Source organism: Colossoma macropomum, unplaced genomic scaffold, assembly GCF_904425465.1.
Source record: "Colossoma macropomum unplaced genomic scaffold, Colossoma_macropomum, whole genome shotgun sequence".
NCBI lineage: Eukaryota > Metazoa > Chordata > Actinopteri > Characiformes > Serrasalmidae > Colossoma > Colossoma macropomum.
Genome location: NW_023494792.1, coordinates 5604246 through 5662647, shown reverse-complemented (window position 1 = coordinate 5662647; position 58402 = coordinate 5604246). Strand labels below are relative to the sequence as shown.

At 41.2% G+C, this 58402-nt stretch overlaps 8 protein-coding genes across 11 annotated transcripts; all 8 read right to left on the bottom strand.

Moving 5' to 3' along the window:
• Positions 1 to 3702: 3702 nt before the first annotated feature.
• On the bottom strand, positions 3703 to 16428 carry LOC118811455 (protocadherin alpha-C2-like). 3 transcript variants are annotated; one of them, XM_036575672.1, is made up of 3 exons: positions 11066 to 13567; positions 6980 to 7015; positions 5623 to 5729 (listed from the first exon to the last, which is right to left on the bottom strand). In XM_036575672.1, exons 1-2 carry the CDS (start codon positions 13496 to 13498, stop codon positions 7004 to 7006), a joined length of 2445 nt encoding a protein of 814 aa, XP_036431565.1. In that variant the 5' UTR covers positions 13499 to 13567; the 3' UTR covers positions 5623 to 5729; positions 6980 to 7003. The 3 variants fall into 3 exon arrangements, with proteins under 3 accessions (XP_036431564.1, XP_036431565.1, XP_036431566.1); XM_036575673.1 differs by lacking the exon at positions 11066 to 13567 and adding an exon at positions 13945 to 16428 and having other exon boundaries at positions 5625 to 5729; XM_036575671.1 differs by lacking the exon at positions 6980 to 7015 and having other exon boundaries at positions 3703 to 5729.
• A 523-nt stretch (positions 16429 to 16951) lies between these two features.
• On the bottom strand, positions 16952 to 19354 carry LOC118811454 (protocadherin alpha-C2-like). The gene has a single exon (XM_036575670.1). The coding sequence runs from the start codon at positions 19352 to 19354 to the stop codon at positions 16952 to 16954; it is 2403 nt and encodes an 800-aa protein (XP_036431563.1).
• A 319-nt stretch (positions 19355 to 19673) lies between these two features.
• LOC118811452 (protocadherin beta-16-like) lies at positions 19674 to 22288 on the bottom strand. The gene has a single exon (XM_036575668.1). The coding sequence runs from the start codon at positions 22161 to 22163 to the stop codon at positions 19674 to 19676; it is 2490 nt and encodes an 829-aa protein (XP_036431561.1). The 5' UTR covers positions 22164 to 22288.
• Positions 22289 to 24148: 1860 nt separating this feature from the next.
• Positions 24149 to 26698, bottom strand: LOC118811453 (protocadherin alpha-C2-like). The gene has a single exon (XM_036575669.1). The coding sequence runs from the start codon at positions 26606 to 26608 to the stop codon at positions 24149 to 24151; it is 2460 nt and encodes an 819-aa protein (XP_036431562.1). The 5' UTR covers positions 26609 to 26698.
• Positions 26699 to 27005: 307 nt separating this feature from the next.
• On the bottom strand, positions 27006 to 29805 carry LOC118812706 (protocadherin alpha-C2-like). The gene has a single exon (XM_036577819.1). It carries the CDS (start codon positions 29466 to 29468, stop codon positions 27006 to 27008), a length of 2463 nt encoding a protein of 820 aa, XP_036433712.1. The 5' UTR covers positions 29469 to 29805.
• A 238-nt stretch (positions 29806 to 30043) lies between these two features.
• LOC118812705 (protocadherin alpha-C2-like) lies at positions 30044 to 32748 on the bottom strand. The gene is made up of 2 exons (XM_036577818.1): positions 32732 to 32748; positions 30044 to 32459 (listed from the first exon to the last, which is right to left on the bottom strand). Exons 1-2 carry the CDS (start codon positions 32746 to 32748, stop codon positions 30044 to 30046), a joined length of 2433 nt encoding a protein of 810 aa, XP_036433711.1.
• A 278-nt stretch (positions 32749 to 33026) lies between these two features.
• On the bottom strand, positions 33027 to 35579 carry pcdhb (protocadherin b). The gene has a single exon (XM_036577817.1). The coding sequence runs from the start codon at positions 35457 to 35459 to the stop codon at positions 33027 to 33029; it is 2433 nt and encodes an 810-aa protein (XP_036433710.1). The 5' UTR covers positions 35460 to 35579.
• Positions 35580 to 43308: 7729 nt separating this feature from the next.
• On the bottom strand, positions 43309 to 52697 carry si:ch73-233f7.1 (uncharacterized protein LOC100537710 homolog). 2 transcript variants are annotated; one of them, XM_036575667.1, is made up of 5 exons: positions 50391 to 52697; positions 50199 to 50282; positions 46773 to 46831; positions 45904 to 46022; positions 43309 to 44705 (listed from the first exon to the last, which is right to left on the bottom strand). In XM_036575667.1, the coding sequence occupies exons 1-5, from the start codon at positions 52695 to 52697 to the stop codon at positions 44386 to 44388; spliced, it is 2889 nt and encodes a 962-aa protein (XP_036431560.1). In that variant the 3' UTR covers positions 43309 to 44385. The 2 variants fall into 2 exon arrangements, with proteins under 2 accessions (XP_036431560.1, XP_036431558.1); XM_036575665.1 differs by having other exon boundaries at positions 50199 to 52697.
• Positions 52698 to 58402: the final 5705 nt, after the last annotated feature.

Sequence of the window (58402 nt, the reverse complement as noted above, 5' to 3'; positions counted from 1 at the left end):
ATAAACTGTGAATTGATATGATGTCATAAAATGTCAAACTGTTATTTACTGTATCATTTCTTCCATACATTTTGGTACCACACGGGTACTAAAACATATATTGAGCAGAATGGATTCAAAAGTCTGGGGACAGTTGCTGAATACAATTTATATCTTGTGTATTTATTACTTTCTATGGTAAGTTCATCACTTATTCATTCGTATCCATCAGAAAAGTTATAACAACCAGCAATAACAACTACGTTTACTAACTGAAACTCAAAAGGATCTCATTAAGTAAAGTACTGAAACATTAGTGGGACAACCATTAATGTCTCTTCTTTATGTAGGTCAGTATTTAGTATATATATATAATATATATAATATATATATATATATATATATATATATATATATAAAGCTTCACCTAACCATATATATACATGGGTGGTTAGGTGAAGCTTTTTCTAGCTTGCTATTGCTCTATTGGTCTCAAAGTATTGATTGTTAAGTCATAATAGAGCTGAAATTGTGTACTTTTGAATATGGTAAAATACAATTTCCATATTCTATTCCATGTATGCCTCTCATCAGCCAAATTCAGTGCTGCGTCTATTACTGTGGTGAACAGTGGCACCGTGTGGTTGAGTTACTCAAACCACGTGACAACATCTGCCCCACCCGTACTGCAAGGGTTTGTTCTCACGCATTACGTCATTTTCTTTCTACCACGTTGCAGCTGTGGGTTACAAGGCAACAACAGTGGCTCTGTTAAGACCACAATCAGATTCACAGTAATAACTGTAACAGAATACTTATTTCACAGTAAATAAAGAGTCGGACAGGAGTATTTCTCACCTAGACACTGCTGCAGCTTTGAGATAAAGTGAAATTATGAAGGAGCACAATAATTATCTATTTTGAAAGGATTAGTTAAAATAGTGCATAATCGGGTCTCACATGTGATCTGGTACAATAGTGCTGTTATTATTATGATTTTGGTCAGTGCTTTATAAAAGTAATAACAGTAAACATGTTTAAACATTATTATTATTATTATTATTATTATTATTGTTATGGGCTTGCAATTAAAATAAAAAGCACCAGTTTATATAATCACTTGTAAAATATGTTGGTTAATTATGTGATTGCAGTATGTTTTAAAGCTAAATTTGAGTATGATCTGTAAGGTTTTTGCCACAGGGAGGCGCATGTCAGAGTATCAAATTACACACCCCTCTCCCAGCCAGCAGCGCGTTTCCATAGCAACGGCCCTTCCGCAGGGCAGGTCGCTGTCTGTGGTGCTGAACACTGGTGCTTGAGAAACGAGAGAGTGGGGTGCGGGGAGGGGGGCGTTGGGTGATACAAAAGATGCTGAAATCGAGAAGCTGTAAAACAACAGACCACAGAATATATGTCATGTTTATGCATTTAGCTTATAGTATTATTTTCGTTTCTTTATTCTACCCCATCCCCTCATTTGGTCACTAAGAGAGGAGCTGCTGTCGCCTAGAAACAAGCAGTCAGCATAGCAAGCTGATGGAGGCTTTGTCATTGCAGTATGAGGGGGAAAAGCAGAAAAGCGGGGGGTGGGGGCTCCGAATGTAAGACAAGCAGGACATATGAGGGGCTGTATTGACTGAATGCAGAGGGAAGGGTGTTGGCCATCTTTTAAAGAGGGAAAAGGGAGACTCCCCTGTGTGTGTGTGTGTGTGTGTGTGTGTGTGTGTGTGTGTGTGTGTGTGTGTGTGTGTGCGTGTGCATGCGCATGTACTCTGCAGTAGCCCACAGCAGTACTGCAGTCTCTCTCTGCTCTGTAAGCTGGGTGGAAGGAATTAGGTCAGCATAAGGGAAGGAGAGGAATGCTGCCTGCTCTCTTCCTGATTTCTCCTTTCCAATTTAAAAGCATTGTAATACTGACAAGGCAGATACAAATGACATCCTTTCAATGATTTTATTCACACTTCTATATTTACAGCAAAAAGAGTGCTAATCTTTGCAGTTAGTAGATACAGCACAGCTCACAATGATCATAGAAATCAAGCATAATAGTTAAAACTAGCGAGCATTATATATATGTAAAAAAAAAGCAAAAAATAGAAACAGAGTGAGGTGTCTAAGCCACTTTCTTGTAATCCACCATCTTTAGAGATGACTTAATTTTGATCTTCAACACCCACCCAACACACACAAAAAAAACACTGTACCATGCAAACAGAAGATGCAGCAGGTATACAAAAAAGTCACTTCTGATTCTCTTAAAACCATAAGATATACTAACATAGCAATATCATAGTCTTTCTCTCCCTCACTTCATTCGGCACCACAGACATTCAGGCAGTCCTCATGATCATAGAAGTGGTTTGACCAATGTGTGTCTTATAAATAGAATATTCAGCATTTCTGCGCTTCAGTACAATAACCTGTAAACCACTATTATCAAAAGCATGAAATTCATCACGAACACATTGTCATATTACCATGAGGATATGTTGTATTTCCAGTTGTTCATAGAGATTGACAGATGACAGGCATTTTCTGTTTCTTAGGATATACACTCTTACAAGACAGGAGACAAGTGCTAGAATGTAAACTAGAGAGGCAGAGAATGTGATGAATTTCTTCCCAGGCAGAACAGATTCTGAGGCTGAGCTAAAGCCATGTATATGACTGGGAGTTCATGGCCAGTGCATGCACAATACTGCAATGGCAGATACAGTGACAGGATGAGAGGCATTAGGAACAATACATAGCCTTAACCTCCCACACTGTTTGGGTTATAAACACTTTTCTGTAACACTGTAAACATCACAGTGTTTAGTAAAGCTATTACCCTTTTCGAGAACAGATTGGGGAAAGATTGACAGTGACATCAAATAAACAGTCAAGCTTTCCCTCTTTCCCTCATTTGTTGAAGTTGAGTTTTGCCCAATTTTGTTCTCAAAAAGGATAAGAGCTCAACTAGACATGGTTACAGTATTGAGGTACATTGTCACTGTCCACAGAAACCTCCAAAACAGTATCTCTAAAGAACAAAGCAAAAACTTTAATAACTTCTAATGTATAAGTTAACATAAAGACATTTTATTCAAAGTAATATTTGACTATTTCTCTCTTGGTTCATGATTCATGTAATATTCACACAATTTGAAAAAAAATGAGACACTTTTTGGAGGAGGGGGCTGGGGGGTGATATGTAACATATCAACCTAGGGAGGCTTCAGTATTCACTATGTGTGTATACGATCAGGAAAGATGCAAGTGAGCAAAAGGGTATCTGTGCCTAAAATGTAGATGTAGATGTGCTTGTTCTCTGCCCCAGGATTCTGGTGATTATAAATAGTTGGGCCATTTTTAATACCACAAAAGGAGGATTCTGGGTAAATTAATAATACCTCTTTTCATAAGCTTAGAGAAGAGAATGACCTAGATGCAGTTGTCATCTCTACAGCTCTGTTCTTTCTTTCGCAGAACTATCAGTTCTTCCATTCTCTCTCTCTCTCTCTCTCTCTCTCTCTCTCTCTCACACACACACACACACACACACACACACACACACACACACACGCGTAAAATAATCTTTTTTCATTCTCCTTCAGCAAGCAGGTCTATTTCCGATTCTCTAGCAATCAGCATACAGAATCATCTATTAAACCACACTAAGGCCTCCCTCAAGCCTTTGACTGCACGGTTAAAAAAGTCCAATACGAACATATCCATAGCCAAACGCTCTGTCTGAAGCTAAAACCTCTCTAAAAATTTCCCTCTGTAATATTGTGCCTCCAAACACACTGACCTCTTGACCCCATGATTTGCCCTGCCTGAGGAAGTCATCAGAACCCTGTGCACATTTTACCAAGAAAGCTCTGATTACTGTTCACAAATAATATGACACTTTTGAATATGTAAAACAGCTGCAGAATGATAAGCTGCATAATAAATGTACTGCATAATAAGGGTTAACAGAAACATAACAATCCACATATTGCACTGCTAGTGTAACTGTACTATACAAAGAAAAGCACTTTAACAGCCTGCACAAACCAGTAACTGGATAAATCACTAAATAAAGCTGCAAAAGCTTTAAACAGCCTGAGCAGTCATAAACATTTCAATATCTTGAAAAAAAATGAACATTTCCAGGGATATAGCAAAAACATTTTGTATAAAGAAAACAATTATTTAACATCACAAAGTCAACACTTGGCTGTTACTTTCATTGTTTTCATTTTGCTTTTGCTTAGTACAGGAATAATGCAGTACAAGCCTAGGAACAATTTAAGTAACACAATCCACAAGATGAGGTGAATATGTTTAAAATAGTCATTTGAAAACATGATTAAAATTACCAATATCAAAACACTTGCATCAGTCCCCACATAACTCTCTGTTAAATGTCAACACAGTATGTGCTTATTTGCAGGGTAGTTGGTGGTCCTCATTTGTAGGGCCATAAATTTTGACTTTGAATAGGAGAAGTGATATGACTCCATGTGCGTACTTCATTACCACCAGAATTGTAAAATTTTACCCTGGTCTTGAAGTTGAAGCTGCAAAACACAGCCTCATTATGTATAGATTGTAATGCATAGGCCAACACATTTGCACTGAGAACCTTTATAAGTACAGAGAAAGGAGCTACTCAGTATTAATTCAACTGAAAAGACAATTAGCTGGCAGAATGTTTCTCCTGAATAATTAAAGATAAGGCTCTCTAAGCAGAGCACTTCAGGGGAGTGATTGTTGGGTGACATTTATGCAACTTTACAGTTGTCTTTTAAAGATGTACAAAGGTCAATATGACATAATTTCTATGATGTGATACAAATTATGTAAAAAGTACACTTACGTGATGGTTTGAGTAGGCCGAATAAAAACACTTCTATAACAAATATTTGTTGAATGTTTCTAAGGGCACTCCATGTCTTGTCAGCTTCTTTACCATTTACACAACAAACTACTGGTATAAACAGCAACACAGATGTGGTACAATACACACAAGTAGAGACTTAGTATCACCAAACAACAAGTTCCCTTTATCCAATAATGGTTTTAGTTGATGCTTTTTCCCTTGCTACTATTGTTTTCATGAATACAGTCCACTGAACACAAAGAAGTAAAGATTTAACATCCATTAGAGAAAAGTTGCAGAAACACAGTTCAGGTTCATCATCTAAAGTACAACACCAGAGTCTCTGCATACCAACCTCTTCTTTGTCCTTCCTTAATTTTGTTCTTTATTTTCTGTGTCTTAGGCATCCACCCATGTCCATTTTAAGGTTTTGTTGTCCCCTGTTCCTTATTGATCATTGAGAAGCAGAATAAAAGTCCATAGTAAAGCCTTAGCCATGCAGATCCATGCATGTTGAATTAATATGGATGTTAATGAAATAAACACGTTGGCCGTTCTGAGGGAACATGAGCTTGTGCACTGGGGGTGGGAGTAGCATTGCTGATCTCCATGTAAGCTCATCTATCAGTCACAACCATAAGCAAAGTCTTTCTCCATCCAGTCTGTGAGATTCTCAGCATTAATGCAGGAGAAAAGCCAATGGGAAGTAACTGCTGTGTACATCAAATAGAAGCCTTGTAAGATGTTCAGAAAGTAGGTGCAGACAGGTAGCCAGGTAGAAGGGCAGGTGTTGGGTGGGCATGGTCCACTGTTCTAGCCAGGTTCTTCTCAACATCACTCCAGCAACAAGGGGTGGGAGGGGGCCTCATGAGGAACTGCTGCTGGTGGTAGTGGATGCCTGCCAACGAGAAAAGAGTTAGGCAATCAAGGGACAAATCTGAACCAACCACATCCCTGTGGTAGTCTAGATTCTGAACACGTCTCATGCAGCCGAGGCCTGTCACTCAAACAAGGGGCTTCAGGCAAAACACCAAAACAATGTGACCTCGGTTTTGACTGACAGGTGACGGGGGAGCTATCCATGAATACCATGCTCAGAGATTAGGTGTGGTTGGGAGGGATGTAAGGGTGATGGGCACGAGGCTGAAAACTGGGTGATTGCTTTAGTTAATTTCCCATCCCTCGGAAATCACATTACATTATCTGTGAACAGGAATTCACCAGAAGCCGTATGTGAATCAATCTATTCGCCCAACCAGTCAAACACAGTCTAACATACATCTCATCTGTTTCTGTAATGGTGTTTAGGATATTATGAACATCATTATAAATAAATAGATAGATAAATAAATAAATAAATAAATAAATACATGCATGAGACCATGTGGAGGGTGTGTGTAGAAAGATCTCTCTTCTCTTTCAGTGATTTTGTCATAAAAATTGCAAAGTGAGGGTCTGTATGTGTAAAGGCAGCAGTTTCATGCCTGGGAAGGCAAAGGTGGGTGAATGCCCTGTGCAAGGAACACTTATACTTTGTTTTGTTTTTTTTTCTTTTTTATGCAGTTATGCTATTGTTCAAGCATGTGATGCAGATCTGCATAGGAACAGGCTATAGCTTCTGTGACAGGTGTGTGTATGTAAGTGTCCCAACAGAGGTGGAGAGAAAGGCATACCTTAATCCCTCACTTTAATCAGGACTACCATTTGAGCCTGAGTCGCTGCCAAACAGACCACAGATTCAACAGTCATTGTAAATACCATTACTAACATGTCTGCTGGCCAGGACTGCTAATCAAAATGGTTTCAAGTAAAGCCACCCACCAAGCTGTTCACTATGACAACACACATTTTGTTCTCAACCTTGCAACCCTTCAGATGTCTTTAAGCGCTTCCAATGATTGAGAGAGGTCAAAAGGTTTATTGCTTTGTGATGATGTGTGTTGTAATGAAAAGTACTGGATCAAAACTGAATTGAGTTGAATAAATCAGTTCCACAGCTCCTCCTACAACAAGACAATTCAAACTCCACATACAAATAAACAACCACCAAAACAAAGAAACAAACAAGAGCACTCATTTCTGAAAAAGTCAAAGGTCAAAGGGCGCTTGGCTGAGGCGCTCCAGAGAGATGATGACAGGGCTGCATACCTCCAGCACAGGAAGGGACCTCGCTCATTTTGAGTACTTCAGAACAGAAACAAAAACAAGAAACATGAATTTCAATCATTGTGTTACGGTGTGACAAAAAACATGCTAAATTCTCTTACAAATCACACAGGAAGGCCTTGACAAAGTAAAAACAGATGAAACATCAATTCCCATCATTTAATGAAATTAATGGTGTTAATTGATATTTTATCATTTTTTTTCTTTGCTGAGAACCTAAAACATTGGTTGCAGAAGTAGAATAGAATAGATGCAATTGTGGTATTTTTTATAAAGTATAGTATCTATTAGTGTAAATATTAAAGTTCAGAATATGGATAACAAACACTCAAAGACAGTATTGCCCAGCAGGAATATTCCTGACCTCTCCTCCTATTGGACAGACTTGTATGGGCCCCTTTCACATTGCCACTTTCTTTGGTTACTCAAAGGAGGTAACTGTGTTTCTAGTTTAACCAAAACAATTGGCACAGTCAATATTTAATGCATTCTGTTGTAACTCCAAACAAACACCACATTACATATTGCAATTCTTGAATGACTACATGCAATACGGTCAATGTAAACTGTCAAATGTAAAATGTAAAACTGAGGCAATTTGGAAAGTGGGTAGTTGTTCAAAGAAAACTGTGATGCATCTGTGTAGCACAAAAAGTATTATATGTAATGGAATATTACACGAATATAAAGTTCTACATTTTAACCCCTTAACAATCCAAGCTTATTACATACAAAGGCTTATTATTAAGTAGCTACAGGGACTTCAGTGCAAACTAATGAAGCTATTTTTAGGTTATAGAGGTGTGTAATGATACTTTGGCTTGTTAAGGGATTAAAAATGGCAAAACAGAATGAACACATTTAACCTATCAGGACAAGAACGAGTCACATAGTCATGGTAACAGTTGCAGCTATGAACACTGTGATTTCCTCCCTGGACTGATTTTGAACGTGTTGTGTGCTTGGTTGGGAATGAATCATTCAGAAGGTGTGGTTAACTTTGTGTGACATTGTGGCACTGAGGACAGTAGTAAGAGAGACTTAACGCTGCATCACAGAGGAGAACATTTAAAAATAAGACTTATTATTCAAATATATTCAGTCTGGATTATAAAAAAGTCAAGATACTGCAGGGTAAACTTGTAGGTTTTTGAGTCGGCTGAGGAGGAGTCATGAGTGAAGAAGGAAGGATGGTTTTTCAGATTAGCTAAAGCTAGAGCTAACAATTTGAAATTACATGGTTTATCTTTGCAATATGTTTTTTAAACCAAACGCCAAAGCAAGCACACTTTACAGCTCCACTGATTGGGGTATTTGTTATACTTAAACCCTAAATGCAATAACCTCCTTAAGAAACTGATGGAAGTGGCAAGCTAGAAACAAACCTCTGAAGTTGTGTTGGCATTCTGTAGCCAGCGCCATGCCAATATTAGGAACTCCAGGTCTAGGCAGCTTTTCTCCACAGAAAAAGTTGCAATTTTTGAAAAGCTTTTTTTCCCTATGGAGTAAAACAGCTTAGACCTGGAGTTCCTAATATTGGCATGATGACAGGACAACTTCTGAGGTCTGTGTGAAAAGGGCTGATATATCTAACAAAATGATAAAGATTATAAATAGCACAAATTATATTTCATGATTTAAAAAAAATCAATATGTAAAATATGAATTATTCAGAAGAGGTTGTTCATGAAGCAGGTGGTTAGTCAAGAGAAAACAATCAAAAGGGGGACAAGTAAAAACAAAGGGGGACAAGTGAAGTGGTACTTTCCACCTCTTTCTCTCTCTCTCTCTCTCTCTCTCTCTCTCTCTCGTACACACACACACACACACACACACACACACATAAACTCCCTTAAACATCCATAGTGTATTTTCTCCCATGTAATGCACTTGCCTTTCAGTCTGTTAGGAAACATCAGCATTCAACATTATGTTAGTTAAATCATTCTATGGACATTAATGACCTATTTAGCATAACCTCTAAATGCTACTTAAAACAAACAAACAGCAAAAAAAGAAGAAGAAAGAAATAAAAGAATAAGTTTTACACTGAATTTACTTTACTTGATTTAAATGTACACATCATTTCCACATGAATTAAATTAAACCGACACAATTTGTTCTTTCAAGTTTCTTACACTGTTAATAACTGTAGATGCAATGTATTTTATTTCTGTGGAATGGAGTGCACATTACTGTCAAGTAAAATCAGTGCATCACTTCTGTTCAGTTTAGAGGGCTTGACATTTGACCACAAGAAAGGTGCAAATAAAAGATTGGCTGAAGTTTAAATGAACAATAAACAATGGTTAAACTGATGATGTGCTGTGAACTACTGCTATTACTCCAACAACATCTATAGAGCACTGCTGCAGATGTTTAATCTGCACTCTGCTGATGATTCTCATTTTAGCTTGTACTCGACAATGTTGCAGTGAATATTTCCATAACAGGAAGGTTGAATTTGAAGTGTTAATGTGTGTGAAGACGCAGTGAAGAGGCAGCAGCAGTAACAGCGCTGAAAGTAGGTCACACAGCAGAGAGAGAAAAACAACATGTCAGTCAACCTGCTAGCACACATTCACCATGGCTCTCCACCAGCAGCATGTAGTAGCTGACCCAGCAGCCAGAGGGGCTGAGAATGAAAGGAAAACATGTGAGAAATGGACAGAATAAGATTTCAGAACATCTCTAAAACAGTGATTCTCAACCCCAGTCATTGGGAGTCACTACAATGTATATTTTGCCAGTTCTCCCAGAGCTGGGTGGTTCAGGTCCTGGTTTCTGTAGTTAATTCAAACCAGCAGCAAAGACGTTAAGGCAGTTGGAACAAAATTCTGCAAAGCATTTTTTACTATCTAACAGTGGGTCTGATATTTTCCTAATGAGGTTTAATGGGTGTTATAAGAAAGATGAAATCACTAAAGGGTGCAGGGCCTGGAGGCTTGAGCATAAGACTTAGAATGACTACACTATGTAATAAAATAAGAAAAACAATAATAAAGAAGGAGCTAATCTAGATGTCATTTCCCCTAAAGGGGAAATGACATCTAGAGTAGCACAGTTATTATAAAAGTCACTGGTCAAGTGAACAATTAAACTACTCTACCATAAAATATTGATAATTATTCTGCAGGGTGTTAAGAACAATAGTATAACTCATTTAGCTGATCTGTAATAATATATATATAGATATATATATATATATATATATATATATATATATGTATATATATATATATATATACACAGGAAGTGTCTATTCATTAAACTAAAACAAATAAGTTTAACAAGAACAAATACACAAATAAACAATTTGCTGTCAGTGTGTTAGCTTAACCAATTCCAAACCACTCCTCAAGGAAGGCCAGTATTTACACAATTATCCATCCAGTACATAATTCTGTAAATAGATCCATCACTAAATTAAATCAGGCATGCTGGTGAAAGAATTCATGAACCAAAGTGGCATTCATCTGTATTCAAAATATCTATAACATTGTCCTGTTAAGTATTGCTGTATTTATGTTTGTTTGTATACATTGTAATGTTTTATGGTATTACAACTGATAATAAGGCAAAAACAGCCTTATTATCAATTGCATGTTTGCACAATACTGTATGTACGGAATATATTACACACACACAAACATACAGTGTAGTAACAAAACAGGGAGAGTATTAGAAAGTACAAAGCAAAATGGAGAGAATGTTCAATAATTTAAAGCAAGACATTGCACTCTATAACAAAGTGCAAGAGGAGACAAAGCTTGATCTGTGACGGATGCTCTCAAAGAGGGGGAAGTAAAGCTGAAAAGCTCAGAGCAAAAGAGAATATTCCACGAGCCAAAAGTGAGCCTTAAGGCAAGTGAAAAAACTAAAAGTTACCAAGGTAAAAAGCAAGACAATAGCTCATAGCTTTTAGATCTACTGTTCAAAGACAAGGACAATGAGAATCTTGCACTGTCATGGCCGATTAGGATGGTGCTGCCACAGAAAAGCTGAGCATCTTCAACAACAAAAGCTTAAGGTCAGTAGGGTTCATGAATCATGGATTTTTATTCCTACCTGTAGAGTGGACGCAGCTGAGTCACTAGTCTCGGTCACGCCTGTACTCCTGGGTATACTGGACACGATGTATCTCGCCCCCTTTGGCACAGGCTGCCTAACTACCAGCTTCCCTTTCCTCGTCTCCGCTAGAAACAAACTGTACCAGTAGGCATCGTTGGACACCAGCGTGGAATCGGCGATGGTGGAGTTCCTCTCACTGATCACACTGTTCCTGCAGGGAGGAGCTGCTTTGCTGGGCTTCGGTTTCTGACACTTCAGCACGATGGTCACCAATATGGTGATCAGTAAGAGAAATGACACCGAGCCCAGTCCGATCACCAGATAAAGGTTCAAGTCTGAAAAGATGTCATACTCTAAAGGCACTTCAGTCAGGTCAGCATAGGTTTTCAGCGCGGCCTCCACCGTGGACAGTTTGATGGTGACTGTAGCGGAGAGCGAGGGCTCTCCGTTGTCCTTGGCGATCACCACCAGCCGCTGGTGGCGCGAGTCTCTGTAGCTGAACATCCTCATGGTCCGGATCTCTCCGTTGTACTGGTCCAAGCTGAACAATGTAGCATCGGTGTTCTGGAGAAACTGGTAGGTGATGCGAGAGTTGTGCACCGAGTCGGTGTCAATAGCGATCACTTTGGCTATCAGAGTTCCTTTATCCGTGGATCTCTGGATTTTTTCCTCCACCACTGAGCCGTGCGCGCGCCATGGAGACACTATAAGCGGTGGGTTGTCGTTCTGGTCCATTATAATGATGTGAACGGTCATGTTGCTGCTGAGCGGAGGAACGCCAGAGTCTCTGGCCTCGATGTGGAAAAGGAACTCCTTCTCTATCTCATAATCAAACGTCTTCAGTGCGTAAAGGTTCCCGTTCTCTGGATTGATGGAGAACAGCATGGACATGGAGGTGTTCGCTATTTCCTTCTCTATTATGAAATATACTAGATACTGATTTTCATGGAGGTCTGGGTCGTGTGCGGTGAGGGAGCTCAATAAAGCTCCTGGGGCGTTATTTTCCACAACCTGTATGGTGTAGAATGACTGTGGAAACTGAGGAACGTTGTCGTTAACGTCCAGCAGCTCTAAAGTCATAGTTTCATTATCAGATAACGGAGGGTTTCCTCTGTCTGTGACGGTGAATGTGATGTCATACTCTGGAACCTTTTCACGGTCTAATGGTTCTGATACCGCGAGCTCATAATAATTATCAGATGATTCTTTAAGCGTAAAAGGCAATTCATCAGAAATATGAATATCTATTTGACCGTTTTCTCCTGAGTCTTTATCACTCACACTAACTACTGCTATCACTGTTCCTACAGCTATGTCTTCTTTAACTGGACTAGTAAACGACTTTATGGAAATTTCCGGATGATTGTCGTTCATATCTGTGATTAAAATCGTTATTTTGCACTGACCCGAAAGACTATTCGCTCCTTTATCTGTTGCTATTATTTCCATGTTATAGATTTTGAAATCTTCATAGTTTACCATTTCTTTAACTCTGATCTCACCATTTTCTGAATTCAAACTGAAAGTACTTTGTGTTTTCTCCGACGTATAAAGACTGAAAGAGTACTCAATCTCCGAATTTGATCCCTCGTCTCTATCTGTTGCGTTTAGTTTGACTACAAGGTATCCAATTGGTGAGTTTTCTGTTAGATTTATGGTATAGCTGTCTTTGTCAAACTGAGGGGCGTTGTCATTGGTATCCAGCACGCGCACAATAATGCTGGCTGTACCAGAACGAGTAGGTACTCCACCATCTACAGCAGTGAGTATCAAGTGGTGGACTGCCTGTTCTTCACGGTCTAGAGCTTTTTTAAGTATCAGATCTGTAAATTTTGACCCATCTCTTCCTGTCTGAATTTCAATAGCAAAGTGCTCACTTTCACTTAAGTAGTATGTCTTTATAGAATTCGAGCCAAAATCAGGATCCACTGCATTATTCAATGAAAATCTTTCACCAACAGGGGTGGACTCAGATATATCTAGGTGTATAGTGTCTCGCCTGAAGTGAGGGGCATTATCATTGATGTCTACAATTTCAAGTTCTATGTTAAATATACGTTTCGGGTTTTCAATGGTCACATCCATTTTAAGAAAGCACGAAGAGGTTTTTATATTACATAGTAGCTCCCTATCTATCTTTTCTGCTATGAATAGTTCCCCAGTATCTTTATTTACGTCGAGATACTTCCTGTTTGCGATGACATCTAATCTCATACTCCTTTTATTCAAGCTCCTCACATCTAAACCCAAATCTGTGGCCAGGTTAGCAACAACCGAACCTTCTTCCATTTCTTCAGGAATGGAATAGTGCGTAACGGCAGACGCTGTGTTAATCAACGCAGTCAGAAGAAAGATGGAAACGTACCTTCTCTGAAATTGTGTCGCTAAATACCTCTCCATAGTCCTTGCGTGTAAATAGACGAATGTCATATGAAAAAAATCTCGAACGACTATTGTACCTTTTCCGTCAGTTCAGATTTATTCCCAAGAGGAAAGCAAATGAAGTCTCAATACAGGATGCAGCAAACAAACAGAACACACTGAGCAGCTGGGGCACAGCGCATGAGTGAAAAACGCGATGCTCTCCTTGGAATGACGGGGTGTCATGGAGGCTTCGTTGCAAAAGTATTCGTTGGTGAACAGCGACGCATTGCGCACAAAGCTGGATTCGTTTATTACACTTCTTGTGTTTCATTTTAAAAAAGAGGTGCTCTATTGCTTTTCACAAAATTAGTAACAACCAAAATAAAATAAATATAGTCATGACAAGCAGGCTTACAAACAAAATTAACAAGTCAGCCAACTCTGTACGAAATGACCAGACCTAACAGTAATATCACTAAAAGCATAGAATAGCCACACGAAAAATGATTTACCTGTAAAGTGGACGCAGCTGAGTCACTTGTCTCGGTCATTCCTGTGCTCCTGGGTATACTGGACACGATGTATCGCGCCCCCTTTGGCACAGGCTGCCTAACTACCAGCTTCCCTTTCCTCGTCTCCGCTAGAAACAAACTGTACCAGTAGGCATCGTTGGACACCAGCGTGGAATCGGCGATGGTGGAGTTCCTCTCACTGATCACACTGTTCCTGCAGGGAGGAGCTGCTTTGCTGGGCTTCGGTTTCTGACACTTCAGTACGATGGTCACCAATATGGTGATCAGTAAGAGAAATGACACCGAGCCCAGTCCGATCACCAGATACAGGTTCAGATCTGAAAAGATGTCATACTCTAAAGGCACTTCAGTCAAGTCAGCATAGGTTTTCAGCGCGGTCTCCACCGTGGACAGTTTGATGGTGACTGTAGCAGAGAGCGAGGGCTCTCCGTTGTCCTTGGCGATCACCACCAGCCGCTGGTGGCGCGAGTCTCTGTAGCTGAACATCCTCATTGTCCGGATCTCTCCGTTGTACTGGTCCAAGCTGAACAATGTAGCATCAGTGTTCTGGAGAAACTGGTAGGTGATGCGAGAGTTGTGCACCGAGTCGGTGTCAATAGCGATCACTTTGGCTATCAGAGTTCCTTTATCGGTGGATCTCTGGATTTTTTCCTCCACCACTGAGCCGTGCGCGCGCCATGGAGACACTATAAGCGGTGTGTTGTCGTTCTGGTCCATTATAATGATGTGAACGGTCACGTTGCTGCTGAGTGGAGGAACGCCAGAGTCTCTGGCCTCGATGTGGAAAAGGAACTCCTTCTCTATCTCATAATCAAACGTCTTCAGTGCGTAAAGGTTCCCGTTCTCTGGATTGATGGAGAACAGCATGGACATGGAGGTGTTCGCTATTTCCTTCTCTATTATGAAATATACTAGATACTGATTTTCATGGAGGTCTGGGTCGTGTGCGGTGAGGGAGCTCAATAAAGCTCCTGGGGCGTTATTTTCCACAACCTGTATGGTGTAGAATGACTGTGGAAACTGAGGAACGTTGTCGTTAACGTCCAGCAGCTCTAAAGTCATAGTTTCATTATCAGATAACGGAGGGTTTCCTCTGTCTGTCACGGTGAATGTGATGTCATACTCTGGAACCTTTTCACGGTCTAACGGTTCTGACACCACGAGCTCATAATAATTATCAGATGATTCTTTAAGCGTAAAAGGCAATTCATCAGAAATATGAATATCTATTTGACCGTTTTCTGCTGAATCTTTATCACTCACACTAACTACTGCTATCACTGTACCTACAGCTATATCTTCTTTAACTGGACTAGTAAACGACTTTATGGAAATTTGTGGATGATTGTCATTCATATCTGTTATTAAAATCGTTAATTTACATTTTCCTGATAATGAATTTGCTCCTTTGTCAGTTGCTATAATTTCCATAGTATATATTTTGAAATCCTCAAAATTGATCATTTCTTTCACTCTAATTTCTCCATTTTCTGGATTCAAACTGAAAGTCTCCTGTGTTTTTTCCGAAGTATAAAGACTGAAAGCATACACAATCTCTGAATTTGATCCATCGTCTTTATCACCGGCATTTAATTTGACTACAAGGCTTCCAATCGGTGAGTTTTCTGTTAAGTTAATGGTGTAACTTTCTTTTTCAAACTGAGGTGCGTTGTCGTTGGTATCCAGCACGCGCACAATGATGCTGGCTGTACCAGAGCGCGCGGGGACTCCGCCATCTACGGCAGTGAGTATTAAATTATGAACAGCCTGTTCTTCTCTGTCTAAAGCCTTTTTCAGAATCAAATCGGCAAACTTGGATCCATCTCGTCCGGTCTGAATCTCAATGCTGAAATGGTCACTTTCACTCAGATAATACGTTTTAACGGAATTTGAGCCAGTGTCCGGATCCACAGCATTAGTCAGCGAAAATCTCTCCCCCACGGTGGTTGCCTCTGATATGTCTAAGTGCATTGTGTCCCTTCGAAAATGAGGAGCATTGTCATTAATGTCCATTATCTCAAGTTCAATGTTGAAAAGTCGAACTGGGTTTTCTATTGTGGCATCCAGCTTGAGAACACACGTTGTGACAGACTTTGAAGTACAAAAATACTCCCTGTCGATTCTCTCTACAATGTACATCTCCCCTGTGTCTTTGTTAACGTCTAAGTATTTCCTGTTTGAAGCGACATCCAAGCGCATTTTTCGTTCACTGAGAGTTTTTAAATCCAGGCCCAAATCAGCTGCCAAATTCGCAACTACGGATCCTTCTTCCATTTCTTCTGGGATGGAGTAATGAGTAACAGAAAGAGTTGGTTCAAAGACAATGGACAGCAAGCAGAAAAACGAGACATACCTTAAACCTGGCTGGACATTCATATTCGCTTCCTTTGTGAGCTTCAGGCGCAATACAATCAGTGGAATCACAAATAAGTCCAAAAAGCAAAGACGTAAGAAGAAAGAAGCTCGGCCAGAAGCAGTGAAAGTATAAAAACGCAACGATGAAGGCTGTCAGACTAAAGAGAATAAAGAAGGGTAGTCCTGCAAGCGAAGACTGCGACCGAGGCTTCACAAAGAGGAACTGTCATGACGTCTACTCGCTCATGGTGAAGTTGGTTTTCATGGTGAACAGCGACTCTTTGCGCACAAGATTAGGTCTGCGTGTCTGTGCATAAAGCACTAGAACACATATATTGTGAAACATTCCATTTGGAGAATGGAACAAAATACTTAAAATGTGGAAAATTGCAGTTTTAATTACATCAATGCATTAAAGTTAAATATATTAGAACATACTGGCTGCTGTTTTGGAAGAGACTAATGAAGTCACAGACAAGATGAACCATTATATTGCAATCAAGCTCAAAATACAGTGACTAATGAAATAAAAGAAAAATAGTAATTTTAATTCAAAGAAGTGCTATTAGCCATCATATTTTAATAATCATAAATACTGACCTGAAAATAGATAAAGTAATGTGTCACTATTTTATCTTCCTACCTGCAGAGTGGACGCAGCTGAGTCACTAGTCTCGGTCACGCCAGTACTCCTGGGTATACTGGACACGATGTACCGCGCCCCCTTTGGCACAGGCTGCCTAACTACCAGCTTCCCTTTCCTCGTCTCTGCTAGAAACAAACTGTACCAGTAGGCATCGTTGGACACCAGCGTGGAATCGGCGATGGTGGAGTTCCTCTCACTGATCACACTGTTCCTGCAGGGAGGAGCTGCTTTGCTGGGCTTCGGTTTCTGACACTTCAGCACGATGGTCACCAATATGGTGATCAGTAAGAGAAATGACACCGAGCCCAGTCCGATCACCAGATACAGGTTCAGGTCTGAAAAGATGTCATACTCTAAAGGCACTTCAGTCAAGTCAGCATAGGTTTTCAGCGCGGTCTCCACCGTGGACAGTTTGATGGTGACTGTAGCAGAGAGCGAGGGCTCTCCGTTGTCCTTGGCGATCACCACCAGCCGTTGGTGGCGCGAGTCTCTGTAGCTGAACATCCTCATGGTCCGGATCTCTCCGTTGTACTGGTCCAAGCTGAACAATGTAGCATCGGTGTTCTGGAGAAACTGGTAGGTGATGCGAGAGTTGTGCACCGAGTCGGTGTCAATAGCGATCACTTTGGCTATCAGAGTTCCTTTATCGGTGGATCTCGGGATTTTTTCCTCCACCACTGAGCCGTGCGCGCGCCATGGAGACACTATAAGCGGTGTGTTGTCGTTCTGGTCCATTATAATGATATGAACGGTCACGTTGCTGCTAAGTGGAGGAATGCCAGAGTCTCTGGCCTCGATGTGGAAAAGGAACTCCTTCTCTATCTCATAATCAAACGTCTTCAGTGCGTAAAGGTTCCCGTTCTCTGGATTGATGGAGAACAGCATGGACATGGAGGTGTTCGCTATTTCCTTCTCTACTATGAAATACACTAGATACTGATTTTCATGGAGGTCTGGGTCGTGTGCGGTGAGGGAGCTCAATAAAGCTCCTGGGGCGTTATTTTCCACAACCTGTATGGTGTAGAATGACTGTGGAAACTGAGGAACGTTGTCGTTAACGTCCAGCAGCTCTAAAGTCATAGTTTCATTATCAGATAACGGAGGGTTTCCTCTGTCTGTGACGGTGAATGTGATGTCATACTCTGGAACCTTTTCACGGTCTAACGGTTCTGACACCACGAGCTCAAAATAATTATCAGATGATTCTTTAAGCGTAAAAGGCAATTCATCAGAAATATGAATATCGATTTGACCGTTTTCTCCTGAGTCTTTATCACTCACACTAACTACTGCTATCACTGTACCTACAGCCATGTCTTCTTTAACTGGACTAGTAAACGACTTTATGGAAATTTCCGGGTGATTGTCGTTCATATCTGTAATTATAATTCTTACTTTGCACTTTCCTGACAAGGCATTTGTACCTTTATCTGTAGCTAATATCTCCATGTCATATATCTTAAAATCCTCATAGTTAATCATTTCTTTCACTCTGATCTCCCCATTATTAGGATTTAATGTAAAGGTCTCTTGGGTTTTCTCTGAAGTATATAAACTAAATGAATAATTTATGTCCGAATTTGTTCCTTCGTCTAAATCAGTTGCATTTAATTTGACAACCAGACTCCCAATTGGCGAATTTTCGCTTAAATTAATAGTATAACTTTCCTTGTCGAATTTAGGGGCGTTATCATTCGTGTCTAGTACACGGACAATAATGCTTGCGGTCCCAGAGCGAGAAGGCTTTCCGCCATCTACAGCAGTTAGCATTAGATTATGCACAGCTTGCTCCTCGCGGTCTAAAGGCTTTTTCAGAATTAAATCAGCAAATTTTGACCCATCTCTGCCTGTCTGTACTTCAATTTCAAAATGATCACTTTCACTCAAATAATACGTCCTTATTGAATTTGACCCAATGTCCGGGTCTACTGCATTGCTCAATGAAAATCTTTCACCTGCAGGGGTAGACTCTGACACGTCCAAATTAATCGTATCTCTGCGGAAATATGGAACGTTGTCGTTAATATCCTGTATTTCTATTTCAATGTTGAATATGCGTACAGGATTATCCAAAATCACCTCCATTTTAAGATAGCAAGTAGATTTTGATATGCAAAGATATTCACGGTCAATCCTCTCCAAAATAAACAACTCTCCTGTGTCTTTGTTCACCTCCAAATATTTCTTATTGGCAATTATATCTAATCGCACCTTTCGCCTTGCCAATGTTGTCACGTCGAGTCCTAAATCAGAAGCCAAATTAGCAACGACAGATCCAACTTCCAGCTCCTCTGGAATCGAATAATGATTCACCGAAGTGGTTGAGGGAACCACGGCCGAAAAAAGAAGCAACGCTATGACATACCTTCTCCAGGGCTGTGCCTCCATTGTTAGTATCACAGAACACTATGCAAACTGATAAAGCCAGTAAAAATTCCACACAAGGACAGATGAAACGGAACACGCGATTAATCAAAACTGTTTCTAATTTAAAGATATAAACTGGAATAATCCGTTCTCCATCCAGAGGCAAAGTACATACACAGGTTTGCATCCGTGCGCCCGCACCAACAGACACACACTACAGACTGTCATGGCGACAACAAAAGAAAAGAAAACAGTGTTTAACTGGCGAACAGCGACACTTTGTGCATGTTTCGAAGAATTACCAGTCAAGCAAACATTCGTGTGTTAGGCAAAATAACTTTTAAAACATATACAAAGCGCATATATTCCACAGCTTTGCCAGAAAGAAGAGGCAATACAAGGAAAAAAGGGACAAACGGAAAGAGAGTTGTGTTTTTACCTGTAGAGTGGACGCAGCTGAGTCACTAGTCTCGGTCATGCCTGTACTCCTGGGTATACTGGACACAATGTATCGCGCCCCCTTTGGCACAGGCTGCCTAACTACCAGCTTCCCTTTCCTCGTCTCCGCTAGAAACAAACTGTACCAGTAGGCATCGTTGGACACCAGCGTGGAATCGGCGATGGTGGAGTTCCTCTCACTGATCACACTGTTCCTGCAGGGAGGAGCTGCTTTGCTGGGCTTCGGTTTCTGACACTTCAGTACGATGGTCACCAATATGGTGATCAGTAAGAGAAATGACACCGAGCCCAGTCCGATCACCAGATACAGGTTCAAGTCTGAAAAGATGTCATACTCTAAAGGCACTTCAGTCAAGTCAGCATAGGTTTTTAGCGCGGTCTCCACCGTGGACAGTTTGATGGTGACTGTAGCAGAGAGCGAGGGCTCTCCGTTGTCCTTGGCGATCACCACCAGCCGCTGGTGGCGCGAGTCTCTGTAGCTGAACATCCTCATGGTCCGGATCTCTCCGTTGTACTGGTCCAAGCTGAACAATGTAGCATCAGTGTTCTGGAGAAACTGGTAGGTGATGCGAGAGTTGTGCACCGAGTCGGTGTCAATAGCGATCACTTTGGCTATCAGAGTTCCTTTATCGGTGGATCTCTGGATTTTTTCCTCCACCACTGAGCCGTGCGCGCGCCATGGAGACACTATAAGCGGTGTGTTGTCGTTCTGGTCCATTATAATGATGTGAACGGTCACGTTGCTGCTGAGCGGAGGAACGCCAGAGTCTCTGGCCTCGATGTGGAAAAGGAACTCCTTCTCTATCTCATAATCAAACGTCTTCAGTGCGTAAAGGTTCCCGTTCTCTGGGTTGATGGAGAACAGCATGGACATGGAGGTGTTCGCTATTTCCTTCTCTATTATGAAATACACTAGATACTGATTTTCATGGAGGTCTGGGTCGTGTGCGGTGAGGGAGCTCAATAAAGCTCCTGGGGCGTTATTTTCCACAACCTGTATGGTGTAGAATGACTGTGGAAACTGAGGAACGTTGTCGTTAACGTCCAGCAGCTCTAAAGTCATAGTTTCATTATCAGATAACGGAGGGTTTCCTCTGTCTGTCACGGTGAATGTGATGTCATACTCTGGAACCTTTTCACGGTCTAACGGTTCTGACACCACGAGCTCATAATAATTATCAGATGATTCTTTAAGCGTAAAAGGCAATTCATCAGAAATATGAATATCTATTTGACCGTTTTCTCCTGAGTCTTTATCACTCACACTAACTACTGCTATCACTGTACCTACAGCTATATCTTCTTTAACTGGACTAGTAAACGACTTTATGGAAATTTCCGGATGATTGTCGTTCATATCTGTTATGATAATTGTTAGTTTACACTGCCCAGATAAGGAATTAGTTCCTTTGTCTGTTGCTATTATTTCCATGTTATAGATCTTAAAATCTTCATAGTTAATCATCTCTTTAACCCTAATCTCCCCATTGCTTGGATTTAAACTGAATGTCTCTTGAGTTTTTTCCGAAGTATAAAGACTAAAAGAGTACATTATTTCAGAATTAGTTCCCTCATCTCTGTCTGTTGCGTTCAGTTTGACTACAAGGCTTCCAATCGGTGAGTTTTCTGTTAAGTTTATGGTATAACTGTCTTTTTCAAACTGAGGTGCGTTGTCGTTGGTATCCAGCACGCGCACAATGATGCTGGCTGTACCAGAGCGCGCGGGGACTCCGCCATCTACGGCAGTGAGTATTAAATTATGAACAGCCTGTTCTTCTCTGTCTAAAGCCTTTTTCAGAATCAAATCAGCAAACTTAGAGCCGTCTCTGCCGGTCTGTATTTCAACTGCAAAATGAGCACTTTCGCTTAAGTAATATGTATTTATGGAATTACTTCCTATATCTGGGTCCAGGGCATTGTTCAGGGACAGTCTTTCACCAGCAGGCGTTGATTCGGATATATCTAAATGCATTGTGTCTCTCCTAAAATATGGAGCGTTATCGTTGATATCTATTATTTCTATCTCAATGTTGAAAATTCTAACTGGATTTTCAATCGTTGCATCTAGTTTTAGAAAACACGTCATTTTAGAATTACAAAGATATTCTCTGTCTATTTTTTGTAAAATATACAGCTCACCGGTTTCTTTGTTAATATCCAAGTATTTCTTCGTAGCAATCGTATCCAAACGCATTTTCCGCTTACTCAGCGTTTTCACATCCAGCCCTAAATCAGCGGCTAAATTGGCGACCACAGATCCTTCTTCCATTTCCTCCGGGATTGAGTAATGAGTCACGGCAGGCGCAGTTTTAAAGACAGCAGACAGCATGAAGAAAACCGTGACGTACCTTAACAGAGCCTGGCTTCTCATTTTCGCTTCCGTTCTTTGTCAGCACTCAGCACCATATGATCACATGCACATTAGGCCACAGAATATCACGAGAAAATCCCACAAAAAAAGAAAAAAAAATATCACTGAAGGTCGCGGTTGAAGGAGTGAATCGTTCTGCAGACAAAGACTGTGATGTCTTCTTCATGTGATACTGTTATGGCGACAAGCGGATCTGATTTTTCCCAGTACATTTTCCTGAAGAACAGCGACTCTTTGCGCATAAGGGAAGCAGGTACACTTTAGCAGCAATAATTACAAGCCAAAGCTACCTTGAAGAATAATCCGTTTTGAAGGAAAGAAAAAGGAGAATATCAAATGGAGAAGTGTGTGAGGAAATGCGAGCATAACTGACAAGAAAGTTAGAGTACAGCAGAGTAATGGAGGTGATGTACTGACCGTGATCTGCTAACAACATAAGCACCATGCGTTCAGTAAGGAGTTCAGATCTTGGGATCAGAGCATTAAATAAAGTTCAGGAAGTAAATCCAAGACATCTGTTACATGACAGCAGGCAATGCAATATTTTGCCCATTAAACATCTATGAATGTCAGTCATATTCTATACCCTCCAGAATCGCAGACACTCTCAGTAAATATGAGTAAAAAGACTTTAAAATAATGTCAGTTTTATTGTTCATCTTCATCTAACGCTAAAAATGAGCGAATTTTTTAGTGAAATTTAAAAAAAATCGCATGTCAGTAACTGATACTCCTTCAAATATTACCTTATGCATCATTCCTTTGCTAAAATATCAGCACTGGGTCTTCTCTTTTGATTCTATCAAATTTTAATATTCAATATCTAAAACATTTTTTGTGTTTATTTTATACAACCCGTTATGTCAGGTATTCTAAGAAGATTTGTAAGCTTTTTATAAAAAACAAACATCCCCAACATCAAAGTTCCACCGCTGTATTTCACAGTGGGCATTACAGGCCCCTTGCTATATAACCACGACTCCTTTAAAGCCGAACAGATCTCTGAAGCTTGTTGCCAAATAACTTTATTTTAGTCAGTAGTTTTGACATATGTTTTGGAGATTTTGTTTAAATCTTACCTCAGTGAAAAATCTCTCATATTTTCAGTTCAACGACAACGTAATGGAACATAAACATTTCTGCATAGAGTTTATACTTTAATAAACGATGCAAACAATTCTGGAGCGGAGAGTTTAGCACTATGAATATATAAAAATGCATAAATATAGCAAATCCTGCTACTGTCTTTGGACCACATCGCCTCACTTCTGTTGGCAACCAAAATGAGGGTTTTTATGTATCTAAGTGGTAACACATATGGATGTAAAAAAGAGCAGGAATATGTTACAGTGCTGAAGGACAGATAGGACAGATATTATAATAAAGAGCAAGCTGGTGTTTGTAAAGAGAGAAGAGAGTGTCCATTATTCAAAAACTAAAGAGTTGACGTGACAAATAGTTTTGGAACTCCACTTATACCAGATAGAATTTTACATAACTACATTTGAAAGATGTGGAACGTAGAATTATGTAAACCATCATAAGAAAGCAATTCGTGTAGATCAATTTAGATATTAAAAGCATAACCCAGCATATATATTCAGTATATTCGCAGTCTGCATGATTTCTATATATTCGTGTCGAGTGTATACTGAACTGATACTGAGAAGAAAAAGCACTTCACATTTCTTAAAAACGTGATTTGGATACAGTGACTATAAGTGACTCAAAGAGGAGGGATCTCATAAAACTGTAAGGCGCAAATTAGTTGCTATTATTATTATTATTATTATTATTATCATTACTGAATCCATAGACAGGTAGTAAGATAGCTAAAATGAATACTGTTGCATAGCATACTGTTGTAAGATTCACACGAAATGTTTTGTGATAAACAAGCATGTAAATGATGCTCTTTCTGAGCAAAATGACAAGAAAAAATGTAGATTTTAGATCATTCTTGAGTCACTAGGCAGTAATCCCATTTAGGAAGATATTGAAATTCTTCTTCGTCCTACCTGTAGAGTGGACGCAGCTGAGTCACTAGTCTCGGTCACGCCTGTACTCCTGGGTATACTGGACACGATGTATCGCGCCCCCTTTGGCACAGGCTGCCTCACTACCAGCTTCCCTTTCCTCGTCTCCGCTAGAAACAAACTGTACCAGTAGGCATCGTTGGACACCAGCGTGGAATCGGCGATGGTGGAGTTCCTCTCACTGATCACACTGTTCCTGCAGGGAGGAGCTGCTTTGCTGGGCTTCGGTTTCTGACACTTCAGCACGATGGTCACCAATATGGTGATCAGTAAGAGAAATGACACCGAGCCCAGTCCGATCACCAGATACAGGTTCAAGTCTGAAAAGATGTCATACTCTAAAGGCACTTCAGCCAAGTCAGCATAGGTTTTCAGCGCGGTCTCCACCGTGGACAGTTTGATGGTGACTGTAGCAGAGAGCGAGGGCTCTCCGTTGTCCTTGGCGATCACCACCAGCCGCTGGTGGCGCGAGTCTCTGTAGCTGAACATCCTCATGGTCCGGATCTCTCCGTTGTACTGGTCCAAGCTGAACAATGTAGCATCGGTGTTCTGGAGAAACTGGTAGGTGATGCGAGAGTTGTGCACCGAGTCCGTGTCAATAGCGATCACTTTGGCTATCAGAGTTCCTTTATCGGTGGATCTCTGGATTTTTTCCTCCACCACTGAGCCGTGCGCGCGCCATGGAGACACTATAAGCGGTGTGTTGTCGTTCTGGTCCATTATAATGATGTGAACGGTCACGTTGCTGCTGAGCGGAGGAACGCCAGAGTCTCTGGCCTCGATGTGGAAAAGGAACTCCTTCTCTATCTCATAATCAAACGTCTTCAGTGCGTAAAGGTTCCCGTTCTCTGGATTGATGGAGAACAGCATGGACATGGAGGTGTTCGCTATTTCCTTCTCTATTATGAAATACACTAGATACTGATTTTCATGGAGGTCTGGGTCGTGTGCGGTGAGGGAGCTCAATAAAGCTCCTGGGGCGTTATTTTCCACAACCTGTATGGTGTAGAATGACTGTGGAAACTGAGGAACGTTGTCGTTAACGTCCAGCAGCTCTAAAGTCATAGTTTCATTATCAGATAACGGAGGGTTTCCTCTGTCTGTGACGGTGAATGTGATGTCATACTCTGGAACCTTTTCACGGTCTAACGGTTCTGACACCACGAGCTCATAATAATTATCAGATGATTCTTTAAGCGTAAAAGGCAATTCATCAGAAATATGAATATCTATTTGACCGTTTTCTCCTGAGTCTTTATCACTCACACTAACTACTGCTATCACTGTACCTACCGCTATATCTTCTTTAACTGGACTAGTAAACGACTTTATGGAAATTTCTGGGTGATTGTCATTCATATCTGTAATTAAAATTGTTACTTTGCATTGTCCAGAGAGACTATTAACCCCCTTATCCGTTGCTATTATCTCCATGTCATAAATCCTGAAATCCTCATAATTGATCATTTCTTTAACTCTGATCTCACCATTATCAGGGTTTAGACTGAAAGTTTCCTGAGTCTTCTCAGATGTGTAAAGACTAAACGAATAAACTATATCTGAATTTGATCCTTCGTCCAGATCTGTTGCGTTTAACTTTACAACGAGGCTTCCAATTGGTGAGTTTTCCATTAAATGTATTTTATAGCTGTCTTTATCAAATTTCGGGGCGTTGTCATTTGTATCCAGTACGCGCACTATAATGCTTGCTGTGCCGGAGCGCGCAGGGACTCCGCCATCCACTGCTGTGAGTATTAGATTGTGAATGGCCTGCGTCTCTCGGTCCAAAACCCGTCTTAGAATTAAATCAGCAAATTTGGAACCGTCTCTACCGGTTTGTATTTCAATGTCAAAATGCTCGCTCTCGCTCAGATAATAGGTTTTAATGGAGTTCGATCCTATGTCAGGGTCAACAGCATTACTGAGAGAGAAACGCTCACCCGCAGGGGTGGACTCTGATATATCCAGGTGTATGGTGTCTCTCCGAAACTGAGGTGCATTATCGTTTATATCCACTATTTCAATTTCAATGTTGAATATTCGTACTGGATCATCAAGAATAACTTCCGTTTTAACTAAGCATGTTGTTGCTGTTTTGCTACAGAGATACTCTCTATCCATCTTTTCCAAAATGTAAAGCTCTCCGGTTTCTTTGTTTATTTCAAGGTACTTCTTATTCGAAATTATGTCCAGCCTCATTTTTCGTCTACTCAGTGTTTTCACGTCCAGTCCCAAATCTGTAGCTAAATTCGCCACAACAGATCCTTCTTCCATTTCTTCTGGGATAGAATAATGAGTAACAGCAGTCGCTCCGCATAAGAAAGCAGCGAAAAGAAGAAAGACTGACACGTACCTCCGTAGCTGTGCCTTCATAAAGTCTTCCATTGCTTCACATCGATACGTTCCCATTACTCGTAAGTTTGTACAATCTACTATGTTCCTGGCGACAAAAACACGTCGAAATATTTATTCCCTCTGTGAAATTCTATAAGATCCACATGGACAGGCGGAAGGGCTTTGTGTGCGTGTCCTCACAGTGAAACACTGAAATGGCGACTAAACATTAAAGCTTTTTTTTAAGAGAACAGCGACGCTCTGCGTTTAAGTTCATGGAATACACCAATTTGGTCCAGATATCAGTGCTTTCAGTTGTACCAGTTTTGAAAGATAAACATTTTAAAATTTAAATACATTGTGAAGAAATAAATAAGTGAAAATTTATGTTTCCACTGCGTATTTACATATTACACTGAGTCCTCAAACCAAAAACGATAAGTGTGTGTGTGTGTGTGTGTAAAGGTAAAGTTCAATTGTGAGTCGTATGAGAAAACAATTTTCCCAGTGACAGCTGCGTTTTTCTTACCTGTAGAGTGGACGCAGCTGAGTCACTTGTCTCGGTCACGCCTGTACTCCTGGGTATACTGGACACGATGTATCGCGCCCCCTTTGGCACAGGCTGCCTAACTACCAGCTTCCCTTTCCTCGTCTCTGCTAGAAACAAACTGTACCAGTAGGCATCGTTGGACACCAGCGTGGAATCGGCGATGGTGGAGTTCCTCTCACTGATCACACTGTTCCTGCAGGGAGGAGCTGCTTTGCTGGGCTTCGGTTTCTGACACTTCAGCACGATGGTCACCAATATGGTGATCAGTAAGAGAAATGACACCGAGCCCAGTCCGATCACCAGATACAGGTTCAAGTCTGAAAAGATGTCATACTCTAAAGGCACTTCAGTCAAGTCAGCATAGGTTTTCAGCGCGGTCTCCACCGTGGACAGTTTGATGGTGACTGTAGCAGAGAGCGAGGGCTCTCCGTTGTCCTTGGCGATCACCACCAGCCGCTGGTGGCGCGAGTCTCTGTAGCTGAACATCCTCATGGTCCGGATCTCTCCGTTGTACTGGTCCAAGCTGAACAATGTAGCATCGGTGTTCTGGAGAAACTGGTAGGTGATGCGAGAGTTGTGCACCGAGTCGGTGTCAATAGCGATCACTTTGGCTATCAGAGTTCCTTTATCGGTGGATCTCTGGATTTTTTCCTCCACCACTAAGCCGTGCGCGCGCCATGGAGACACTATAAGCGGTGTGTTGTCGTTCTGGTCCATTATAATGATGTGAACGGTCACGTTGCTGCTGAGCGGAGGAACGCCAGAGTCTCTGGCCTCGATGTGGAAAAGGAACTCCTTCTCTATCTCATAATCAAACGTCTTCAGTGCGTAAAGGTTCCCGTTCTCTGGATTGATGGAGAACAGCATGGACATGGAGGTGTTCGCTATTTCCTTCTCTATTATGAAATACACTAGATACTGATTTTCATGGAGGTCTGGGTCGTGTGCGGTGAGGGAGCTCAATAAAGCTCCTGGGGCGTTATTTTCCACAACCTGTATGGTGTAGAATGACTGTGGAAACTGAGGAACGTTGTCGTTAACGTCCAGCAGCTCTAAAGTCATAGTTTCATTATCAGATAACGGAGGGTTTCCTCTGTCTGTGACGGTGAATGTGATGTCATACTCTGGAACCTTTTCACGGTCTAACGGTTCTGACACCACGAGCTCATAATAATTATCAGATGATTCTTTAAGCGTAAAAGGCAATTCATCAGAAATATGAATATCTATTTGACCGTTTTCTCCTGAGTCTTTATCACTCACACTAACTACTGCTATCACTGTACCTACAGCTATATCTTCTTTAACTGGGCTCGAGAATGATTTAATAGATATTTCTGGATGGTTATCATTCATATCTGTGATTAAAATTCTTACTTTGCATTTTCCTGATAAGGAGTTTACTCCTTTGTCTGTTGCCACTACTTCCATATCATAAATTCTGAAATCTTCGTAATTAATCATTTCTCTAACTCTGATTTCACCATTTTCTGGATTTAAGCTGAACGTGTCCTGTGTTTTCTCTGACGTATATAAACTATATGCATATACGATGTCAGAATTTGATCCCTCATCTGCGTCTTTTGCGTTTAATTTGACTACAAGGCTTCCTATCGGTGAGTTTTCTGTTAAGTTAATGGTGTAACTTTCTTTTTCAAACTGAGGTGCGTTGTCGTTGGTATCCAAAACGCGCACAATGATGCTGGCTGTGCCAGAGCGCGCGGGGACTCCGCCATCTACAGCAGTGAGTATTAAATTATGAACAGCCTGTTCTTCTCGGTCTAAAGCCTTTTTCAGAATCAAATCTGTGAACTTTGATCCATCACGACCCGTCTGGATCTCAATGGAAAAGTGATCACTGTCACTAAGATAGTAGGTTTTAATCGAATTTACACCAATATCCGGATCAATCGCATTATTTAAAGAGAATCGCTCTCCAACAGGGGTCGATTCAGAAATATCTAAATGCATTGTGTCTCTTCTAAAATGGGGCGCATTGTCGTTAATATCTACAATTTCCAGTTCAATGTTAAACATGCGCACTGGGTTTTCTATTGTTGCATCTAGTTTCAAAATACATGTAGCTGCTGATTTTGTGGTGCAAATATGTTCTCGATCAATCCTTTCCGAGATGAACAGCTCGCCTGTGTCTTTGTTAATATCCAGATATTTTTTATTAGACAATGTATCCAGTCGTATCTTCCGTTTATTCAGTGTCCTCACATCCAGTCCAAGATCCGTTGCTAAATTTGCTACCACAGAGCCTTCCTCCATTTCTTCAGGTATAGAATAATGAGTAACAGCCGACGCTGTGCTTAAGAAAGAAGAGAAAATTATGGCTAAAACGTACCTTTTCAAGGGCGAGTGTTTTCTTCGAGTATCCATTGTTCGAAGCACAGTCCTACACACTATGAACCGAGTAAACGGAAGTACAGCTCGAAAAAAAGTGACCAATTAGAAATCCCGACCCTTACAAAGTAAGAGATTTTAAAATTGAAAGCTTTAAGCAATTAAATCATTTACACTGGTGAAGAGAGAGATTCTCAGACTGTCGCCAACAAAGGCAGTCGTGCCATCTCTCAGTGAGTGTGATGACGACAAGTAAAATGGCATGAGGTGTGTTTGTTGGAGAACAGCGACGCTGTGCGCTTTACTGTGCGTAATGCTTCAATGTGTGTTGAAATTTCTTACATAGCTGTTGCAATTATTGAAGAAGACAGAGAAGTGATTAAGACCAGAGGATGCATTTGAGAAAAAACTCCGTCAGGAAGAAAGGATGGGTTAATTAAATAGATTTAATTAAATAGATTATCAAGAAGGAAAAAATAAGCCATTTAAAATAATATCAGGAATACAATGAAAAACAACAAACTCCTGCAAGGAGATGTCCATGTGTGTAAGACAACGGTTTGGCTGAAATATCATCACATGTCTGACATCATTTTTTAGAATTACTTATATCAAAAATGAATAAATAAAACACCCACTACCTGTAGAGTGGACGCAGCTGAGTCACTAGTCTCGGTCACGCCTGTACTCCTGGGTATACTGGACACGATGTATCGCGCCCCCTTTGGCACAGGCTGCCTCACTACCAGCTTCCCTTTCCTCGTCTCCGCTAGAAACAAACTGTACCAGTAGGCATCGTTGGACACCAGCGTGGAATCGGCGATGGTGGAGTTCCTCTCACTGATCACACTGTTCCTGCAGGGAGGAGCTGCTTTGCTGGGCTTCGGTTTCTGACACTTCAGCACGATGGTCACCAATATGGTGATCAGTAAGAGAAATGACACCGAGCCCAGTCCGATCACCAGATACAGGTTCAGATCTGAAAAGATGTCATACTCTAAAGGCACTTCAGTCAAGTCAGCATAGGTTTTCAGCGCGGTCTCCACCGTGGACAGTTTGATAGTGACTGTAGCAGAGAGCGAGGGCTCTCCGTTGTCCTTGGCGATCACCACCAGCCGCTGGTGGCGCGAGTCTCTGTAGCTGAACATCCTCATGGTCCGGATCTCTCCGTTGTACTGGTCCAAGCTGAACAATGTAGCATCAGTGTTCTGGAGAAACTGGTAGGTGATGCGAGAGTTGTGCACCGAGTCGGTGTCAATAGCGATCACTTTTGCTATCAGAGTTCCTTTATCGGTGGATCTCGGGATTTTGTCCTCCACCACTGAGCCGTGCGCGCGCCATGGAGACACTATAAGCGGTGTGTTGTCGTTCTGGTCCATTATAATGATGTGAACGGTCACGTTGCTGCTGAGCGGAGGAACGCCAGAGTCTCTGGCCTCGATGTGGAAAAGGAACTCCTTCTCTATCTCATAATCAAACGTCTTCAGTGCGTAAAGGTTCCCGTTCTCTGGGTTGATGGAGAACAGCATGGACATGGAGGTGTTCGCTATTTCCTTCTCTATTATGAAATACACTAGATACTGATTTTCATGGAGGTCTGGGTCGTGTGCGGTGAGGGAGCTCAATAAAGCTCCTGGGGCGTTATTTTCCACAACCTGTATGGTGTAGAATGACTGTGGAAACTGAGGAACGTTGTCGTTAACGTCCAGCAGCTCTAAAGTCATAGTTTCATTATCAGATAACGGAGGGTTTCCTCTGTCTGTGACGGTAAATGTGATGTCATACTCTGGAACCTTTTCACGGTCTAACGGTTCTGACACCGCGAGCTCATAATAATTATCAGATGATTCTTTAAGCGTAAAAGGCAATTCATCAGAAATATGAATATCGATTTGACCGTTTTCTCCTGAGTCTTTATCACTCACACTAACTACTGCTATCACTGTACCTACAGCTATATCTTCTTTAACTGGGCTCGAGAATGATTTAATAGATATTTCTGGATGGTTATCATTCATATCTGTGATTAAAATTGTTACTTTACATGTTCCTGATAAGGAGTTTGCTCCTTTGTCTGTTGCCACAATTTCCATATCATAAATTCTGAAATCTTCGTAATTAATCATTTCTTTAACTCTGATTTCACCATTTTCTGAATTTAAGCTAAAGGTGTCCTGCGTTTTCTCTGACGTATATAAACTATATGAATATATTATGTCAGAATTTGATCCCTCATCTGCGTCTGTTGCGTTTAATTTGACTACAAGGTTTCCTATCGGTGAATTTTCTGTTAAGTTAATAGTGTAACTTTCTTTTTCAAACTGAGGTGCGTTGTCGTTGGTATCCAGCACGCGCACAATGATGCTGGCTGTGCCAGAGCGCGCGGGGACTCCGCCATCTACAGCAGTGAGTATTAAATTATGAACAGCCTGTTCTTCTCTGTCTAAAGCCTTTTTCAGAATCAAATCTGTGAACTTTGATCCATCACGACCCGTCTGGATCTCAATGGAAAAGTGATCACTGTCACTAAGATAGTAGGTTTTTATCGAATTTACACCAATATCGGGATCGATCGCATTATTCAGTGAGAATCGCTCGCCTGTGGCAGTTGATTCAGAAATATCTAAATGCATCGTGTCTCTTCTAAAATGGGGCGCATTGTCGTTAATATCAAGGATTTCCAACTCAATATTAAACATTCTCACTGGGTTATCTATGGTTGCATCCAGTTTTAAAATGCAAGTTGTTGCTGATTTAGAAATGCAAATATGTTCTCGATCAATTCTTTGTAAGATAAACAGCTCGCCGGTCTCCTTGTTAATGTCCAGATATTTTTTATTAGACAATGTATCCAGTCGTATCTTCCTTTTATTCAGTGTCCTAACATCCAGTCCAAGATCCGTTGCTAAATTTGCTACCACAGAGCCTTCCTCCATTTCTTCAGGAATTGAATAATGAGTAACAGCCGATGCTGTGTTTAAGAACGAGAAGAGAACAATGGTGATAACGTACCTTGTCACCAGCTGACTTCGTCTGCGAGCATCCATTGTTCGATATAGCGTTCAATGAACACTATAAGTCAAGGAAACTGAAGAAGAAAACTGGAGAGACAAACTCCATGCGACAATTTAAACGGTTGCAGAGGAACAGCTTTACACAGTGATAGTGTTAAGCCATAGAATCATTAAGACTGATGAAAGGAATAATTCGTAGACTGTCAGCAACAAAGCAGATACGTCAGCTCCCAGTGGGTGTGATGACGGCCAGTGAAATGGTGAAAGAAGCGTTTGTTGGAAAACAGCGACACTGTGCGCATGGGTTTGCGCAATGCACGAAAATACGCACTGAAAACTGCAGTGTGTGATCATGGGGAGAACAAAGCAAGTGTAAATGAGATATTTAAGAGCAATAAAATTCCAGTGGCGTCACGTATGTCAGTGTATGTGAATCAGGAAAACTTAATTAAAAAGATAGAGATGGTAACTCAAGAAAAAAATAATTTTACTCAGTCATGACTACAAAAGTAAACACCGCTTTTGTCAGCAGATGCCCATCAGTATAAGGCAACGTTAAAGCTCAATTGTTATTCCTTTTTTAAAAAAAATCAAACATGAAAGTGACCATAGTATTAGAAAATTTGATGCCTACCTGTAGAGTGGACGCAGCTGAATCACTAGTCTCGGTCACGCCTGTACTCCTGGGTATACTGGACACGATGTATCTCGCCCCCTTTGGCACAGGCTGCCTAACTACCAGCTTCCCTTTCCTCGTCTCTGCTAGAAACAAACTGTACCAGTAGGCATCGTTGGACACCAGCGTGGAATCGGCGATGGTGGAGTTCCTCTCACTGATCACACTGTTCCTGCAGGGAGGAGCTGCTTTGCTGGGCTTCGGTTTCTGACACTTCAGCACGATGGTCACCAATATGGTGATCAGTAAGAGAAATGACACCGAGCCCAGTCCGATCACCAGATACAGGTTCAAGTCTGAAAAGATGTCATACTCTAAAGGCACTTCAGTCAAATCAGCATAGGTTTTCAGCGCGGTCTCCACCGTGGACAGTTTGATAGTGACTGTAGCAGAGAGCGAGGGCTCTCCGTTGTCCTTGGCAATCACCACCAGCCGCTGGTGACGCGAGTCTCTGTAGCTGAACATCCTCATTGTCCGGATCTCTCCGTTGTACTGGTCCAAGCTGAACAATGTAGCATCAGTGTTCTGGAGAAACTGGTAGGTGATGCGAGAGTTGTGCACCGAGTCGGTGTCAATAGCGATCACTTTGGCTATCAGAGTTCCTTTATCGGTGGATCTCGGGATTTTGTCCTCCACCACTGAGCCGTGCGCGCGCCATGGAGACACTATAAGCGGTGTGTTGTCGTTCTGGTCCATTATAATGATGTGAACGGTCACGTTGCTGCTGAGCGGAGGAACGCCAGAGTCTCTGGCCTCGATGTGGAAAAGGAACTCCTTCTCTATCTCATAATCAAACGTCTTCAGTGCGTAAAGGTTCCCGTTCTCTGGATTGATGGAGAACAGCATGGACATGGAGGTGTTCGCTATTTCCTTCTCTATTATGAAATACACTAGATACTGATTTTCATGGAGGTCTGGGTCTAGAGCAGTTATAGAACTCAACAACGCCCCTGGTGAGTTATTCTCCATAACAGATATAGTATAGAAAGTCTGTGGAAACTGGGGTGCATTATCATTAACATCCAGCAAGTGCACGATTATTGTTTCATTATCAGATAGTGGAGGAGTTCCTCCATCTGTCACTACTAGAGTGATCTCATATTCAGAAATCATCTCACGATCTAAAGGTTCTGAGACTAACAGTTCATAGTGATAATCTGAGGATTTATTCAATATAAATGGCAAGTTTTTATTGATTGTAAGATTAACTTTACCATTATCTCCCGTGTCCCTGTCACTTACACCAACCAGGGCTATCACTGTGCCTACAGGTATGTCTTCTTTCACAGTGTTTTTCAGTGATTTTATGGTTATCTCCGGATAGTTATCGTTCATATCCGTGATGTGCAGTGTTACTCTACATTGGCTGGAGAGCGGAACAGGGCCGTTGTCTTTTGCCTCTATATGCATCTCAAATATTTTCATGTCTTCGAAATCAATTGTGCCTTTAACAGATATCTCCCCAGTTTTGGAATTCAAATCGAACATTTCTTGGGTTTTCTCAGACGTGTAAAGCGTAAATGAATACGTGATTTCTGCATTTGAGCCTTCATCCGCATCGGTTGCGTTTAGTTTGGTGACCAGAGTGCCAATAGGAGAATTCTCGCTCATATTTAAAGTGTACACTGAACGGTCAAACTGAGGGGCGTTGTCGTTCGTATCCAACACACGAACAATAATGCTGGCCGACCCTGAGCGCGCGGGGACTCCGCCATCTACAGCAGTGAGCATCAGATTATGGACAGCATGTTGTTCTCGATCTAAGGCTTTCGTAAGGACCAGGTCAACGTATTTCGTGCCATCGCTGCCAGAATGAATATCTATTGTGAAATGATCGCTTTCGCTAAGCTTGTATGTGCTGATAGTGTTGGCCCCTACATCCGGGTCTAGTGCGTTAGGTAGAGAGAATCGTTCACCCGGTGTTGCGGACTCGGAGACATCTAGTTCAACCCTTTCCATTCTAAAATGCGGAGCATTATCATTAATATCTATGATTTCCAGCTCAATGTTAAAAATGCGCAATGGGCTTTTGATTATCACATCTAATTTCACGAAGCAAGATGTTTTACCGTGACAAAGAGACTCTCTGTCCATTTTCTCAACAATGTAAAGTTCTCCTGTCCTTTTGTTTATTTCTAGATATTTCTTGCTATGAACAGTGTCGAGCTTTACCTCTCTTTGTGCAAGTTCACTAACGTCCAGTCCTAGATCCGACGCTAGATTTGCGACAACAGATCCGCGCTCCATCTCCTCTGGTATAGAGTACCGTGTCACAGACAAAGCCATCCTCCATGTCGCCAAAAATACAAAGAAAATCGGCTCCCAGCTCGGTTTCATCTTCAGTAGCGTGTCAAACACAGCACTAAATTACATTTGTCTCTTCTGGTGGAAAAAAGTCTTCTTCTTTCAATGTCAAATTTTATTATGTAAAAATGTCTGTGTTTCTAAACATAAGCACATATGCTGTGCGGTGCTCTCAATGCAAAACGTCCCGTGTTGAGGCTCAGAAATCTGTGAGAAATTTGCTGACTTCCCTTTAGAAGGACGGGCATTACTGTGCCATTTACTAGCCAACAGCGACACACTGAGACGGTTATGAGCGAATATGACTCAGCCCAAGACAGGGCTCATCATGTGCTGTCTCAAAATGGACATTTGGTGGGGGTTTAAGAAATTTGGAAAGCATTACGCTCAAACGGAGCCCGCTGTTGTAGAGAGAGTGACTGCAAATTCAGCACCACAACCGCGGACAGCGACACTTTCGTTTCACCACCCAATAACTTAAGACTGGCAAGCAGAGCTCCTCTCTTATAGCTGAAGGGGTTCTGGAACTGCAGGATTGTTTCTTGGTCATGAATTAAGCCTGATCATGGACTGAATCACACACACAAAAAGTCCAATATCACTCCTAAGAGTTTTCAAAGATTTTTTGGGACTCATCTCTCTCTCTCTCTCTCTCTCTCTCTCTCTCTCTCTCTCTCTCTCTCACACACACACACACACACACACACACACACACACAAACACACATTTCAAAACATAAATACATTCATTATTTACACATTTGTGCATCAGGTTGTAATAAATGTATATTCAAACCACAGGTGGTCAAGCAAATTTATAAAGATCTAAAATCTAAAGCTGAGGTCATTCTTCCATGTTGTACATAAATATTATGCACATGTTTATGTACTACTTTCTTAACTCCTTAAAATCTAACAGTTTTATTTGTTTGTTTCCCCTCATTTATGTTCCTATTAGGGCAATTTTATCTCATGTGGGTCCTATTATTTATTGTTTATATAACATTTATTTATTCTTTCCACTTGTTTGAATGCCAAATAAAGGCCTAACTATCAAAGACTTTGCACAATTGTAATTTTGTAATATTGTTAGTGATGTATGCGTATGCTTTGCATTTGTGTGCACATTTCTGGTTTCACCTTATGTTGCATAATTTTACAAAGGAAACAGAATTGAATCATTAAAATTTGTAGTTGGCTATTCAGTCTCCCTCTATATAGGGATAATAAAAGGTGGGGGAAAATCTTACAAATTAAACACATTGCATTCATACAGCACACACGCAAATGAAAACCGTAGGTAAATACATAAGTTACAGTTAATTTTACCTTTGTTACATGATCTAGCAAAGTTATTATTAATAGACTATGATAAAAAGGGGTCACGCCCTTTAAAGAGTACAATGATACTAGGAAAACTGTCAGTTGCAAATATATTCTGGGTAACACTTTATTTGGAGTGGTTCTTTGTAGACGATTAATAAACTCTTAACAGATTATCAGTAACACATCAACAAGATATCAGTGAAGTAGCAGTAGTGAAGCGTCTGAATACATAAATATGAAGTAAATATGTTGTACATTAAGTAGATGTATTGTTAATATGTTACTTCCATTAAACAAATCCTAACCCTATCCAACCTTACCCATAACCTAACCCTCACCCTGGCCCTAATCCTAACCTAACCTTAACCTCAACCTCAACCCAAAACCTCACCCTCATATGTTTTTGACATGTTACTGATATGGTACACCATATTCTGTATCATAAATACCACATACATGTTTGATATATTTAATATTTTGATGCAGATATTACATATTATGCCGAATAAAACATGAGAGTATAGTCAAGCAAATATTCAGCAAGGCCATCAATAATGAGTATCGTTTCATGGCTGTTTTGGGATCATACGGATGCAAATTTAGTAAAAGAATCTCAAAAAGTAATGAATTAGAAATTTATATTTAAACAATATCATGCAAATGTAAAATTGGATGCCCTACTGAGTCTTGATGATGGAATAATCACTCGTTAAGAACACATTTGTAATGTGTCACATACTTTACATTTGAGGGAAATTTTGTTTTGGTGTTGTGATGACATCACAATGCCCTTCCTCATCTATAACAAAGGTTCTGCTTATTATTTAAGATAAAATAGCTCTTGTCTTCTTTCCCAGAAGAAAACTTCCTTTAATCTGATAAAGTTACAAGGACAGTGAGCCCAAAGACACATTTCTTACAGAGGCGTTGTCATCATGTTCATCTCAGAAAAAAAAATCATAATAAAAAAAAATAATAATAGGCTCACTGAGTTATCATAGGAACATTATTCATCACATTTGAACTTTTAATGACAATAAAAAAATATTATAGAATCTTAAAATTATAGAACTTTCATGTAGTCATTTATAGTAAAGAGAGAATCTATGCAAATATAACATCATAATGAAAACTATATAACTAACTCAGTGTGGAAATATATTTTGACTTATTCGAATGTGTAACTTAGGCGACCTCTAGTGGCTGAAGTCAAAAACAGGAGAACTTCTCAAAGCTGTCTATAAAGGAAATGTGTCATAATCATAAGCAGAATTATAGTTCAATCATGGATTTTTACTGTAATTAATTAATTATGAAAGTATGTGAGATTAAAAATGAAGGAATCTGTTGATTTATGGCGCTTGTTTTTCAGTGTGTTATACAAATGGTTAAAGTAATGAACTATGGACTTATTACGAAGTTATTAAGCCCTTAAATTCTATATATTATATTATATTATATTATATTATATTATATTATATTATATTATATTTTATTTCTAGCATTAAGACATATTAATCAAAAACGTCTTTAAATCCTTAAGTATAACTACTATAAAACCATAATGTAGGTTATACAATTATGAGCGAGTAACTTAAGTGTGAGCCCATATGTTTTAAGTGCTTACCAGCACCAGCAGGACAGCTCGGGCTCAGAACGAAGTACACTGTAAAAAGTGGCTCGTCAGAACTACGTAGAAAATTACTTCATGTGGTAACAAGTAAATTAACTAGTTTTATTCAACCTAAATAAATACATTGAATTAATGATTCTTTCAATCAAAGTAGTTATTAAGTTTAATTAGTTAATCCACTTGATACCACATGAAGTACTTTTTTAAGTAGTTCTGACGAGCCACTTTTTATAATGTAGCCTCTAAATAGAAAACAGAAGGGGATGTATTTGAGCGACCACGGTTTTTGGGTACTCTTCATGTACCACCTTTTTCTTTCAAATCTCCCCAAATCAAGTCATACACAATAGCATACACTTTGCTTTGTTGGGAAAAGGCAACCGAGCAAAGAATAACGTGCAGAAAACTTACAGTTGTAGAAACTGCAGCTTTTTTTTCTCTATATATGTTCACTCTGGATGATCGCCCTCTGCAGGTTACCAGTGTTATTGCTCTCAGTGTTTTCACTGAAATGTGCCAAGTGGACAGTGCTCCTTTATCTTCCCACACACACACACACACACACACACACACACACACACACACACAAAAAAAACTGATATTTAAATTGAACATGGCAGGTGTTTTGGCAATTTTACAAGAGTCTCTAATAGTTAAAATGAAATTACAATTACAGGGAACCAGGCACTGTGTGGTATAACTACTGGCATAGCACCAAATTTTGGGCCCAAGGCACAGTATTGTGCCCCTGTCCAACTAATTAACTAACTAACTAAATAAATAAATAAATAAAATAAAAATTACAATGTGTTTTACGCCTTTTTATGTGTTTTTTCTTTATGTGGTTGGTTGGTACGCATTTAAGGGTTAAACAACTGACAATACCTTAAGTGAGCTTCAAATCATCAGTCTTGCTGTAGTTCACTAAGAATTGCACTTAAACTTGTTAAAGCGATCAATGTAATTGGAGGTAAATTCAAAAGAGAAAAACTTATAATATAAATGAAATTAAATAAAAATAAATAAATAAATAAATAAAACTGCTCACTCTCCCTCAGTGAGTGTGGCTGCTTCTGGAACAAAGAGAGTGTGTTTTACAGGTTAGCTGCTGGACTGAGGATAACTTCATTGGGCTGTGATTGCAGAAACAGTGTCTGTTACATTAGCTATTTTAAAAATGTTTACTTGCTGCACTGAATCAAATCCTGTGCTTCTTTATACAAATTAGTGCAAATGGAGCTAATCACTAAGTAGCACACGTTACTACAACATATTTACAGTTTGTCACTTTAAGCTCACAAAGAAACAGGTTGGAATTTGCCTGCTCTCTATTTGCCTTCTCTCTCTCTCTCTCTCTCTCTCTCTCTCTCTCTCTCTCTCCGCTCCTTCCATTTGTGAAGTCCTGATTTTTGTTTCATTGTAACCAGGTCAGAACTGGTGAACAGCCATCAACTGCCATCTAAAGCCAACAACAGAGAAGTTACACAAAGAGGTAACCACTTTCATTTTTTGAGGTGGGGGTGGGTACTGAAACAACAAGTAGATAAGCAGAAATTGAAAGATGCTCATGAAAAATGCAGTCCTGTATTATTTATATTTAGAACATAGAGTATCAAAATTAGAAACCAAAATCAATTTATTTCTGAGGCTTTTGGAGGGCCCTCAATGCAAGGAGGGCCCTGGTTAGTCAAGTCCATCATCACCCCTGGCCTGATGCCCCTGGGTAGAACAAATGCTATCCTATGTTGATCAAAGGTTTGAACCTGCACTGATATCATTTTCCTTTTATTCAAAATTGATGATGATCAAACATAGTACACCTTAAGCAGGTCAACCTGCTGAGCTCCAGAATAAGTAATACACTTCTTGCTCCTAGGAAACATTTACATGACAAAGTAAGACATCAGATATAAAAGGTGATGCGTTTGCAAGACAATAGGACGTAGGAGTGGCATACATGCAGCTCAAAATACATAGAGAGAAAAAGATTTTAGGGTCAGCATTTTACTACACATTTGAACACTTATATTGCAACATAAGTCAGCGATGGACTGGTGACCTGCCCAGAGTGTTTCCTGTCTTCCACCCAATGACCGCTGGGATAGGCTCCAGCACAAATGCAACCCAGAAGGATAAGCGGCTTAGAAAATGTGTGTGTGTGTGTGTGTTACAACAACAAGTGTGTGAATGTGTACAAGGTGGAGAGGAGTAGGCTTGTGCTCCAAAACAAAAAATGCAGAATGACAAGAAAACAGATTTCGGCCTACTGTGATTTCCTAATAGATGCCAAAATAGACTACCCAGCTAGTCGTGAAACCAACAGTGTGTTAGACTCATGGGTGTTACAAAGTCCACACTTGCAGTTTGTGGTCTTGCATAAGTGCATACTTGCATGATGTATTTCCAGATTTAACGAAAGTTTGAAAGCCCATGTTAAGATCTTAAATGTACAGATGTTTATCTCGTCTTTTTGGGACCAACTAGTTGCTAAAGTTCTCATGATTTTAACTTTCTTTCTTAATATTTCTCAATAAGATGTTAGAACACCACAAATGCACTGAACTATGGGGTATATCCTTAGCCTATCACCACTTTAATGCAGTACTCTGGGGAGGTTCTGGTCAGCAAGGTTTTGAACACTCTGGGAAACACTTGGCCATTTACTGGAAAGCACAAAAATGTGCAAGTACAAAAAAGTGTTGACTTTGGAACAGGCCATCTGTTTTGGAGGACAAGGTTAAACCACCTGCTTTCCTGTGGCTTGGCCTCTGCAGAGTCAAAGGTCAGGAGCTAATAAAAGCCATTCTCACAGCATGAACCACTCCTCCTTAATGTATTATACATGGGTGTTAATTTTGTAATTAATTTTGGTAATTTTACTCCCCAAACATTTTCAAATGGTTTTTGGGGTTTATATGATGTCACTACTTTTCTGCATGGAGTAGTGTTGCTTTGTTCACATATGAAAGCAATGAGGCAAATAATGAGTAGACATTTTGAGAATTAATATTACACAAATCAAGACTTATGAACTGTATGGTAATTAACCCTAAGCATGTTATTATTCCATTAAAAAATGTTAATCCATGTTGCAAAACAGATGCTGACATAGAGTAACACTGTCCCATGCTTATTACCAGTGCCAGAAAGTCTACAGTTTATCATATAACTTAATCCACACTAATTTACTCCTCTAACAGTTTTTTCTGATGCTTTACGGAAATTGATGTGGAGCTACGCAGTTTCTGCTGAACTTCCACAGTTGTGAGTTAAGCAAATACAATCTGAATCACAGTGATGGAGTAATTTTAATCAGGCTATCCTACTATGGCCTACTCTATGAAAAGATTCTAAATTGCTCCTCTCCTCACCTCCAGTCTCCTGGCCTACGGAGAGATGAACTTCGATTTAGAGAAGTGTGTGAGCACCACAGAGACCGTTTCCATCATTATCGTTTGTAGTGTGAAAGGACACGTGGCAAACCTAATTACCCCTCTCAATTGGGCGATACACATCTATTGACATTCTGAACTCATTTCCCGTAGAAATTAAAATGGAAAGGGCACCGGAAAGAGTGGGGTGCTTTCAAGATTGCGTCCAGGTGTGGCATTTTGAGGCTGAGTTAAATTCCCCAGTGCCCTCCTCTGTTTCGCTGTGTTTAATTAAAATGATATTTCCAAGACGGAGTTGTGTGTTTGTTTAGTTAATGAACCAAGTCTATTCTCCACAGGCATAAAGAGCAATGCAGATTTTAATGAGTATATTGGAATGTTTACTCCCCACTAGGGAGAGAGACCTTGGTCTTTTTTTTCCCTGAGAAGCTCCTTTTCATAAAAATCTTGAGATTGAGATAAGTATATAATGCAAGCTAATCAAGGCAGATTTTAAGTGGAGAAATGTCAAGTGATTGTGTGACATGCCAGTAAATAAACACATAAAGTAACTATAGATGGATATTTGCATGATCTACTTATGAATTGGATATACAGTCATATACAAAAGTTTGAACACTCCCAGTCAAACTACATGTTTTGTGAAAATAAAACACATCCTTTACAGGAAACAGACTTAAAATTTAACATTTTCTTAACATTTTAGTGCAAACTGTCTATTTACTTGCTGTATTTAACATGTTTAACAGAAATAAATAATAAAACAAAACATACAAAATGGGTCATAACTTTTACACACACCACATTTTGTGCTTTTTTTCTCCAAAATATTAAATTCAGCAAACAGTAATTGTACTGTTATACAAACAGTAACAGTACTCTAATGCAACAGTAATTGTATAACAGTAACTGCATTAAAATGTGCAGAAAGGTATTTCCTGTAGAGGATGTGTTAACTTATTTTCACATTTGAGCAGTGGCAACCTAATATTTGCACACAACTCTTCAGGTAACAGCAACATACATCATCAAAAGACTAAAAACTGAATTCTTCACCAGAGAAGCAATCAAAATATTTGGTAACACTTCAATGAAAGCTAGAATTTATAAGTCTGCACTATACAAATATCTATAAGGATTTATTCCAACAAGTCATTTTATTTTCTGAAGTAAAATGACATTAAAATTGATGCAGACTTCATGGCAACTGATGCTGGAATAAGTTGGAATAAGCCTTTATAAATGTTGGTTTATGTCAGTTGTTATTAAAGGCTTATGTAGGTGTCATGTAGCATTTCAGTAATGTGTTGCAAAATATTTTAAAAGTGTGTGTCCTAAAATCACACATTCTACAATCAAATATCAGAATAGGCAGTATTCCAGTGTAATTTTCACTAATTGTATTTCGATGGTAACCAGTCACATACTCTGACATCATAAAGATGCTGTAATCACAGTAACCTAGTAATGTAATGGGACTTTTTCGTTTCTTTGGGACAATGAGAGACACAAATTATTTCGCCTTTGTTTCAGAAAAAGAATACTTTTATTCTCAGAATTTACACGGTAATGTACGCCATAGTCTGAAGTAAATTACCTGCGTGAGTCAGTTACCCACTTTGCATACATATCAACACTGTTCCTATTGTTCACTGAACAATAATCATATTAGACTTACTCATCTGTTTCAGCGAGCAACCAATCATTCCAAGGCTGTGCACCACGGCACAAAGATTCTGCTCAGACAGAAAATTCACACTATGCGCAAAGGCCAAGTAATGCTTACATTTAGGCTGACATGATTGTCAAATAAACAGTACCAAAAAACATTATAGTCATAATTCTTAATGTAGAAAAACTAGAATTTAATGATACATTTATGGAATTTTAAAATAATTTTGATGATGTGACTCACTTCTCAGACCACTGTTGTTTCACTTGTGCTATTTGTGACCTTCAGACCCAATATGGCTAAGCCTGGCTAACTGAACAGTAGACAGCAGCTTAACTCTGTCAAGATTCACACAGAAGAATTAACCTATTCATCTGACCCCCTTATCAGCAGCTAAATCAAGCCATCTTTTCTTCATTACGGTCATGACATCCAAATCATTCAGATTTTCTTGTATGGTAACCGTTCAATTACCAAACCATATTGAGACCCATCCAAATATGGTTTTGTCACAAGACCAACATTCAAGACTCACTCTCTCTGAATATTCATATAATAAACAGTAACTAATGGGTGGGATGTGTAATCTGACAGTGATACAGTTTTATAGGCCAGTGCCACCGTTTAAGGCCTCCTCATATAGGCCCATGTTTAATGTGTCACAAACACACAAACATGACAGAAATAAACTGAAATGTGTCTCAGAGCAAATGGAGTCATGGGAAGCAGACCACACAGAGCAGGAAAATAATGTTACTGTGACACGAGAGTAGTTTGGTTTGGAAATATAGGCTCTGCTTTGGTTGTAATGGAACTCTCTCCTCTTTTCTTCTAACTCATGTTATTCCTTCCTTCCACAACATTTGCTCCCCCCTCCCCCACACTCTGTCCACCGTCACATCTCAGCTTTGTCCCACATTCTCTCCGTTCCTTCTATCTATTCATTGTACAGGTCATTATTGATGACTTCTGTCCCTGTGTCATCTCTAGGGTCGTAACTGCTGGGCGAGATGAACTTGCGCTTCTTGCCGAATGTGGAAAAAGAGTTATGGACGTCAAGCTCGCTGCGGTGGCTGGGCCGAAGGGTGCAGAGGGCAGAGGGCGTGCCAGGGATGTAGACGTTATGCTGGTAGTCAGGCGGAGGTTGGCTGTGCGAGTGAGCTGCAGGCTGCTGCTGTTGGGGGTTGTTTGTGGGGGTGTAGCGGGGTGTCCATGCCCTCTGGGGGAGGCCTGTGGCTGGGGAGGACATCCTGTATTCTGTAAGAGAGGAAGAGACAGCTGAAATTTGGCATTACATTTGCCTTTGCTCACATTTAAATGGTGTGGTACTAGAATATGATATCAAACTGTTTTTGCTATTCAAAGAACAATAAACAACTTTTGGGGTCAGCATTTATTACGTTTACATGTACACCAAAGGTTCAGCATTAGTCTAACCAAGACTACTAGTCTAACTAAGACATGTTCATGTAAACAACATGCTTTGATTGTCATGGTCTAACTAAGGTCTTACTCAATCTAGGCTAAGTAAGGTTAAAACATGATCCAGGCCAATACTGCCAGAAAAATAATGGGTTCTTCTGAGTGATGCCGTCGAAGAAACATTTTTAGTTCCCTAAAAACACATTCAATTGATATATTCTGTATTTTTCTGTATATTTATATTTGTAAATTAGATGAGCGAGCATTAAGAATCTTTTTAAAGTTCAAAAAACCTCTGCATAATGAAAAGGTTCTATATACTATAGACCCATTCTATTTAACCACACATCTAAGCCAAGAACCACTTAGGAATCTTAATTTTTAAGAGCGTACCACATGTGAGAACTGGATTATGACACCAAACAATGACAAGTGACAAATGACAAGTGACAAAAAGCAACAGTGTCCGCACTTTTCTTGGAAAAAGACTTCTTTGTGTCAAATCAACGTTTGTTTAAACATCTGGGGCCTAGTCAGGCTATTGTGCACATGAAAAAGGAGTTCAGGAAGAGGGCTTAGTGTGACAGTTAGCTCAGTTCTATCAGAAACCATAAAACTATCAAAAAGCAAGGCAGAGAAGTAAACATTCAGAAATATTCTGATATGACATTCCTCTTATCTATTCAGTGCATTTCCTATTCAAATCTGCTGCTCTTATGTACACAAGTAGACCTGACAGAAGAGCTAACTGACAGATGAACCAACACATGCCACTGAGAATTTTTATTGAAAAAGATAGCACAGTGTAAGACATACTGTAATAGTAGCTTGTGTAAATGTATGCTAGGAACATAACAAGGATGAAGCAGATTTGAAATATGCAAAAATGTCCCTCCCTTCTCTCAGATAGAGTGGCAAAGTATGTAATTTGATAGAACTCCCTTTTCAGCGTGGGACAATATAGTGAAGTAGCAGACCAGCGAGTAAAGAACAGTAGACCTGTACTGAATAGACTGGACGGTTTGGGGCTTACCTCTCATTCGCGTCCCCCAGGTCCAATACTGTCCTGCAGCCATTGGACTGACATAGTTTTCAGGATCATTCTGCATGGCCTTCCTCATCAGAGTGCCATCCATGTTTATTGAGTTATAGCTGGAGAGGCATCACATAGGTATACCACTTACAACAAATACAGTATAGGACAGCGATTCTGACAGAAATTCTATGGTAGCTAGGCAATTACAAGCAGATGCTAGAGAAGAACTACCACAAGGGAAGCTGTTCTTCAGTAGCACAAATGATTCCTTACAATTTAGGATTCTTAGGATTCTTCAGTCTTTAGTACAATGCTACACTCTAAAAAGCGACCACCGACTAGTGTTAGTCATTTTAACATTTTTTGTGTCATATTTTTTTTCTGATTTAACACATTCTGCATTAAAAGTAACCCAAAATGTGTTATCCATAACAGGGCACAGAAATATTTCAAAACATTCTGCGTTAAAAGTAACACAAAATGTAATGTCTCCAACTGAACACACTGATGTATCTAATTGGAGACAGAATGTGTTGTTTCCTAAGAGTGTACAGGCTTGAAAAGCATATAGCAAGGTACGAGTAAAATATGGTCTTATTTTGGCCTTAATATGGAAACATGAATGTCATCACTATTATTTCAAAACCTCACAACTAATTTGAAGTAAAATTTCTTTATATTAAAGAACATACTGAAGAACAACTCAAAATAATGCTCATAATAATATTTAATAATGTTTCAGATCTGAGGTGTTGTTATGACAGTGATGATGTGTAAGGTCAAAGTGTCAAAGTGACTCAAACTGAAGTTTCTGTGTAGTGCACTGCTCAAATGTGCATGTGTGTGTGTGTGTGAGTGTGTGTTACCTTTTCAAAGAGCAAGTTTGGTTCTTAGTGAGAGCCCAGTCCGTATTGTCTTGTTTCAGCTGCAACAAATAAGACAATTTGTTATCCTCAAGACCTTCAATATAACTTATATATAACAATTTAACATGTCAAAAAAATAATAATAAAATAGCATATGTCTTTACAGACATAATTTCTTAATTTTGCAATCGTGACGCTCAAAAGAACTGCCCCCTTGTGGTCAAAAGTATGAATGACCATTGTTCATTTGGAGATGGAACTTCATGCCTTAAGCAAAGGCTCTTGTCATTTTCTTTCCCTTTTCATGCGCCCAGACGCAGTGGGGGAGGCAGAAGATGAGGGGGAGGCGAGCGCGAGCTAAAGCAAAGCCCGCTCATATTTGTCCCGAGTTAAAGGAGGGGCGCGCGGATTCCACGCTCTATTAATTCACTTAGACCCCTTAACACGGAGAAGGCGATGTAAGCGTGTTATTAGAGGAGTTATTTCAAATACCTTCCGAAACCAATTAAACCACCGCCGGGATGAAACGAGACTCGATTTTAATCTTCAAAGGAAATCCACAGCAGGCAGGAAATTAATTAAAAATAATAATAAATGTAATTGTTGAGCGGATTAGATCAGTTTTAATTTCTTGCTTTATTTTAGGAATTTACCGTCCTTGTGCGTTTTAATAACAGCTCTAGCGGGACTGATTGGAAACTTTTTTCTCTCTCCAAAAGAGCTCTTCTGGTAGAGAACACTTTAAAAAGGGCTTAATGCAAGAATAAGAGTGACATCTCGAGGGGGCCGCCATCGCTGGCTGCTCTGCTTTTACTCATAATGTATTTTTTAGACCTTGTGCCACAGTCTTGGATTCACAAGACATGATACAGTTTTTTATGGATGTTAAACGGAAGTAAAACGACAACTGTCTATCGCTATCTCTATGACTCTCTTTCTCCCCAGTAACTTATCAGTACTTCATATCTTTACCTCTCATTAACACTCCATCTCTCTATCCTTACTAACTTTCCAGTGCTCAGTTTCTCAGCAGCATTATCTCTCTCTATATCTCTCTCTCTCTCGTAACTTTTCAGTATTATCTCTCTCCTCCTAGTAACCTATCAGGTCTCAATATATCTCTTTCTCTCTCTCTCTCTCTCTCTCTCTCTCTCTCTCTCTCCCCCTAGTAACCTCGGAATTCTCTCTCTCTCTCTCTCTCTCTCTCCCCCTAGTAACCTCGGAATTCTCTCTCTCTCTCTCTCTCTCTCTCTCTCTCTCTCTCTCTCTCTCTCTCACCCCTTTCCCCAGCCCACCCCTCTCTCGTTATCTCTCTCGCTCTGTAGCCCTTTCCCCAGCCCACCCCTCACTCTCACTCTCTTGCTTTTGCTGTCAGTAATATTCCTTTTCTTTCTCTCAGCAAACTCTCGTTATTCTCTCTCTCTCTCTCTCTCTCTCTCTCTCTCTCTCTCTCTCTCAGTAACATTCTCTCTACTTTTCTCTCCCCAGTAACCACTCAGTGCCTTTCTCAATTTCAGTAACCCTCGCCCGCCCCCTTTTTTCTCTCTTTCCCTCTCAGTAACATTCTCTCTTTCTCTCTTCCCCTCTCTCTCTCTGTTCTTTATCTCTCCCTGACTATCAGAAATCCCTTCGCTTATCCCCCTCTATCACTCTCTTTTCCTCTCAGTAACTCTCTCTGCCTTTTAGTAACCCTTTGCCCATCTCTCTCTCTCTCTCTCTCTCTCTCTCTCTCTCTCTCTCTCTCTCTCTCTCTCTCTCTCCCCAGTTCACATTCCGCGGGGATAAAGAGGGTGAATCTACAGGCCTGACACGTCCCTCTTCCCTCCTGCTCTCTCTCCCTCACGCGTTCCCGTTTCTCAGCCCATTATAGACGGTACCAGTCCACGTTCGCGCGCCATTGTGCACGGAATAATGGGCATTTCGAGTGTGCGCGCGTGCGTGTGTGTGTGCCCTTGAGGCAGTGCTCGCGAAGGGTGCTTTGCGCCTAAAATGAACTGATAAAAAAGTAAAACAGGCAGCCACAGGTATTCATCAGGCCTTACTTTCTCTTATGAATCCCATTCTTCTTTTTTTACACTGCAATAAAAGAAGCAATCTCAGGGACATAAATGGCAGAAAGGCACTTCCAGTTTAAAGGAGCATGTTTTTTTTTTTTCTGTCTTTTTTCTCTTCTGTCTTATTTTTTTCTAAATGCAGTGAAAATATCACCTTGAGCTGCCGTTTGCAGAAACGCGCGCTCGCTATCAATCGGCTTGATTAACGTCGCCTCCTCACTCCTGAGAGCGCAGTCACTGAATATTTATTGATCAATTGACAGAGTAACTGGTGTGGCAGAACGGTAGCCCTAAAGCTAACATTTTTTTGTCTTATTTCCAGCTCAAAGATGTCTGAAAAGTGTCACCTTGAGGTATTAACCTGCCCACGACAAAATTCAAGAGCTAAGGCATGAATAACTGTGTGTCTGAGGACGATGCGTGCACGGAAACAGAAGAAGAAGCTCTGGCTCCGGATGAGAGTGATTACTCCCACCCCCCGCCACCCCCTACTCCCCGCCCCTCACCACACACACACACACCGAGAGAAACGCTTGTTCAATTTCAATCAAGTTCATCGATGTCGCCTCCTTTCTCGCTCTTGACAGCACACTCACTGAATATTCATCGATCAGCCGATGGAGTTATTAAGGTGGCAGGTAACAGTGAATTAATGTCACTGATCCTTCATGTTTTACTCAAGGCGTGACAACACAAGGCTACTCATTTACCCCAGAAAATAATATGACGTTCAAGAAAGTCTCATTTGTCCTAACCGATTTGTCACCATTTCTAAACGTTCTGCTCTTCCACACCCTAGGATGAGATGTAGGGTCATCATGTAATAGTGGACAATTGTTTTCAAGTATAGTGAATAGTTTTAGAAGGAAACTGGATAAAAGAACAGCGCCATCAATCAGAGCATGATAGCCATCACACTCTCTCAAATGACCCTCATATGGCTCAATACGCTGTTTCTTAATACCTACAACACTGTCCAGTGTGACTCTACTTACTATATGACTTAATCCGATAATAATCAGTATAATACCGAAGGACACCTAACACATTCCCTTAATACCAATACACTACCCCATGTGACCCAACACACTATCCTATATGACTCTACACACAATCCAATAATACCTAACACACTGTCTTATGTACCCAACACACTCACGTACCTAACACATTGTTTCAATGCCTACTACACTTCCTAACCCAGCAAAGTGACTCATATGACCCAGCACACTCTCCCAGACGCTATTCCTTATAACGCATTACCTCATAACATCAATACACCATCCTATGAAACCAAACACAATGCCCCACACGACCCAACACACAGCTCCTCATTACCCTGATGTGACCCTCATATGAAAAGCTGCTTTACCTCGTTAGGTGTTGCGGCTCCGTTATTCACTGTTGCTCCGTGGTTTTTCGCTGTATTGTTCCTCGCGTCTCCGGGACTGCACGGCTTCAGGAACATGAAGTCGCTCTTGGCGGATTCTGGGGTCAGGCACACTTTGTAGCAGTACGGCTGCGGCGCAGCTCCGGTTCCAGGACCCCCGGTGCCGCCGTTCACCTCCACGCAGCCCGTGGGCACTTTAGACCCAGTAGAGAGCTGCACGTTCAGGTTAGACTTCTTAAGCACGTCGGCGGGAGGAGGATCATCCTCGAAAGAGCAGCACGCGGCGCCGCCGAGAGAGGAGAGCGAGTCCCCGCCGTCTTTGTAGCACTTGAAACCGGCAAGCACGATGATGGCCACGAGGAAGATAAGCGAGACGGTACTGAGCGACACGATGAGGTAGAGCGCGAGGCTGGAGGGGGGCCGCGGACCGCGCGACGGGTCGCCGAGCTCAGAGGGTGACTCAGGCACGCTGTCCACCACGGACAGCACGATGGAGGCGGTTGCCGAGAGCGGCGGCTGCCCGTTGTCCTTGACTAGGACGACGAGCCGCTGGCGCGCGGCGTCTTTGTCCACAAAGCGGCGGATGGTTCTGATCTCGCCTGTATACAGCGCTACGCTGAAAAGCCCCGGGTCCGTGGCGTGCAGCATTTGATACGAAAGGCGCGAATTCTGTCCAGCGTCCGCGTCCAGCGCCGTGATTTTCGCCGCCAGGTAGCCTGCGTCCACCGAGCGCGGCACCACCTCTGTAGCCGCCGTGCCGTTGGTCGGCAGCGGCGACACGATGACCGGAGCATTATCGTTCTGATCCAGTACGAACACGTTAACGGTCACGTTGCCGCTGAGCGGTGGAAAGCCGGCGTCCTGCGCGCGCACGCGGATCTGGAAGTTGCGCAGCCGCTCGTAGTCGAAAGAGCGCAGCGCGTACACGTTGCCGTTGTCTGAGTTGATGGAGACATACGTGGAAACGGGCATGCCCTGAATCTGCCCCTCTAGGATGGAGTACGACAGATACGCGTTCTGGTTCGAGTCAGGGTCGAAGGCGGTGACCGAGCAGATGGACGCGCCCGGCGCGTTGTTCTCGGTCACGTACACCGTGTAGGAGGGCTGCAGGAAGCGCGGTGCGTTGTCGTTTATGTCGGCCACCTGCACGAGTAGAGTTTTGCTGGTGGAGAGCGGCGGCAAACCCGAGTCGCGCGCCGTGAGCGTGATGTTGTACTCTGCTACGGATTCCCTGTCTAAAAAGTCGCTGGTCACGAGAGTGTAGTAGTTTTTGAAGGAGGAATGCAGTTGAAATGGCACGTTGGGTGGTATTTTACAGTCCACGGCTCCATTTTCGCCCGAGTCTCGGTCCGTCACGCTCACCACAGCGATCACAGTGCCCGGTGGCGCGTCCTCCTGTACGGGCGTGGACACGGAGGTGAGGATGACCTCGGGCGCGTTATCGTTCACGTCCAACACGTCCACAAGCACCTTACAGTGTACGGCCACGGCGGACGGGCCCTTGTCCTTAGCTTGCACATAGAGCTCGTGCACGGCGGACTTCTCGTAGTCCACAACCCCCTTCACGCGGATCTCACCAGAGTGTGCGTCCACACTGAAAAGCTCGCGCACTCTCAAGGGTGCGTGGCCGCTGAATGAGTACACAATGTCGCCGTTCGCGCCCTCGTCTACGTCTGTAGCGTTGAGCTTGAGCACGAGCGCGCCGCGCGGCGCGTTCTCCACAAGGCTCACGCGGTACACGGGCCGCTCAAAGACGGGCACGTTGTCGTTGGCGTCCAGCACTGTGACTGTAATTTGAGCCGTGCCCGAGCGCAGCGGCGAGCCGCCGTCCACGGCCGTCAGCACCATCTCGTGCGTCTTCTGCTGCTCGCGGTCCAGCGCGGACTCCAGCACGAGCTCGGCGAATTTGCTGCCGTCGTTGCGCGTCTGGATGTCCAGTGCGAAGTGGCGGTTCGCGCTCAGCAGGTAAGAGCGCAGCGAGTTCGCGCCCACGTCCAGGTCCTGCGCGCTCTCCAGCGGAAAGCGCGAGCCTGGCGCGGCTGACTCAGTGATCTCCAGGTTAAACTCGCTCCACGGAAAGCTCGGCGCGTTGTCGTTCACGTCCAGCACCTCCACCTCCACTCGGTACAACTCCAGCGGGTTTTCTATCACCACTTGCAAGTGCAAAAAGCAAAGCGGACTCTGCTCGCACAGCTCCTCGCGATCGATTTTCTCATTAACGAACAAAATCCCGTTCTCCAGGTTCACTTCCAAATACTGCTTCCTTGCTCCGGACACGATCCGGAACCGCCTGGCCGACAGTTTGGCCACATCCAAGCCCAAGTCTTCGGCGATGTTGCCCACAAACGCGCCGTGCTCGAGCTCCTCGGGAATCGCGTAGCGGATCTGCGCGAGCGCGCGGTCCAGCGCGCACACGCACACAAGCAGGCAGACCAGTGACCCAGCTAACGTCCATCGCCTCGTCTCGAGCCTCTTCCCCATCTCCGCCAAGGCTAAATTCTCACTGACTCGAGCTGAGTAGATGCATGATGAGTTCCGAGAGATGAGAATAGCTTTATTCAAAATAATAATAAAAACAATAATTCTTATTATAAAAGTTTCACATTAGATACTGCAGCATGAGACTTTGCAGGAAAAGTCTATAAGAAAAAGTAAAGCATTTCGTTTAAAAAAAAGTTAATGCATGTATTGAATGAGCATGCCTGGAGCCGTCGGAGAGGCTCCCCGCGCGCAGCTCCGCGGGTGAGTGCGTGTGTGAGTGAGTGAGCTGCGCGTGTGTGAGCAGGCTGCGCTTTGATTTTCCGGCGTATTAGGCATTTTGAGGAACGGCACGCCGGGAGGGAGGGGTCGGACTTCGCCAGGTTTCTTATTGGAGGATGGCGACATAATTACTGTACTGACACGGTTAACCGTGTCAGTGCCGCGCTGCACGCAAGCGGAGAGGACAAGAGTAAAGTTTCCACTAAATAGCACATCAACGTCTGAATCAATGCAGGCTTTCTTAATGTAGTTTCTAATGTACTGATGAAGTGATGTAGTAGAGACTTATACTTAAGACAATGATTAGTTTCTATAAATACGGTTATGTAGATATATTTTAATACTTTATTAAAGGGCACGCGCATTAGGACTGTCACTTCTGATAGGTGCCACTGTAAGACGCTGGTACCGACATGTTTTCTGCCAGTGATCCGCCTGGAGAGGTTTTTAAAGGAGGATAGTGACTTACAAGATTAAGCATCAGGGAAGTTATTGTTTTGATGGAACAAAACGAAGTCGTGTCTCTTGAAAATGTGACACATGTTCGCCAGGATCTAATCTTTTATTTTCAGGGATAATCCCTGTAAGGCGGGACATTAAACCATCGCACGCGCCAGTCTCTCTCTCTCTCTCTCTCTCTCTCTCTCTCTCTCTCTCTCTCTCACACACACACACACACACACACACACACACGCACACACACAGTCGCAGATTCCAGTTCATTGTAAGTCCATGAAGGCTGAAGGATGATGTCCTCCACGCGCCGCTCTTCTTACGCCTCCACCTGCCGTAGAGCGAAATCCTACCGCGCGGGTTTAAATAACGGCTGAGCGCAATCTGTTTGCCAGACTTAACCTCAAGCAGATGGTTAAGCCGCAGCAGAAATGATTACATTTCTGGAAAAAAAACACGAGTTCCACCGCTCTCCACTTCTACTTCTTCTCTCTCTTTTTTAATTAACGGAGTGGAGGATTAGCGGCGTAGCTATCCGGGATCAGCCGTTCTCCAACAGCAGAATACAAATGTTTCCTGAGAAATAATCCGCGGGCTGCACCGGCTGGGTCACGGTGCCGTGGACATTAACATGCATTACACGAGTCTTTAAAACCTCCTCGATGTCCGCCGAGCGTGGGTGCCATTACTTTCATCCATTTACCGCCGAGCGCGAACAGTAGCTACAGCACAGCGGCTAACAAACCAGCGCGCGAGCACCGCCAACAGTCTGAGGTCAAGCAAGTTCATTACTTCCCTGCCTTCTCACTGATATCTCTGATAACTACTGGAGGTCACCCACTCAAGATTCCCATTTATGAAACGCACCGCCTCCACCAGCGTCCATCCAGTTTTAATTAAAGATAAGGCTTTACAAATCTCCATGACATTTGGCCTGACTTTGAGAGCCTCTTGGTGGACACAAGCAGCAGAGGGTTAGACATCATGCTGTTTATTCACAATTCTGTAGTGAACATCCAATCCTTTTGGCATTTTTCAATAAATCTAAACATAATAGAGCGCCATCTAGTGGATCTATCAAACAGTTAAAAAATAAGGTCTCCCGTTAAACGGGAAACAAATATTGAGGATTAAAACGTCTTAGTGTTTGTTTGTTTGTTGTGTTCGCCCGGAAAATGACACAAAAGCGTAAGTGATTTCAGTGCAAGCTAATGTAAATGTAATCTAAACTAGTGAGTTTCACACCATCATCATAATACTTTATCTTTTTAAAACCTCAACTGGTGTTCAATGAAGATGTCAAGAAGAGAGGCTCGTTTCTGAAATGTATGTCAAAAAGAACATCATAGAGAAAGAAAGAAAGCAAGAAAGAAAGAAAGAAAGAAAGAAAGAAAGGAAGAAAGTAAAAGAAAAAAGAAAGAAAGAAAGAAAGTAAAAGAAAAAAGTAGGAAGAAAGTAAAGGAAAGACAAGCAAACCAGACAGCACCCTTGATCCCAACTCTGTAATTCACAATGTTAACAAGAAGTAGCTACTTGATTAAGCTAACACTAGAGGCACACAAAAAAATGAATTCAATAATAACTGAATATAAATTTACTGTCTAATGGCAGAAACCTTCTGCATTAATTGAAGTGAAACAATTTTCAATAACCCCTGTAGCAGAGTGCATGTAGACTGTGTGTAGGCTGGACTGCGGGCCTCTCAGACCAGAGCTGGGCCTAAAATCCTACATAAGGAGGACAAAGTTAAACTTCAAAGTAAACAAATCATAGTTACAAAAGCAGCTACACACAGCTACACACTGACAGATGGGTCAAGCTGGCTTTAAAGCCAATTAAGAGTAAACTGACTGTAAAATAATTCTGGCAACTATAAAAGATTCTTGCAATCAGCACTTGGTGTGTGCGCTTGCAAAGCAGCATCATTTGCGAGGCAAATAACTGAGTTCCAAAAATGGCAGAATCTGAGGTGCATCGGTCAAAAACGGCTCATTTAATGTGCCAAAGGAAACAGTCTTGAAAAACATGAACATTGTGTCATGTGCCAATTATGGACACAGTGTACTGGCAAAGAGGAGCAGTGGATATAACTCTAAGTTTGCCAAAACTGACAGACTGACACTTAACATGATAATCGCTAAACATTACGAAAATATGGACATTAAAATGACAACAGGACTGACACAGGAACCCCTGGGAACAAGTCTCAAAGGAACTGCATGTTGTGAGAATAAAGCTCAAATCTAAAGCAGGGCTAGCTTTTGGGAAATGTTTATACCAAAGCATAAAGGCACTTGAGTAGGAAGCAAACCTGGAAAACTATCAATGAGATCCATGAGTGATTACGGGTGATCTACTAACCTTAAGTGCTAACTGACAACGAAATGCTTAACATTTAAACTTTGTACGGTCTTCGAGTGCCATCTAGTGGTGATATACAGTACTGCTGCATAAAGTTCAGAGGATAGCACTGGGAACCATCTAAAGAGGACCAAAACGTGAACTAAGTCCTGCTTTTAGGCCAATACCTGAGCAGAAAAAAGAAAACGCCAGACATTGCAGATGGTTCAAACCCCACAACCCGCAGACTGCAGGATGGAAACTATGGTGTACGATGCACCCACATGGGTAAACTGGCGCACTTCTGCAAGCTGAATTAAACGTGCTTGACTCTCATAAATGGAGAGGCGTGATATTCTGTTACATTTCATGACATTAAGCAATATATTATTCGCTTCATGAAACATTTATAAGAAATTCTTGAGTGCAAAATAGATTCAAATCTTTCATAAATCGTTTCCAGCAAACTCCGCATAGACAAGCTTATCATTTTAACACGTAATATTTGTATTGTAGTACCATGGAGATGTGATCTCTTAATGACCACGGCTACTTGTAGGCTTACTCTACCAAAATAGTTTCCATTGACAACGAAATGCTTTCAGTTTAACTTTATATGGTCATAGAGTGCCATCTAGTGGTCATATACAGTATTGTTGCATGAAGGTCAGAGCAAAACACGGAAATGCGTTTAAATATGACCAATATGTGAACAAAATCCTGATTTAGGACAACATGTGAAACGACAACGGTATCTACTATACGAGATAAAGAAAAAAACGAAAACGCCAGACAGCGCCGGTGGTTCGAACTCCGTGACCCGCGGACCACGGAATGGAAATGCAGACGTACGAAGTAACCACTTGGCTAAGCTGGCGCAACTGTACCAGCTGAAATTTACACACTTGACTGTAAAATACAAAGGCGCGCGACGTCCTGTGGAGTTCAATCATTAACTACACTTTCTTTCCTGTTGTCCAGTACACGTATTAGGAAGTGACAATACTTGCTTTCGTCGCTGTTTGTGTGCAGGGAGGTTGTTCAGGGAAAATGATGTCTTTCACGAACACATTCAAAAACTATACAAAGTACATGTTTTGAATTCTCTCTCAGAAAAACGCACTAAACTGCACTTTTTAAAGTACAAACACAATCACTGTGTTACTGCAGTGGCACACTCTTAAAAAGATGGTTCTTCTAGTGCACTCCAGTTGAGAGAATGGTTCTATATAATGCCATAAACACTCAAAGAACCATTTATGTGCTTACATGGCTCTTTGCATGGTCAAATGGTTCTTCAGATTGATGGAGAATGTGTTGTATACGGTTCTCTATAGAATCTTTCTGAAAATTACTATATGACACTAAAAAAGGGGCCTGTTATTGTTAAGATGTCAAGCTTGTAATGATAGAAGAACCCTTTTTGGTGCTATATGTAACCATTCACAACACATTCTCCATTAATCTGAAGAACCATTTCACTATGAAGAAAACCATTTAAGCATGCCAATAGTTCTTTGAGTATTCATGGTTCTGGGTAGAACCATCATCTTTACTAAAAAACCCTTGAACTACCATATTTAAGAGTGTACCTTCAAGGAATCCCTATAGATGAATCCATCATACTACTACGAACATTTGTATTGCAGTACCTACACTTTAAAAATGGTTTGCCAGTTCTAGTTTGTCAGCCTAAAAATATTCATGTGGTAACAAGCAACCGAACAAATTCTACTCAACTCAAAGATACTTTAACTGAGAGAATGGTTCATTCAAAGTATTTATTTAGGTGTAATAAAATTTGTTAATTTACTTGTTACCAAACTAAGCAGTTGTTTTAGGTTGAACTGACAAAACATTTTTCTAGAATTATCACACATATTTATAAATTCCACTGGCCTTTAGATCTTCTGAAAAAGAGATGTGTGTCTGTGTCTTGGAAATGAAATGCTTTCGGTTTTACGTCTGATACAGTACTGCAGCATGAACTACAGAGTAAAACATCTATCTTTTACACGTTAGCAATACATTAAGAAAATCCTGATTTTAGCACAATACTAGAGTTGACCAAGGTATCTACCATACGAGAGTAAAAGGCAAAAAGAAACACCGGTCATCGCGACTGGTTTGAACCATCTAAACCTGGGGAGCGCAGGTTAGAAACTACAGCCGATGTACACATATCTAGACTACTAATACGTGTTATTCATCACATCTGTTTTGGAAGTGTGGGCTACATTTTGTTACTGTAAATCTACAAAGTGCACCAGTATGGTAGGTGTTCCTGATAAAATGGCCAGTAAGTGTTGGCACAAAGTGGGTGCACCTTATAACCCAGTGCAAAACCAAGAAAGGAATAACATTTTGGCATCAGTGCAGAAGAAGAACCAGAGAATGCCAAAAAATGCTTTTTTATTGAACAAAGCACAACAGCCCATTGACTCATGGCAAGAATAGCAGGGAAGGTCATCTCTACACTGTTAGAAATAATGATACTGTGCAGGTACATTTTTTGTTCATCGAAGTACAATGTAATGGTTTTAAGGTCCAATTGTATGCCTTCAATAAGTATTTCCCAGGTGAAAAGTACATATTTGTACCTTTTGATAACCTAATGTTTAAAAACAGAATAA

Bases quoted from the DNA above. Each gene is read 5' to 3' on its own strand.
- LOC118811455 (XM_036575671.1), bottom strand. From the start codon at position 13,498: ATGACATTCGTCTATTTACACGCAAGGACTATGGAGAGGTATTTAGCG. The intron at 5,730-11,065 runs GTAGGAATAAAA...TCTCGTTGGCAG, and splicing joins CAGCTGCGTCCACTCTACAG to GCATCCACTACCACCAGCAG.
- LOC118811454 (XM_036575670.1), bottom strand. From the start codon at position 19,354: ATGGAGGCACAGCCCTGGAGAAGGTATGTCATAGCGTTGCTTCTTTTT.
- LOC118811452 (XM_036575668.1), bottom strand. From the start codon at position 22,163: ATGAGAAGCCAGGCTCTGTTAAGGTACGTCACGGTTTTCTTCATGCTG.
- LOC118811453 (XM_036575669.1), bottom strand. From the start codon at position 26,608: ATGGGAACGTATCGATGTGAAGCAATGGAAGACTTTATGAAGGCACAG.
- LOC118812706 (XM_036577819.1), bottom strand. From the start codon at position 29,468: ATGGATACTCGAAGAAAACACTCGCCCTTGAAAAGGTACGTTTTAGCC.
- pcdhb (XM_036577817.1), bottom strand. From the start codon at position 35,459: ATGAAACCGAGCTGGGAGCCGATTTTCTTTGTATTTTTGGCGACATGG.
- si:ch73-233f7.1 (XM_036575665.1), bottom strand. From the start codon at position 52,697: ATGGGGAAGAGGCTCGAGACGAGGCGATGGACGTTAGCTGGGTCACTG. The intron at 46,023-46,772 runs GTAACACACACT...ATGCCTCTCCAG, and splicing joins CAAACTTGCTCTTTGAAAAG to CTATAACTCAATAAACATGG. The intron at 44,706-45,903 runs GTAAGCCCCAAA...CCTCTCTTACAG, and splicing joins CTGGGGGACGCGAATGAGAG to AATACAGGATGTCCTCCCCA.